Raw genomic sequence first — 72,089 nt, forward strand, 5'->3', positions numbered from 1 at the left:
AGAGAAAGCACAAGTAAACCGGACCATTATTATGCACCATCTGACGAGAAATTCTAAAGTCAAAGAAGCCTGACTGGCTCATTCTCTTGGTCAAGTAATAAGACACTATGTTAAGAGTTGTTTGTGAATGTAAAGCTCATAAAAATTGAAAATATTCATTCCTGACAAACTGAATGGAGATAAATTAAATTTAACTATTAAATGCTACCCTTTCCAGATATTTGATAGAAATACAAGACTTTGAAATCTCCAGGTGTAATAAAACTCCAAGTTTAGGGAAAAGATTCATTTCCATAAGATTTTGATGTATGTGAATCATTTGTGCGTTCACTGTAGATATCAAGGCCACTTCGTCAAAAATCCGTAATCCAAACACCAATCATCTGACAGAAGCCTCCAAATCACTCCTGTGTGTTCAATCATCAGGGAAACAAATTCGAAGTACTGACATATTGAATAGAAAATGAAACAATGATTTTATAGGTTACACAAGAGGCGCTCAAGGTCATACTATAATCAAACTAAAAATGGCAAAGCTTCCCAAACTTGCGTATTATGAAAGCAAGTAATTAGGAAGCAATTTCTATTACAAATGAATAAGGCCAATATGCCAGTGAACTACTGACAGAGTAGGTAGATGTACTATCTTTCAGGTGAGACATTAAATGAGGGTCCCACCTGCTCTCTAAAGGCGAATGTAAAACATCCCAGTGCACCGCAGCACTGTGAAGAAAGGTGGAGAAATTCTCCCCAGTGTCCTGACCAGTGGTTGCCACTTGACCAACATCATCAAAACAAATAACTTAATCATCATCACGTTGTTGTTCATGGGAGATTGTTGTGCACTAAATAGCTGCTATGAATCCTGTAATATATCAATGATCACACTTCAAAAATGTCATTCACTGTAAAGTGCTTTGGGATATCCAAATGCCATGCAAAACAATACATAAATGCCAAACTTTCTTCCCTTTGAAAATTTAAAAGTTGGCCCGTAATTTTCTTGTTTCTATCAAACATAGATCTAAGCATTTATGCTTACAGTACCTGCAAATTATACCTTCCAGTTACCCAAGTCTTCAAGGTCCCACCAGACAACGATAGGCAAACAAGTTTCACAAAAGCGAGTTCTTCACAAAGGAAGGTTAATCAATGGAATCTGTTTTCTTTGAGTATGTGTCCTTAATTAACTTTGAAATTTTGGTGGAAGCCATTTTTATTATGACCCTATGGAGCTTGGCAGTGAAATTCGCAAGCCAGTAGTAGACAAGTCAGTAGACAATATTGCCTATTCATGAAGGTAAAGCATTCACAAATCCTTTTTTAAATTGGTCACTCATGTTTATGAAACATAGATGTTTCAGACAACATACAAGTAACAGAAAAAAAATCACTTTTCTTGACAGCGCAAACTAAATTCAGTTAATATATCTTTACAAATATGATTTACATAATGAATGCAGTGTACTACTTTTAAAATACTAAATTGGATTGTTGGTTGAAAACTACCCATTGGAAATAACTACACTAAATACGAGAGTCAGTAAAATTTCACTATGGAAAGCACAGAAGAAACAATTTACACTCCCATTATTGCTACCATGGAAACATTCTGTAAAGAGTGTAAATGTTTATTCCTACAACTTTGAAAATTTTGGGATGATCTTACCAGTGTATTCCCCAATAGAATGGAAGATTCACTAAGTTCTCACCCTTAACTCTCAGCAACCATCTGCAAATCAGAGTTCCAGATCTAACCACAAGATGTTAATAGGCTGGGTTTTACCGTTTTTTGTTTCCTCTGCCCTCATGGTGTTTCAGGTGGTTTCTTTCCAAGAGTCAAAATACCATAGAATAGTTTTCTAAAATAATTAAACAACACTGATCACGACATGTGGAGGCATATTTATTCAAAATAAACAGAAATCCTCAGTGGGACTAACTCCCCAACTTGCAATGCACCTGTCTGGCCCCTTAACAGCTGGAACTGTGAGTAGGTGGTGAAGGGAAGTACCCACCCTGGCTGTCTTGCTCATGTTGAAGGACTGGAAAAGAAGAAAGTGATGCATATACATATACTCACATCAATACATTCTCACCAACATTCCCTGTAGACTGTGCAGCTGCTGGCAAACCCCATGCACAGTTGGCCATCCTCTGCTAAATGAATTCCGCTTCCATTTAAACTACCATGCCGGAAGGAAAATAATTAGGGGCAACATTGATTCTCACACATATATTCTACTATGTGGCACACAATGCTGCTGCAGTATTTAAATGGATGCAAGTGATGAGCAGAGCAAGGAAATAGAAACATTAAATTGTTGGCTTCAAACTTGCAGCAAATACAATATTCTCATCAAATGAAATCAGCGAGGGGTTTTGACCAAAATAGACTAGTGGGTAATAAGAAAATCTTAGTGCTGTGTTCTTTAGGCGAACGAGTTCATCTATAAATTCAAGGCAAAAAAAAAATGTTCAAAATAGCTTCAAGACCTGAGAAATGTGGTGACAACTAACACTGGGACAGGTCAATTTTTATTGGTTTTGATAATACAGAAACAACTTCTGCGTGTGCAGCGGGCATTTGTGAATGTTCAAATTTATGAAAGTTTGCATGAAAAAACTACCAAACTGTTTTTCGTTAAGACAAGAATGATTGTAACAATTCTCCAGCAGCTCTTTCCAGGTGTACAAGATATTTAATTTCTCCGGAAAACAACAATTAGCATTGTACTTTTGGGATGCAGAACAAGACTCTTTTTGTTTTAAGTTTGTCAAATGTTACTAGCTGAACAAAGTAATGAGCACTCACAAAACTTTGGTTGGTTAAGATCTATGAACCACAGAATGCAAAAACAAAATGAACATTGATATAATTGCTCAGGTTGAGCCACAAATATTACACCAGGTTTAGAAACCATAGCAGCAAGTACAAACAGTGTATTTCTCTCTTTAAAAGGAATTATTTTGACCAATTTTAATGAAACATTTACATAAGGGAAGAGGATAAGATGTCATGACAAGGGAGGAAAATATTGCACTCAGGTGAACCAGTTTTGACAATGATTACAAAACGGCACCTATTGTCAACTGTAAATATGGGGAAAGGTGTTGACAAATAACTATTCACTTATTTAATCAATTGCAGACAAGAGAAAGATAGAATGGACCCACCTGCATGTCAAACAGTAAGGTCCTGCAGAGCACTAGGAGAAAAAGGAAAACAGCTGTTACTTTTCAGTCATTGTGTTACCTAAAAGCAATTTGAAATATCAAGTAAAATCAAGAATTAAGGTTAAAATGAACTTTAAGCATCACACACAAATTGAAAATTAATTTCGACCACAATTACACTTTTCCACCTATCAAAACAAACAGAGTAACAGCAACATAGAAATTGAGTGTAGTTATTTATCAACATTTATCAGACAATTCTTCTACTTGAAAAATATTGAACCAATATGAAAAATACCCCATTAGTGAAACACAAAGAAATCGGACAAGGGCCACTTCTAGGATTAAAATCGATTTTTTAAAAAAATCTTATAAATTAAAAAATAACGGCTAAATAAAGCAACATCCTAATCTTATGCATTAACAGGGTAGAGCTAGAGGTCTGCTGAACCTGGCAGATCTGCTGGTTTAGACAAAATGGCGGTTCAGCAAATGTCTGCCTTATCATAAGTCACTTTATGCATCCAATCGTCCAGCCAAAAATATAGCCTCGAAACACCTCAAAAAGAACTTTAAGTGACTACTGGCTAGGCGACTACAATTATTTAGCCGTTTTAAAATTACTAGTTAAGAATAAATACAGAAAAAAGCCTCAAAACTAGTTTCCTTTGGTAAAAATAGAAAATACTAAGTTGGGGGAAAAGCAAAAAAATTATCCTCTTGAAAACGATCAATATGAATTAATGCAGGTACTAGAGAAGAAATTATTTGTTAAAAACAACCCTATAGTACAAGTCTATTGGTGAGAATGCAGTATTTAAGGGATTGCCACGCCCTGACAAAATTCTGCAGTTTTCAGCTAATTTCCAACCTTAAACAACTATTTTAAAAAAGCGATACCTATTTATTGGTTTCAAACTTTTCTTTTCCATGCATATATTAGAAATCTACTCCTATTCGATTTTTGCTTTACACCAGTCAAGTCGCAATTTTCCTCCTTAAAACACTCTACATTTCAGGTATAGTAATGTTATGCTTCTAACAATTTACAAATGCATCAAAAACGCATATTAATTTTAATTTAATTCAATGAAAATTTAACACGTTTTCTTAAAAACCAAGGTTATTTTCCAGAAGTCTTCTCAAATAAGATACTGCAATAAAAAGTAAATTTTCTTCATGATAATGTTTTTTTTTATTAATCTGTTAAAATAAAAACCCCCTATGAATTATTCTGATTATTTTCGGAAAAAAAAAATCTTGAAACGTCAGCAGCAATGGAGCTAGTGAGTTGCATCAGGCTGCACAGTAAGGGTGCAAAAACAGTAAGGATCCGAAAAAGCTTGAAATATCATTAATTAGTGAAAAAATACATTTCTTTTTGTACAGATAATCTACTTTATAGATCAAAAATCATAAACATGGTAAAAAGAAATTATTTTTGAACCCGAAAATAGCCTTTCTCCCCCTTCTTAAACCCTGATGCGGATGGCCCTGAGCATGCACTGTGACCACTACCAAAAGACTCTGATATAAAAAACAACTCACTCTGCCTGTAACCTCGTCGAGCTCCAACATTTCAAAGCCAAAAATCATTGAAAAGCATTTTCCCCACCTCGGAAAAGTCTACCTGGAAAATTCGAACCCTTTTTTGTTCCTGATTCGCCCCCCAGAAACCTTCCTACCTAAAATCCTTAGCTCAACCTCTGAGCAATTGTAAAGGGTGAAAAAAAAGACTGCTCAGTTCCCCCTGCGCAACTTTCTACACTCAAATTGCACATTTTCTAGGGCAGGGAAAAATCTGAAAAAAATTCAGTGTAAGCCTCTATGCCTAAGGAAAACATGTGCAAAGTCTCAAGTCTGGGAGATTTGTTGTTGAAGAATAAAAAATTTGTATTTGCATGTATTAAAATTGCGCCAAAGCTAACGTCTCTGACTGCCTTGTAACCTTGCCAAGTGGCTGCTATCCTGGTTAGTACAGTAAACTGCCGACCTAGATTTTCTTCCTCTGTAGCTCCTTGGCACAGGGTCAATTTTTAAACATCTGCTTTCTTTTTTCTCACCATATTTAGAAAATATAGTAATCAAATGCTTACTTCAATGATTTTGTTTTAATTTTTCTGATTTCCCCCCCCCCTCTAAAATGGTGTTAAAATAAGCAGTGGCACCATGCTGCTTGGTGAATCTGCTGCTGCCAATGCAAAACTACATTTTTTTTGAATCAAGGGGAGACAGAGGAGGCTAAATGCACATCCTACCCTGTTTCACCCTAAGATTGAAAAACAAAACAACATAACATAAAACTACCAGAAGGTGTTGAACATTAAGGAATATATGAAAGGTCAAAGACAAACATTGATCTTCCCTTACAATCAACAAAATCATGCATGTTCATTTTAAACCTCTCCAACATAAAAACTCTGCATTCACTTTTGCATACCCAATCAACATTGTCAGAAATATTGATGAGAACAGAGTCAAGCAACTTTACATTCAATCAAACACAACTAGTCCAAAGTCTTAAATTGTGTAATTGTGAACCAATCTATGGTTCTATGGTAATTGTTAGATTGCCACCATCCTACTTCTCAGCAAACAAAGCTAACATGTGAAACATCCAATTAGAAGACCGAGCTCTAAATATGTAGCCATCATTTTCTAAAGCAAAAGACTGCTACATTTCCAAGGCTAATTCCACAGGTATCAGTTTTGTACAAATGTGCTGCATTATGTCTTGGCAAGATGCAATCTTCTCTTTGTAGTTAACTTTCTTTTAAATAAAGTTTCTATGATCAAAGCTCATGTAATTTAGAAAGCCTTGTTTTAAAAAAAGTTTTCTCAACTCTATTTTGAAAAAATTACTCCATACAATAGTCACTTTTTCAACTGAAAAGTGGAAGGGAGCAAGTGGCCTATTCTGAAACTTCAAAATCACTTAGTCAATAATCATTAAGGTTTAAATATGGTCATCTGAGCTCCAATTTCTCCACTCTACTTTCCTCAATGTCCCCTCATCTCCCTTTCAATGCATCATGACTAAGATTAGAAGATTGCCTTTTTGTCCAGATTTATGCTGTACCAATCTGAGATATTTTATTATTGAGTACTGTACATTGCACGCTTGCCAATTGAAGTTCCTCCATTTCCTTGGTAGTTATAAAACTAGCTTCAGTTAATTCCGTCATGCACCTAATCAACAAATCTTAGCCACAACCTTTGCTGCCACATCCTCCAAACCTTCACAGCCAGCCTTGAAGTTCTGAATGGTATTTCCTACATATCCGATGCTGTCTAAAATATACGGTCACAAATACTATATGCAATATTTACCTTGTACGACAATCTAAATAGAACAAGGATTGGCTACTCAGGGAAGATGCAAAGTGAAAAGGCTGATTATAGATATATAAAACTGACGAGAGTGGAGGCCGGTTTTCTGGGCACCTTGCCTCACTTGAAGAACTCATTGCAGAATGAATAACTTGCAACCAGTGGTCAAAGGAGGTCTTTGAGATGAACAGTCATCGCACTACTAAATGGTTACTTGGAGATAGCTATCTTAAAAACAGAAAGTCTGTTAACGTTGTTCAAGGAAACTATTTAACATTTGGGCCAGAGAAGTTCAATCTAATTTCACCTATTACAAATCATCAGTTATTCTTCACTCTTCCTACTCTCCAAATGGTGACTCACTTATAAATACATGTTCCCATCCTGGCCTTTTGCAACCAGTGCAATAAAATTTGTTTGTTACTAAAACTAAATTCCATTCAAGAAACACTGGGTGCTTAACTGTGACCAAATCGATATTCAACTAAGGCTACCATTTTCTATTTGGGGATCCATATTTTTGAGGGTGATCAGCTTTAGAAATAAACAAACATTCACTCAACCAGTGACATCATACTTAGCTATTCATAAAATAACTGTCGAATTGAGTTTATCAAGTGGAAATAATATTTGAGAAAACTGATAGAGTGAGGATTTTGTTAACTGTGGGGATGTAGTGCATTGAATTTTCAGAGTACTTTGTTAAATTTCCACACAGGCGGTCAGTAAACAAAAATCTCGCAATTCTTTTTAATATATATAAATCATTACCAACGATCTGGATGTGGAAACCATTGTAACTGCAAATTTAGAAAGGAGTCAAAAACATTTTTCCACACTGTAGGGATGCTATGGCCAAATCTCTGTTCAGAGGGTGATGCAAAGAAGTTTTAAGGGACTGAAGACATGCTGAGCGAATAAGAACATGGTAGGTGGAATGCAATGTTGACATACGAAAGGTTATCCACTTATGTAGGAGTAACAAAGATGCAGAGTATATCTCAAATAGTGTAAGATTGGAAAGTGTTGAGCTCGAGGGAGACCTGGGTGTCCTTGTTCATAACTCAGTGAAAGCTAGCAACCAGGTGCAAGAAAGCAATTCAGAATGCAAACTGCTTTTTTCAAAAACTTTATCGCACAAGGATTTGAGTACAGGAGCAACGTCAATCTTGATTCATTGAAAGGAACACTGGTGAGATCCCACCTGGAATATTAAGTGCAATTCTAGACCCTTGCCTAATGACAGATATACTTACCACAGAGGGAATGCACCGGATGTTTAATACACTGATTCCTGGGATGGTGGGTCTATCCTATATGGATAATGGGATTGTATTTCCTGGAGTCTGATCTCAGAAACTTTCAAAATTCTTAAAAGCGTTGATTGATAGTTATCATAGTATGTTTCCCCGGGATGTAGAATTTAGACAGCATCTCAAAATGAAAGGCAAGCCATTCAGAACTGAGACAAGGCGGAACTTCACAGAGGTGTTGGTGAATCTTTGGAATTCTCAACCTCGAAGGGATGTGGAAACACAATCATTAAGTTCTGCTCAAGATAGAGATTGATTGACCTCTAATTACAAATGACAAAGGTAAAAAGTTAGGGTAGGTTTATAGCATGAACATAGAAGATCAGCCATGATCTGGAACAGCTGAGTAAGCTTGACAGGCTGAATAGCCTACTCCTGCTTCTGCTCCTATATTGGATAAAGTGTAGATGAACGTTCTTTTCTTTGGTCATTCCTTAGAAATGTTTAGAACTTGGCTTGGAAAATTTGCAACAAGATATAATCTGGTGGAAGACACCAAATCTAACTTTGTGATCAACAGCAAGGCCATTCCTTTCACTGGTGGTTTTTTAAAGCTCTCGTTTTACCTAAGAACATTCTTTTAAAATATTAAAATAATATTCACGTTTCTATTGGAAAATTAGCCCATTGTCTTCACAAGGAGAAAACTATTACAAAGCAAAAAATTTCTGTGGCGCTTGCCTGGAAAACACAGAGGGCAAAACATCAGGCAGCATTAGAGGAGCAGGAAAGGTGATGTTTTGGGTCAGGATCCTTCTTCAGAAAATTTTTCTGAATAAGGGTCCCAAACCGAAACGTCAGCTTTCATGCTCCTCTGATGCTGCCTGGCCTGCTGTGTTCCTCAGCTCCACACTGTTATCTCTGACTCCAGCATCGGCAGTTCTTACTATCGCAGGGCAAAATGTTGGTTTCTTTCATATGGATAAATAATTAAAGAATGAAAACACTTTCAGCAGTCGAAATATAAAAGGCTCTCGGTTTATGTAGAAAGGTTTTGTAAATCAACAAGTTAACATCTGATTTACCAAGAATGCTTATAGTATACAAACAAATAACTCCGCAACCTACTGAAGCTGTCAATTTTCAGTCCATGAATTTTGGGTGGCATGGTAATTCAGTGGTTCGCACTGCTGCCTCACAGTGCCACGAACCTGGGTTTGATTCTACCCTCTGGCAACTGTCTGTGGAATTTGCACGTTCTCCCTGTGGCTGCTTGGGTTTCCTCCGGGTGCTGCGGTTTCCTCCCGCAGTCCAAAGATGTGCAAACTAAATGGATTGGCCATGCTAAATTGCCCATGGTGTTCAGGGATGTGTAGATTAGGTAGGTTAAGGGGATGGGTCTGGGTAGAATGCTGAGGGTCGGTATGGACTTGTTAGACTGAAGGGCCTGTTTCCACAATGTAGGGATTCTATGATCTATGATTCTACAATCATGAGCAGTGGTCTGCCATTTCCAACTTTGCAAACGTGATGTCCTATTAGTTAGATTCTGTAAAGGAATCATTCACATCAACACAATTTGGAAGACCTGACTGCCCACAATGTCTCTAAACAACGAGTGACAGAAAACAAAAGGCTGATCTCATCTGATCTCAGCATTCAGATGGACAACTGGGCAGACTGAGGGATTTATGGATGGTGTGTTTAAAGTACATCATCTTGGATTATGTCGTGAAATAAAATCCCAATCCAATGTCAGTCGTATCACACATTGCATCACTGTTGTTTGGCAAGTTGTACCCGAGTCAAGTTAGACTGTCCATTTTTCAAATACAAGTATAATAATAACACATTCCAAGTACTGTAAATGGGGAAAGTGTCAAAAAGGAATTTTTAAAATTCATGAATTATACATAGCAGCAAACTGGGCTATTTTCCAAAGGAATGACAAACTAAGGTTGAGATGACATTGAAGTCAAAATTGTTGAAGTATATCTCCTATAATTTCATTTCAACCTTCCTCTCTCCTCTTCTACCCACACCCCCAAAAAGTCTTTAGCTCTTTATAAGTTTGTAGAAATAATCCTGCGCCTCTACACTAAATAAATAGCAAGTGAATGATGTATTATGAAATTTTATTTGTACAACTAAATGATACTTTTGTAAACTTCACATATTTAGGTATAGATCTCAGCTCATCAGCTAAGAGCAAAATGGGATGCTTCAATACAAATTGAGTTTTGCCTGTTAGCTATCTGTCCATCCATTTCACTCATGATTGCAGACGCATGGAGAATATGATCGGACAGGTTTGATTCTCCAGATGGTGAAGTATCAAAAACCAAAACAGGCTTTAGAAATTAATTTCAAAGAAATCATGACAAACAAGATGCAACTGTTAAAGCAAAGCAGTTTTCTTTCCTGCAACTCAACAACCTACATTATACATTCTTCAAGTGTTGGTACCCTCTGCACACAGAGGGCTGCCAGAATATGACATTTCCAAACTGGGACAAAAATTACCTCCTTTCCATAGACACAATATTAACCAGTTTCAATTTCAATAATATAAAACCTATTCCAGGTCTTTAAATTCAATTCTTAAGCAAAAAAGCACCAATTTGGAATTCAAACACTACCAATTGAAATGTGAAAAAATGTACGGTTGAAATTGGATGCATGAAGCCTGACGTCTTAAAACAATCCACAATATAAAATCAAGAAAGAGAGATTCTACATTCCGAATCCAACTGTCAAGCACTACAATCTGGTTCAGGTGGTGTTCTCATTAGAAGTGCAGAAACATCAATCATGACATAACCAAGGCAACTTGCATCTGCAAAAGTCTGAACAATAGTGTTTTATAACAGGGTTTACCACACATCAGAATGTTGTATTCATTCACAGGTGCAAACAGTTTTAGCTGGTTATAAAAGCAGCTAAGAACAAAGCGAAATACCTCATGACTAAGCCTTAATGTTTTCTGCCTGCTAGACATTCCACTACCTAATCATTACACAAAGACAAATTTGATGAAGACCTTCTAGCTGCAAGTTTCAAGGATTTGTTGGCTTTTACTAATCGATTTTGTCAGATCATGTCATTGTGCATATGCTGCACTGTTGTTTTACAAGACTGAACGATGCTCAACCGTATCGAGTAGTGTTGCAACTTAAATCATCCAAAGTAAAACAAGTTGAAAGTTTTCAATGTCATAAAATTACATCAGTAATATCGTGAAACAGCTTTGTGGAAAACATCTAAACTATTCCATTAAGAAAGAAACAAGATAGATAATTTCGGACCAACCAAGAGAGGAGTCATTGCAGCAAATCTCAATGGGTCAGAGAAAATATATCAAAATTTAACTTCAACAAGCATAAAATCACCTGCAGTCACTAATCTCTTTAAAAGATGCATTGTATATTGCACTATTGCCAGCAGGTTTCCAAAGCCTTGCTAATAGTCACAAGCCAAACTGTAAAGCTACAAGAATTCATCAAAGCAATGACCTAGAGGGTATACTGTCCCAGAAGGTTTTGAACTTAAGTTGCTGAAGTTATCAAACATTTGAAGATGTTTAATGTGTGTGCTCCAAATGGACTATCGTTTTCTGACAAACATAAATAATGCCAACTTAAACAAGTTAATCATTTGTTATGAAGTAAATCATTTTGGTGATGCCTGATTTAAAGGTTCAACTGATATGTTGGTTGAAACAATTGCAAGCCCTGACTATAGCAGTATGCCAAACCCTAATTATCAAAGAATGCAAACAGCTACCATTTTGATTTTGAACATGACAGCTTATTACTCAGCAACCAAGGTGAACTCAAAATGTATACAATAATCAAAGAACAATACAGCCTTGGCCCTCCAAGTCTGCACCACATTCCACCCTTCCACATTAAAACTGTCTTCACTTACCCTTCTGTTCTCTTCCTATTCACGTTTTTGTCCAGGTCCTTCTTGAATATTGCTATTCTGTCTGCTTCCACCACCTCTTCTGGCAACGCGTTCCAGGAACTCAGTACTGAGAGAGAAGAGAAACTTGCCTCACACGTTTTTTTTTAACTCCCCACCACCTGCACCACACCCCCCACCCCCACTCCCCCAACACAAACACTCCTAGTATTTGACCTCTCCACCCTGGGAAAAAGTTTCATACTTTCCACTCTGTCCATGCCATTCACAATCTTATAAACTTATATCAGGTCACCCCTCAACTTCCTGCATTCCAGTCAAAACGAACCCAGTTTATTCAACCTTTCTTCGTAGCTAAAATCCTCCATACCAGGCAATATCCTGGTGAACCTTTTCTGTACCTTCTCCAAAGCAGCCACATCCTTCTGGTAGTATGGTGACGAGAACTGTACACAATATGCCAAGTGTGCCCTAACTAAACTTCTGTAAAGCTGCTGCATAACTTGCCCATACTCAATACTCCTTCCAATGAAGGCAAGCATGCCATAGGCCTTTTTTATTAGCTTATCTACCTGTACAGTCACCTTCATTGATCTTCACACTGGACCTGCACACCCAGATCCCTCTGCATATCAATACTCCTAAGAGTTCTGCCACTCACCGTGTACTTTTCACCTGTAACTCTCCCTCCAAAATGCATCACCTCACATTTATCTGCATTAAACTCCATCTGCTATTTTTCTGCCCATGCCTCCAACCGATCTATATACTGCTGTATCTTCTGACAATCTTCCTCACTATATGGAACTCCACCAATCTTTGTATCTTCCACAAACTTACTAAATAGACCCACTAAATTTTCCTCCTATTCATTTATATAGACTAGTAAAAGCAGAGGTCCCAATCCTGTGGAACACCACTAGTCACAACCCTCCATTCTGAAAAAGCATCCTTTCACTGCTACCCTCTGTCTCCTGTAACTAAGCCAGTTCTGTATCAATCTTGCCAGCTCACCCTTGATACCATGTGGCTTCACCTTGTGTAACGGCCTGCCATGACGGTCCTTGCCAAAGGCTTTACCAAAGTCTAGGTGGACTTCATCACATCCTTGAAAAACTTGATCAAGTTAGTTAGGCTCAAAAGCCATGCTGTCTATCCCTAGTAAGTCCACTTGCTTCTGAATGCATATGGATCTTGCCCCTGAGAATGTTTTCCAATAATTTCCCTATCACCGACACGAGGCTGACTGGCCTGCAATTTCCAGGATTATCACTGTTACCCTGCTTAAACAAATGGGACAACATTGGCTCGTCTTCTGGGACCTCACCTGTAGCCCAAAAGGATGCAAAGATGTCTATCAACGCTCCAGCAATTTGCTCTCTTGACTCCCTCAATATTCTGGGATAGATCCCATCAGGACTTGGAGACTTATCTACCTTAATATTTTTCAAAAATGCACAACATCTCTTCCATTTCAACAGCAATTTGGCTTAGGAATTCAACCCTCCCTTCCCAGAGATCATCCTCTACCAACTCCTTCTCTTTGGTGAAAACCAACACAAAGTATGCGTTTAGGATGTCACCTACCTCTTCTGGCTCTACACACACATTCCCTCCTTTGTCCTCGAGTGGGCCAACCATTTCCCTGGCTATCCTGTTTTTTAACGTATAAAAAGCATTGAGATTCTCCTTAATTCTGGTTACTAACAGCTTTTAAGACCCCTTTTAGACATTCCAATTCCTCATTTAAGTTCTTTCCTACTTTCCTTACGTACTTCAAGGGCTTTGTCAGTTCCAATCCTCCTAGATATTACATTTGCTTCCTTTTTCGTTTTTACCAAGGACAGATCATCCTTGATTATCCAAAGTTCATTGTCGCAGGAATGTGCCACTCCCAAACTCTTACCAGCTGCTGTTCGAAAGGCTCCCACATGTCCGATGTGGATTTAGCCTCTAACAATCCTCCAACCAACAATCTCCAGTTCCTCCCTAATGTTATTGCAGTTTATTTTCCTCCAATTTAACACCCTCACCCGAGGATTACCTGTTACCCTATCCACAGGTATCTTAAAATTCATGGCATTATGGTCACTATTCCCAAAATGCTCCCCCCACTGAAACTTCACTCATTCCCAAAGCCAGGTCCAGTGTAGCCCTTCCCTGGTTGGACTGTTTACATACTGCTGTGCCAAGAAACCTTCTTGAACAGTCCTTACAAATTCTGACGTATTCAAGCCCCAAGCACAAAATGAGGCCCAGTCAGATGGTAAGTTAAAATTACCCACCGCAACAATCCGGAAGATTTTACATTTTCCATACTGTTGACATATTCTCTCCTTTGTCACCCGCTGGCTGCTAGGATGCCTGTAATATACTCCCACTGATTTCAGATCACCTGCCCTGCTCTTTTCAGCAGCTTTCCTCCACCCTGTTCTTGTTCTTAGTCATGTTTGCCTTGGTTTCTACACCTCCTTCAATTTCTGCATCTACTGCCCTGCTCCTCTGGTTCCCATCCTCCTGCCACACTAGTTTAAACCTTCCCCAACCACTCTACCAAGTACCAATGAAGTACATCAGTCCCACTCCTGCCCAGGTGTAACTGTCCAGTTCATACAGGTCCCACCACCCCACAAATCTGAAACCCTTCACACCATCTCTTCAGCCATGTGTTGATCCTATATATTCTGCTGGTGCAACTCTGAAAAGCTTGCAGCACTGGTAGCAATCCTGAGATATCTACCCAAATCCTAACTTTGAGTCTTTCAATAGTTTCACTACATTTCTATTTCTGTTGAGTATCAGCTGCTGCCACCAGAGAGGTTGGAACTCCATCTCTCCATCCCACCCAAGTCTTCAGCATTCCCTTAAAATTTCTTGAACTGTGTAAGAATTTGGAAATTATTCTCCTTTTGGGCCAATATAATCTTGTTTACCCATTTCTATCTAGCAGTATCTTGAACATTTCAAGGTATGCTAGTAAAAATCTATTACTGTGATTTTGAACATGAGAAATTACATTATACTGCTTGAGACACTAGGAATGGTGGAAATTTTAGTCCGCGTAAAAACTGATTAGTTTAACAAAAGCACAATCTTGTTGAGCATCTATTAAAGTTAAGGCAAGAAAACTAAACTTGTGGAAGACTGGAATTTGCACAAAATTTACAGAATTCTTCACTGTCCTTTCCAAGTTTATTTAGCTACTGTTTTCAGCTTTAATGATTCCAGCTGTCACCCACTGATGCTCTTGGTTTCCTTGTTTAAGGATTTTAATAAAAGCGAGTTAAAATTGTCACTAAATAAAGAATAAGGTTAAACAAAAAATATTTTTTTCTACTGTCTGATGTAACAGAATACAGTGCGAGAGTATTTGAAACAGAGATCAGTCTTTTTAAGGGAAAGCTGAATAAATATTGGAAGCAAAAAGGAAAGTAGGAAGCATGAAAACCAGTATGGATACAGCAGATGGATAGTTATAAGTACTAATCCAGTGGTTCAGATCAATGCAGGCAGTGGAATTTAAAGTGAATTATTTAAACAAACCTGGAATATAAAGCAGCAAAGATCCCACAAATCTATCACTAAATGTCGTAAAAATTCATCTGGTTAACTAACATTCTTTAATTAAGGAAATCTGTCATCCTAACCCAGCCTGCCTATGACTCTCTTGCTCAAGAGTGACCCTTTTGCTCATACATAAGGAGCAAGAGGGTCACTAGAGAAAGGATTGTCCCACTCAAGGACAAAGGAGGGAATTTATGCAAGGAGTCAGAGAAAATGAGTGAGATTCTTAATGAGTACTTTGTGTCAGTATTAACTGAGGAGAGGGATATGACGGATATTGAGGTTAGGCATAGATGTTTGATTACTCTAGGTCAAGACGGCATAAGGCGGGGGTGTTGTCGGTTAGTCTAAAAGGCATTAGGGTGGTCAAGCCCCCCAAGTCCGGAAGGGATCTATCCCAGGTTACTGAGGGAAGTGAGAGACGAAATAGCTGGAGCCTTAACAAGAATTTTTGCAGCATCCTTGAGCACAGCTGAGTTCCCGGAGGACTGGAGAATTGCTAATGTTGTCCCTTTGTTTAAGAAGCGTAGCAAGGACAATCCAGGTAATTATAGACTGGTGAGCCTGACATCAGTGGTGGGGAAGCTGCTGGAGAAGATACTGAAGGATAGGATCTATTTGGAAGAAAATGGGCTTTTTAGCGATAGGCAGCATGGTTTTGTGCAGGGAAGGTCATATCTTACCAACTTGATAGAATTCTTTGAGCAAGTGACAAAGTTGATAGATGAGGGGAAGAGCTGTGGACGTCATATACATGGGCTTCAGTAAGGTGTTTGATAAGGTTCCTCATGGTAGGCTGATGGAAAAAGTGAAGTTGCATGAGGTTCAGGATGTACTAGCTAGATGGATAGAGAACTGGCTGAGCAACAGGAGACAGAGTTGTAGCGGAAGGGAGTTTCTCAAAATGGAGAGCTGTGACCAGTGGTGTTCCTCAGGGATCCATGTTCAGACCACTGTTGTTTGTGCTATACATAAATGACCTGGAGGAAGGTATAGATGGTCAGATTAGCAAGTTCGCAGGTGACACTAAGATTGGTGGGCTAGCAGACAGTGAAGGGGACTGTCGGAGAATGCAGCAGAATAGAGATAGATTGGAGAGTTGGGCGGACAAATGGCAGATGGAGTTCTACCCCCCCAGGCAAATGCAAGGTGATGCCTTATGGAAGATCCAATTCAAGAGCAAACTATATGGTAAATGGAAAAGCCCATTTTTCCCAGGGGAAAACTGATGCACAGAGCGATCTCGGTGTTCAGGTCCATTGTACCCTGAAAGTAACACAGGTTGATAGAGTGGTCAAGGCAGACAACAATGCTTTCATTCCTCAGACGGGGTACTGAGTAAGAGTGTTGGAAGGTCATGTTACTGTTATATAGGACTTTGAGTTCAACCACATTTGGAATACTGCATACAGCTCTGATCGCCACATTACCAAAAGGAAAGGGTGCAGAAGTAGTTCACCAGGATGTTGCCCGGTACGAAGGGGGCTAGCTTTGAAGAAAGGTTGAGTAGATTAGGATTATTTACATTAGAAAGACGGAGGTTGAGGGGGGAACCTGATTGAAGTCGAGGGTGGTGGGTGCCTGGAATGCGTTGCCAGCGGAGATGGCGTCATTAAGTATCTAAACTGATACATAAATGGGCAGGGAGCAGAGGGATACAGATTCTTGGAAAATAGGCAGATTTAGATAGAGGACCTGGATCGGCACAGGCTTGGGGGGGCCGATGGGCCTGTTCCTGTGCTGTAATTTTCTTTGTTCTTTGACTCCTGACCCAAATCAACATGGCCTACCCTTAACCGAACTCAGAAATAGTCTAGCGAGTCACACAGTTTAATGTCAATTAGGGCCTGGCAACAGATGCTAGCCTTACCAGAATGGCCCACATCCCATGAAAACGAGGGAAAGAAATTACACTGCTCTTATGAAAAGGTGACATAGATGGATAGCATGGTTCAAATCAATTTCAGTTATAATCAAAACTTGTAAGATTCTAATCATGGTTTCCCTGTTTTGTACAAATCATTTTCCCCCTTACAAACAACTCCATGCAATACAATCTCACATAGGACTTAAATAACAGGGGGCGCCATTTCTTGCAAATCTTTCACAACTCTAATGATGCAAAGCCAGGTGGGAATATGTTGTAAACAAGATGCAAGGAATTTGACTGGCCGAGTGAATGGTTAAGAACATGGCAGATGTTCTTAAGTTTAGCAGGAAAAAAAAAGGGAAGACATTATATTGCAGTATAGTTTTGGGGTGGGGAGAGCATGCGTCCAAATGGACCTGGGTATTCTTGTTCAAGACGACTAAAAGCATGCAAGAAACAGCATGTTATTAGAAAGGCAAATAGTGTATTGGCTTTCATGGCAAGGAAATTTTATCAAATAAGTGGACCTATAGGACAAAAATCTTACAAGTCACAAACAAAATGACAACTAGATAACAAAGTGTGAAGCTGGATGAACACAGCAGGCCAAGCAGCATCTCAGGAGCACAAAAGCTGACGTTTCGGGCCTGAAGAAGGGTCTAGGCCCGAAACGTCAGCTTTTGTGCTCCTGAGATGCTGCTTGGCCTGCTGTGTTCATCCAGCTCCACACTTTGTTATCTTGGATTCTCCAACATCTGCAGTCCCCATTATCTCTGAACAAAATGACAACTCTTTGTTTTCGCAAAAAAAATTACTGCTTCCCAAGACATTCGGCAATAAAAGATAAATCAAGTGAAATGTGAAAGGTGAGAACAACAGTTTGGTTGTCATCAGCTTCAAGGTTAATGTTGCTTCTGGATTTTGATAAAGCTGACCTTTAAGACCTGATAATACTTGTTAAATTTTCTTCACATGGATCGATGGAGAGATATAGTTAACACAGTGTGTAACTACAAGTTGTTAGGATGGTCATGGGGTTTGAAATGAGTGGCTGACGACTCCCAGGGCAACTCCCTTCTTATGTTACACTACTGCATCACCATCTCATGGGTTTGTCCTATTGATCAGACAGCCATACCAAAGATGGCATGGTGGTGTCTGGGACATTGTCTATTATGCATGATTCTGCAAGTATGACAATGCCAAGGGGCTGCTGAACCTGTCTGTTGGACAGCCCTCACACTTGCGACCCAAACCCTCAGATATAGCAACGACAACTTTGCAGGGTCTATAGGCTTGGTTCATCGTCGTTTCTAATACCCGGATACATTCCAGGTGGTCCATAACGTCTCATTCCTTTGTTTAGACTTTATAGTGGTTTGATTAAAATGGAGTGGCTTTCGAGGTCATTTAAAAGTCACATTGCTGAAGGTTTTTGGGAGGTTCACCAAGCTAATTCTGGGATGACAGAATTGTATATGGAGAAATTGAGGAAACAGGTTCTACATTTGCATGAATTTCAAAGAATGAGATTGAAGCTTACAATATTTTTTAAAGAGTGTAATCAGCATTAGTGTAGAGAGGTTTCCTGTCTGGTGAGTTTAGAACTAGAACATAATTTTTGAATAAGTAGTAGGCCATTTAAAACTGAGATACAACATAGAACAGTAAGCAGATTTACTCACCCTTCTGATCACCATGTTGGGCCAAACATGATGCCAAATTAAACTAATCCCTTCTGCCTGCCCTTGGACCATATCCCGCCATTCCTTGCATATTTGTGAGCTTATCTACAAGTCCCCTAACTGCCCTGATCATATTTGCTTCCACCCTGGCAGCATGCTCCAGACTACCACTGTGTAAAAAGACTTGCCCCCTCTCACCTTAAATCTTAATATTAGACATTTTAACTCTTGGAGAAATGTTTTGGACCTTCGATCCTAGCCATGCATCTCTTAATTTTGTAGACTTCAATCAAGTCATGACCCCCTCAGCCTCTGCTGCTCCAGAGAAAATAAGACAAGATTTTCTAGCCTCTCATTTTAGCTCATACTCTCTAATCCAGGTAGCATCCCAGTAGACCTCTTCTGCATCCTCTCCCAAGCCTCCACATCCTTCTTGTAATGCAGCAACCAGGACTGAACACAATACTCTCATGTGGCCTAACCAAAAAGTCTAATAAAGCTGCAACATAGCAACCTGACTCTTGTACTCAATTTCCCGACCAATAAAAGCAAGTATGCCACACAGCTTCCTTACCACTCTACCTACTTGCATAGCCATTTTCAGGGAGCTATGGACTTGGGCCCCAAGATTGCTCTGTGCATCAATACTGTTCAGCATTCTCTCGTTAACTGTATGCTTTTCCTTAACATTCGATCTTCCACAGTGTAGCACCTCTCACTGACATGGATTAAAATCTGTCTGCCATTTCTCCACCCATATCCACAACTGATCTATATCCCACTTTATTCTTTGATAACCTTCTACACAACCTACAACTCCACCTATCTTTGTGATGTCTATAAACTTTCTCACATACCCATCTACATTCTCATCCAAGTCATTTATATATAATCTGACACAGCAGAGGTCCCAGTACACATCCTTGCAGAACACCACTAGTCACAGACCTCCAACCAGAAAGAAACAATTCAACTATTACTCTCTGCGTTCTATGGGCAAGATAAATTCTGAATCCAAGCAGCCAAGTCACCATGGATCCCATGCATCTTAATCTCCTGGATGAGCCTACCGTGAGGTACCATGTCAAAAGCCTTAATAAAATTAATGTAATCAACATCCACTGCTCTACCCTCATCGATACCCTTTGTCACCATTCAAGATGTAGAGAAATTCTTCAAAGGATGGTGAATCTTTGGAATTCTGGAGGGCTGAGGAAGATTGCTCAGCATATTTAAGATAGGAATTGAAAGAATTCTATCGACTAATAATAATCAAAAGGATGAAGAATGGAAAGTTACATAAAAGTTGAAAATTGGCCATGATTGACTGAACGGCAAAGTTGGCTCAATGGACTAAATGTTCTGCTCCTGCTCCTCCTTCACTTATTCTCAGAAAAACCAAGAAAATTAAGTAAAAACCAAAGCAAAAACAGAAGTTGCTGGAGAAGCTCAGCAGATCTAGCAGCATCTATGAAGAAATCAAGTTAACTTTTTGGGTCTGGTGACCCTTCCTCAGAACTAATAGGAGCTAGGAAAACTTTGGTTTGCATGCAGTAAATAGGGAGGGCAAAAATGGGGTAGGGAGTGAATGATAGGATACAACCCAAAGAGAGAGAAGAGCTGTCGGATAGACAAAGGAGTTGATAACAATCTGGCTGGGAGGGTGAATAGTTGTTACTGGGGACTGTCAGCAACTAATAATATGCAGTGTGCAATGGCAGGCTATGTGACTTCAAGGCCTGGTGTGTGGAGTAGGGAGCTACGACCTGGGAGGGCTTAGGCCCAAAAATTATTGAACTCAATACTGAGTCCAGAGGGCTGCAGGGTCTCCAAGCGGAAAACAGGGTGTTATTCTGCCAGCTTGCGCTGAGCTTTGCTAGAACACAGCAGCAAGCCTGAGACAGATGTTAGCCTGGGAACAGGGTGGTGTGTTAAAGTGGCAGGCAACAGGTAGCTCAGGGTCTTTTTTGTAAGCAGAACATAGATGTTCTGTGAAGCGGTCGCCCAGCCTATACTTTGTTTCCTCAATGTAGAGGAGACCACATTGTGAGCAGCAAATGCAATAGACTACGTTGTGGGAAGTGCAGGTAAAGTGCTGCCTCACCTGGAAGGTATGTTTGGGCCCTTGCATTGTGAGGGAAGGAGGAGGTAAACAGGCAAGTGTTGCACCGTTGCTGGTTACAGGAGAAGATGCTGTGTTGGGGCGGGGGTGGTATTGTTTGCGGGAAAAGCAAGAGTGACCCAGGGGTGTCCCAGAGGGAGCAGTCCCTGCAGAAGGCAGGCAAGGAGGGGAGAGGGGATAATGTGTCTGGTGGTGGCATCTCACTGGAGGTGCCAGAAATGGCATCTGATGATCTTCTGTATGTGGATACTGGTGGGATGGAAGGTAAGGACAAGGGGGACCTTATCGCTGTTGCAGCAGGGATGAGAAGGGGTGAGGGCAGAAGAGTGGAAGATGAGTTGGACCTAGTTGAAGACCCTGTCGACAATGGTGCTGGGGAATCCTTGGTTGAGGAAGAAGGTGGACATTTTGGAGGCTCCCTTGTCAAAGTTGCTTTCACTCACTCTAAGTTAATGCCCTATTATAATCTTTAATTTCCCAATTTAACCTACTGGTTGATGGTGACACAGTGGTAATATCATTGGACTAGTATTCCAAAACCTCACCATGGCAAATGGAGAAATTGGAAGAAAATCTAGAAATAAAAGAAGTAAAAAGGTGAGGCCCTCCCCTGCATCAATCACTAAATTGGACATGGTAGCACCAGTACTGGCTGAGCTGGAAAAGCTCTGAAGAACATTACTGCTAGATTATGTCTGCCAGAAAGCAGTGAGGATACCAGTGGAAAACTTACATGATCTCATCCTCATCGATTTACCTTTCTTAAATGTCTGTCATTACCATACCAGAAGAATTGACCACAAAGACAACTTCCATCATGCTATGTGGCACTACTGCAGTGCCAATTCAGACAGGTTGAAAACAGATCCATCAGCTCAACGCTGGGCACTCATGACTATCTGAATGGCATTCTCCCACAATCTGTAATCTCATGACCTAGCTGATCCCTATTCTACTGTTGCCACCAAGCCAGGTGGTCAACACTGGCACAATGAAGAGTACAAGAGGGCATGCCTAAAAATGCGTGCATCAACCTGGTGATGCTACAGCAGACTACTTGTATGCCATGCAGTGGAAGCAGCATGCAATAGGCAGGTTAAGTTATTCTACAATCAAGAAATCATAATGAAGCTTCATAGCCCTGCCTCTTCTAGTCATGAATATTGGTAGACAATCAAACAACTAAATAGGGCAAAGCACGTCCCAAAATATCACCGCTCTCTACAATGAGGGAAACAAACACATCACTAAAAAAGACAAAGCTGAAGTACTTGCACCCATCTTCAGCTAGTAGTGACAAATGGCTAATCCATCTCAACCTCCTCACAAGAACCAAAGCATCATTGATGCTAGTCTTCAACCAAATGGATTCCCACAACATGATAGCAAGAAAGAGATGAAGTCATTAGTTAAGTGCCCTACAACAATAGTACTGTAGGCCAGTGCTCCAGAACAAAAGACATCCCTCCCAAGCTGTTGCTGTTCAGCTACAACATTTTTGGATGGATGGCAATGAGGAAAATTGGCCATTAACAAAAAGGATTGAATTCCAGAGGTGAGACAGGAGTGAATACCCTTGAAATCATGGCAACATTTGATAAGGGAGGACATCATGGAGACCAAGCAAAACTTGAGTTAGTAGGAATCAGATGGTGGGGGTGGGGTTTTTTTGGGGGGTTGTGGAGGAGGGGAAGAAGAGAGGAGAGAGGAGAAGACTTCTGGTGGATAATTATCAGTGTCCTGGAATATCATTTTAGATGTTCTTTGAGATGGTGTCATCGGCCAGATTGTCTTCAGCTGATTGATCAAGGACCTGCCTTTCATCAGGAGATCAGAAATGGAGATGTTTACTGACATTCAGTGTACTCAACTCCTCAGATACTGAATCAGGCTGTGCCCACAAGCAAGACCTGAACTAGATCCAGGCTTGGGCTGACAAGTAACACTCCCCACATAAGCCTCAACAAGAAAGAATCTAACTATTGTCCCTTGATGTTCAATAGCACTATCGCTGCTGAAACATGCACTATCAGCATCTTAAAGGGGAATATCACCGACCAGAAACTGAATTGGAACAGCCGTATAAATACTGTGGTTTTAACTGCAGACCACACACTGGGAATGCAGCAAACAACTCATCTCCAGCCTCCCCAGTGCCAACACACACTAATGGCAGAGGTCAAATGGAACACTATCCACTTGCCTGAATGGGTTCAGCTGCAATCACTCAAGAAGCTTGACACCATCTAGGATAAAGTAGTCTATGCACCACCTTCAATGTTTTCTCCCTCTACTACTGATGCAAAGTGGCAGCAGTGTATATCATCTATAAGACGAACTGCTGAAATTTCACAAGGTTCCTTCAACAGCACCTTCACCACCGAGAAGGGCAGCAAATACATGGGAGTATCACCATTTGCAGGCTTCCTGCCAAGCTACATGCCATCCTTACTTGGCTTGATCCTTTGGCGCTGGTAGGTGAAGATCCTAGAACTTTCTTATAAACAGCACTGTTCATATCAATATTTCTCAAGGACTGCAACAGATTGAGGACGACATTGGACTGAAGTGCCTTCTTCCGCACTGTAAACATTTGAGTCTATGAGAATAAAGCAGTCCTATTACCTAGAGGTTATTGCCGTCTGCTGCATAGAATATCAAGAAAATCCAGGGCAGTATCCTCAAAGAACAAATACCTGTTCTTCATTGTATATTTGTGACAATGTCATCTGCTCAAGAGATGCGCTGATTTGCATCAAGCAAAAAAGGTAAACAAGAAGTAACCATTTCAAAGTCCAAGTAGTAAGTTAGTATGCCAAACAATGGTTTAAATTGCATTCCTATTATTGACAGTTCACCATCAAAAAGCAGAACTATCGACCAGACTAGACAAAAATGACTTTGTAAGAATCCTGCATGAAACATTTTTAAATCGAGGACACCACAAGGTTTGCTGAAGCTCAATTTCTATTTTCAAATGAAGCAAAGATGATTTATCGGAAACCCCATCCTCAAGTTTTATAAACCACAAGGGCCTTAGAACTGCTTTGTGGAGGGAGTAGTTTCCCACTGTGATACCTTGCTCTTCCTGCAAAGGGAACTTTGTTAACTTGAATGTGCATTTTTTTCCCCCTGTAGAACAGAAAATTGATTATTAAATCACAAGAAGCAATATCAACAATATTACTGGGCACCAATTTATTTTTTTTTCCTAAAAAGACAAACTCAGGTATGATTCTTTGTTGCTGCAAACGGACAACAGTCGGAGGACAAGTCCAAGTTTGAAGCTCATGGCCAAATTAATCAGTGTGCAAATAGGGCTTGGATTTGAAAATCATCAGTAAGCAGACTTTCCAATATGCAAAGAGATGCAAACAGAAATTCTAATTTTTAGTAACTGTTACTTTGCTGCAAACTGTTCAAAGTTTCTGAAATTTTTTTAAAATTTAAATAGATCCCATGCGGTCAACATTTAAGTGCTGTAATTTCATGAAAAATAAATACTGACAAACATCTGAAGTTGTACTGTTTAAATATGAAAATGAATCCAGTTTCTTTGCAATCTGCATATCCAGGTATGCCAAACACTAATAACATGTTCTGATCCTGCAATGTGTTGGCCTGCTTCTTCATTCATGTTATTGCTATGTAGAATCTGACATATTTACTCAGGCCCGATTTTAAAAAATGATATATTTTAATCTATTAGGACTACAAGGTATAAGTCACTTCTAATCTGAAGATTAAACTTTTCTCATTTTTCACCTGAGATGTGCTGTCAGTGTTTATTAGCGTAATAATTGTACACAGAAACGATTAGTCAAACCACCTGCACCTGGTCAAAATGTTGCTTTACACAAAAGGTCAAAAAAAGTGCTGAACATTTGGTTTATGCTTTTGTTCATCACTAATTTCATAGCCAGTATTAAAGAGAGTCCAAAGTGATGGGATGATGCATAAATTAAATATAGTAATATACAAATGAGTCATGAATACAAAAAAGTTTTCTGACAATACAGACTTTCTGAAAATCAACTTCAGACTAAAAATAATTGCTCATCTCAGTAGCCACCAGACCCCAGACTCGATTCAATACAAGAGAGAAATATTTTTTATTTTGGTCTGATCAAATTTAAGGAAGCCAATACCGAAAGATAAACTAGTTTTCTTTAGAGATCACTGACATTTTATTTAAGCAATATGGTTTTACTGGAGAATTCGCGAAGCAGCAACATTGATTTAATTTACTGTTAGGGTAAATACTTCAACTCAATTTCAAAGTTAACTGTTACATATTTGTAGTTTCCTTTCAAATAAGCAATTGAAAGGCAGAAATTCAAAACGGGATATAAGATACCAAATCTACTGTCAATGGTAACTTGAAACTGCTAAACTGGCAGTTTCATTGTTCAGCTGATTTTGGACCTGCCACAACAATAAACCTTGGAAGGCTACATTCATTACTGGGTGGCACAAACATCAGAGTCACAAGAAAATTGTACAAAAGCAAAAATAAATATTCTGGAACAACAGGGCTTAGCTGATTTACCTCTCATGCTTTGCTTGCTGTTCTACCCTTCTTCACTTCCGATTCCACTTTTTGCTTCACCCTACTGTCCAGGCAAGAGAAATAAAATTCCAATTAGAGATGGGTCTGAACAATATTTGAGTCCTGCCTAAAATCATCAACAACTTATGTGTTGATCCCATAATGTGCATCAGCAATCATGATACAGGAAGTGAAGAAAAGATTAACGGAGATAAGCTTAAGATCAAACGGGAAAGAAGGCAGGAAAAGCTGAGACCAGCTGTAAAAGGAACAAAAATTGAAAAATAATTATGGACAGACACAATTTTGTTGTATTGTATTTGGAATGTCAAAATATAATACACCATTTTATAGAATCATAGAGATGTACAGCACTGAAGCAGACCTTTCGATCCAACTAGTCCATGGCAACCAGATATCCTAACTAAATCTAGTCCCATTTGCCAGCATTTGGCCCATACCTCTCTAAGCCCTTCCTATTCATAAATCCAGCCAGATGCCTTTTAAATGTTGTTATCGTACCAGCCTCCACCACTTCGTTTGGTAGCTCATGCCTTATAAGTGTCACCTTCTGCGTGAAAAAGTTGCCCCTTAGGTCCCTTTTAAATCTTTCCCCTTTCACCTTAAACCTATGGCCTCTAGCTTTGGACTCCCCTTGCCAGGGGAAAGTATCTTGTCTATTTATCCTACCCATGCCTCTCATGATTCTTTAAACTTCATTACGTCACCTCTCACCCTCTGATGTTGCAGGCAAGACAGCCCCTCAGTCTGTTCCTTTAACTCAAACCCTCCAACCCTGGTAACATCTTTATAAATCTTTTCCGAACCCTTTCAAGTTTCACAACATCCTTTCCATAGCAGGGAGACCAGTGTTCGAATAGTGGTCTAACCAATATCCTGTACTGCTGCAACATGACTTCCCAACTCCTGAACTCAATGCACTGAACTGATCAATGTAAAGGCAAATGTACTAAATGCCTTCTTCACTAACCCTGTCTACTGGTGACTCCATCTTCAAGGTACTATAAACCTGCACTCCAAGGTCTCTTTGTCCAGCAACACACCACAGGGTCCTTGTCATAGGTGTACAAGTCCTGTCCTGATTTGCCTTTCCAAAATGCAACGCCTCCCATTTATCTAAATTAATATTATGCAGAAGGGAGGAAGTTGTGAGCTTAAAAGTCAACACATTTCCAATATTCTATCCACACAAACGTACAAATCAGGACGTGGAATGGACTACTCGGCCTGTTGAGCCTGCTTCAAAATTCCATATCATGCGAACTCAGATGACTCCAAGTTTCAACTTTTCATAAGAATCTACCCATTTGCCTTAAATATTCCAAGTTTCTACTATTCTGACTTTTAAGGGAAACCACTCTAAGAGAAATATTCTCATCTATGTTTTGAATGGATGACCCTTCATTTTTAAATGGCAACTTCTGGTTATTGATTCTCCCACAGAAACATCATCTCCATGCCCACTGTCAAGAGCCCTCAGGATCTTCTATGTTGAAATCAAGATGCCTTACCCTTCAAAACTTCAGCCGGTTCAATGTTTCCTTATAAGGCAGCCTGCCCATTTCAGGTATTGGCTTAGTAAACATTCTCAAAACTGTGATCAGAGATGATGGGAACTACAGATGCTGGAGAATCTAAGATAACAAAGTGTGGAGCTGGATGAACACAGCAGGCTGGGAATTCCTTAGATGACATGTCCATCATGGGCCTCCTGCAGTGCCACAATGATGCCACCCGAAGGTTGCAGGAACAGCAACTCATATTCCGCTTGGGAACCCTGCAGCCCAATGGTATCAATGTGGACTTCACAAGCTTCAAAATCTCCCCCTCCCCCACTGCATCCCAAAACCAGCCCAGCTCGACCCCTCCCCCCACTGCATCCCAAAACCAGCCCAGCTCGACCCCTCCCCCCACTGCATCCCTAAACCAACCCAGCTTATCGCCACCTCCCTAACCTGTTCTTCCTCTCACCTATCCCCTCCTCCCACCTCAAGCCACACCTCCATTTTCTACCTACTAACCTCATCCTGCCTCCTTGACCTGTCCGTCCTCCCTGTACTGACCTATCCCCTCCCTACCTATACTCTCCTCTCCACCTATCTTCTTTTCTCTCCGCCTCCCCCTCTCTCCCTATTTATTTCAGAACCCTCTCCGATGAAGGGTCTAGGCCTGAAACATCAGCTTTTGTGCTCCTGAGATGCTGCTTGGCCTGCTGTGTTCATCCAGCTCCACACCCTTGTTATCTTGGATTCTCAAAACTGTATCAAGTTTATTTGCATATATCCTTAATAACGAGACCAATACTCTATTATTCCATACAAGACTCATGAATGTCCAGAATAACTGAGGCGTAACTCTTTTTATTCAATCCCCCACCAAACAATAAACATTCTATTGGCTTTCCTAATTACTTTCTGCATACTAACCTTACACAATCCATGCAGATCCCACTCTGTAGCTCAAGGTTCTGTAATTTCATTATTTAAGTGATGATGTGCTGCTCATGTTCTGCCAAGAAGGGCAACTTTGCCTTGTACTTCATTTACTAGATCTTTGTCCACTCACTTAGCCTATCCATATCCTTTTGAAGTCACCACAAATCTTCTTCACGACTTATTTTCTTACCTACTTTTCATCATCAGCAAACTCAGCTACTATAATAGAAGGTCTCCTCATCGAAATCATTTATATAATTTGTAAAAAGTGGAAGCTGCAGCATTGATCTCAATGGCACATCACCTGCTATATCTTGCTAACCAGAAAATGAGCTATTTTTGCTAGTCACCTTGTTTGCTGTCCAAGCTTCTATCCATACCAATGTTACATACTATTATTTTTTCCATAATAATCTTTAATGGGGCACCTCAAATGCCTTCTAGAAATCTAAGTACAGTAAATTTACAAGTTTCCCTTTACCTACAGCACGTTACTTCTTCAAAAAGAATCCCAATAAATGATTTCCCTTTCACAAAATCTGTTGATTTGGTTTGATTGCTTTGAAGTTTTCCCCAAGTACTTTGCCATGATATCTTCAATAATAACTTTGAACATTTTTCCTTTTACCGTTTCCTGCTTTCTGTATTTTTTAAAAAGGACTTATATTCGCTATCTTTAAAACTAGTGGCACCTTCTTCCAAATCTAAGAAATTTGCAAAACTTAAAACCATTGCATCAACTATCTCACTCACAATCCAGAGCCCCAGGTTGGTATTCTGGGATCAGTGGTTCGAATCCAACCAGGTTAGTGAAATTTGAACTTAACAGAAATCCAGCATTAAAGACTAGTCTAGTAGCGACCATATAACCACTCTCAATAGTCAAGTAAAAAAAAATCTATCTGGCTCACAAATGTCCTTTAGGGAAAGAAGTCTGCTGTCCTTAACTGCTTTGGTCTAGAAATGTTGCCCAACCCACTGCAACATGATTGACTTAACTGCATGTTAAGGTGATTTTGGGCTAGTAGAGATGGGTAAATACTGCCCATGAGCAACATTCACAGATGATAGGATCTGGGGAGTTATAAACCTGCATCTCCAAAAGTTGATCAGTGTCATTTCCCTGGTGATTGTAATTCTCAAGTTCCTCCCTCTCTTATTCTTCCCGATATACAGCTATTTCCAGATTATTATTCTATCCTCCACAGTGAAGAGTGGTACAAAATATCAGTTCAATTCATCTGCCAACTCTTCCTTTATGCATTCCCCAAATATACTTTTTATACAAAAGGCCAACGTCATGTTTAGGACTTTTAAAAGCATCTGTATGAATGCTTTGTTTTTGAATTTCTAGCTAGCTTTTTCCCATACTCTAATTTTTCCCTCCTTATTAATCTTTTAGTGATTCCCTGTTTTTTTAAAATATTCTGTCCATCCTTTTGACCTGCACCTTTTTGCATAATTGAACAAAGAACAAATAAAATTACAGCACAGGAACAGATCCTTCGCCCCTCCAAGCCCACACTAATCAAGATCCTCTGTCTAAACCTGTCATCTATTTTCTAAGGGTCTGTATCTCTTTGCTCCCTGCCCATCCATATCTTAAAAGACACTATCATGTCTGCATCTACTACCTCCGCCTGCAATGCATTCCAGGCACCCACCACCCTCTGCATAAAGAACTTTCCACACATCTCCCATGAGCTTTCCTCCTCTCACTTGGAACTCACGGCCCCTAGTAATTGAGTCCCCCACTCTGGGGGAAAGCTTCTTGCTATCCACCTTGTCTATACCCCTCATGATTTTGTAGCCCTCAATCAGGACCCCCTCAATCTGTCTTTCTAATGAAAATAATCCTAATCTACTCAACTTTTCTTCATAGCTAGTGCCCTCCATACCAGGCAACATCCTGGTGAAACTCCTCTGCACCCTGTCCAAAGCATCAACATCCTTTTGGTAATGTGGCGACCAGGACTGTATGCAGTGCTCTAAATGTGGCCGAACCAAAGTCTTATACAATTGTAACATGAAATTATACGCATTTAGTTGGAGGTTTAAAAAAAAAGAAATTGACAAAACATTTTGTCTGGTACTCATCAGGGCAATTTACAAGAAATATGCTTTTTTAAAAATTCACTCATGGGAATGTGCACGTAGCTGATTGTCCAGTACTTATTGCCTCTCCATATTAATAAAAGTCAAAATATCAATACTGTAGGAGAGGACACTACTGGTTGGTGAACAAAGTAGCCACCTGAAAAGGTAGAGACCATAGGGAATGCACCAGTTACAGTACAGTTAACTGCCAAGCTTTATTTAAAATTTAAAATCAGGTAGATTAACTCTGCCTAGCCAAGACACTATCCTGAGAAATGAACCAGAAAATGCCCAACAACTATTCAATGGAGATGAAACAAGTGTAGTGTGTGCATAATGGCACAATGACACCACCTGCAAACTAAAGGAGCAACACCTCATATTCCGTCTCAGGAGCCTGAGCATGGAATTCACCACTTTTAAAATCTCCCGGCCTCATCCCAAGCCTCCCCCTCATCCCCACCTCCTCGACCTGACACAACCTGTCTAACTTCTCTCCCACCTATCCATCCCTCCCATCCTACTGACTAATTCCCACCACTCCCTACCTGTACCCACCTACCTTCCCCAACCCCACCCTTCTTGTCTCTATTTATTTCCCAGCTCCCTTTCCCCTCCCCATTTCTGAAGAAGGGTCCCAACCCGAAATGTCATCTTTCCTGCTCTTCTGATGCTACCTGGACAGTGGTGTTCCTCCAGCTCCATGCTGTGTGATCTATAGTCTATGCACATGCGCCGTCTGCAAAGAGGGCTGTGCATTTTCCAGTTCCATGGTATTAAGTGCCTTATGACCCCAAAAGTGACTTTTCTTCGACATCTTAAAATTGAACTGGAAGTCTCATCAGCAAGATACCTTCTGAGAATTCATCCGTAGCAACTAACTTAGATACAATATTCTGTACAACATTGTTTGAACTGTCAAGATGAAAACCCCATGAGCTGGTTAAAATGTCACCAAGATGGGTACAGTTTGTAACCTGGTTAGAATTTAGCTGTGTGGGTTGTCAGCCAGATGTGTTTAGTTTCAACAGCAATTAAAATTCTACCAGTTTCTGTGACAGACTATAAATACACATTGGCAAAGTTTCAGCTTGTTCCTGCCCCAGTGAACAGAGTTCTTCCCATCTGGATTCTTTAATTTTTGTCCCTCGACCCAGTATTTTTGTACCTACATCTTCTGACGCCTTATATCATTTCAACAATTTCCAGCTCCTTGGTTATAAATGCCTCCTCTCCATTATTGACATCCAAAATCTCAAAAGGGCTAAATAGCCTTTTACTGTTCCAAAGTATAAGTTGCAGTATACTACACATCAACCTCCACTGAGTGCTCAGGAGTAGTTCCATTTCTTCCTTGACTAGAGACCAAACTAGTGTTCCTTAGATCAATACATCACCTACCATCACATGGCCAAATACAACAACTTACTAAACAATTTCTCCTTTAATGTGTTTCATTTCTTCCAAATAAAGATACTGCCAAAAACAGTTCTGGTTATTGGTCTGGGGAGGCAATGGCCTCGTGGTATTATCACTGGACTATTAATCCAGAGACCCAGATAATGTCCTGAGGACCAGAGTTCAAATCCCACCATGGCAGATAGTGGAATTTGAATTCAATAAAATATCTGGAATTAAGAATCAAATGATGACCATGAATCCATGGTCAGAAAAACCCCATCTGGTTCACTAATGTCCTTTAGGGAAGGAAACTGCCATCCTTGCCTCATCTGGCCTAGATGTGACTCCAAGACAACAGCAATGTGGTTGACTCTGATCTGCCCTCTGGGCAATTAGGAATGGGCAGTAAATGCTGCCTAACCAGTGACACCCTCATCCCACAAATGAATAAAGAAAAAAAATTCCTGCATTTTTGTGGGGCATGCAGAACATTCCTTGTTACAGTCTGACTCAGGACCTTCATCCAACTCTTTCTGGTACGCTGATAACCATATATCAATGCCATTTCTTGCTCTCACCAGGAAGTGAAAAACATCAATTTCACTTCTACTTTTCACCTTCACATAGTCCATCTCTAATGCTTCTTCCAACTTCCTCAATTTGTATCAGCATTTCAGGCAATAAGCTTCATACTACTATTATATTCTCACCAACCTCCATGCTCAATAGTTCTGCACACCATGCTGCTTGAAAAGTTTCCAATTTAATCATCCCAGTTTCTACATCTCCAATGATGCTGCTTTTCACAACAGTTCTCATGACAATCGACAATGGTCATCATTAGACTCTTAATTCCAGAATGTTTTTTGATTGAATTCGAATTCAATCATCTACCATGGTCAAATTTGAACCTGAGTCACCATAACATTTGTGTAGAGTGGGATGAACACAGCAGGCCAACCAGCATCAGAGGAGCAGGAAGGCTGATGTTTCAGGCCTAGGCCCTTCTTCAGAAAGAAGGATTTCTGAAGGGTCTAGGCCCGAAACATCAGCCTTCCTGCTCGGCCTGCTGTGTTCATCCAGCTCTGCACCTTGTTATCTCGGATTCTCCAGCATCTGCAGTTCCTACTATCTCTCACCAGAACATTTCCCAGGTCTCTAGATTAATAGTCCAATAATAATACCACTAGGCCATTCCCTCCCTCAAGATGCTATGGACATCCAAGTTAACTCTAATATCCTGACCAGGATACATTTTTCTGCATTTTCACCTTGTATCCAATTTTTTAAAAAAAATATACAAATACAGTATATCCCTATAGGAGTCACATGAAAACCATTGCTTTGTCAGCTGGTAGAGTAATCTTAGCTTAAGAGAGTCATGTAGCATGGAAACAGACCCTTTGATCCAACTCACCCGCACAAACTAGAATCCCAAGCTATCCTAGTTCCATTTGTCAGTATTTGACCCGTATCCCTCTAAACGTTACCTATTAATATACCCATCCAAGTGCCTTGTGTGTTGTAACTGTACCCAATTCCTCTGGCAACCCATACCTTACACACATCAGCCCCCGCATGAAAAAAGTTATCCCTCAGGTCCTTTTTAAATCTTTCCTCTCTCACCTTAAACCTACTGGTAGACTATAATCTCCAAGAAAAGCAATTTCTTATAGTATCATAAAGTACAGAAACAGACCCCTTAGTCCAACCAGTCCATGCCAAACATAATCCAAAAACATAAACTAATCCCACCGGTCTGCTACTTGCCCATAACCCGCCAAATCTTTCACATTCATATCTATCCATATGTCTTTTAAACGTTGTAATGGTATCCACATCCACCACTTCCTCAAAAAGTTCATTCCACACGTGAACCACACTGTGTAAAAAAAAATTGTCTTTTTTTAAAATCTCTCTTCACTCACCTTAAAAATATGCCCCTTAAACTTGATGTCCTCCATCTTAGGGAAAAGGCAACTGCCACCATTCTGTCTATACCTCTTATGTTTTATATACTTAAATAAAGTCACTCCTCAACCTCCCATGCTTCAGTTAAAAAAGTCCCAGCCTACCCAGCCTTTCCTTATAACTCCCACCTTCCAAACCCAGCAACATCCTGGTAAATCTCTTCAGAGCACTTTTTCAACGATGAGAAAACTGTCCTGACTTATTTTCACTGGAAGTAAATTCTTCCTTTCCTCATCTTCTCTATAAAAGGCACAGGCACAACCTGCATGTGGATATGTAATCGCACTAAGGGACGCAAGTCTGACACTTTTGAATGCTAGCTCCGAGCACTAGTAATTTGTTTTGTTTTATAAAGTCACCATCATAATTCTTTGTGAATTCTCAAACTATAAGCAAAGAATTATGAATCGCTGAAGTTCATTGCTACGATCAAAGGTTAAGGCCTCTCAATAAGTTCAGTGTGGCTAACGTGACTCCAGTGACAAAATTCTTGGTGCAGATTCACACATCAGATTTTATTGTGAAAATGACTGCTTAGCACCAAGGCACACTCAAACCAAAAAGACAGGCAATAAGGTTACACTGAAAGCTGAGTCATTCTAGGTATTGTAACTAGTGTAAAGACACCATGCCCAACAATTAGTACAGAACACAATTCTTCCTAAGAGTGATTTAATGCATGGAAGTCAATTATAACATTATGTTGGGATCCAAGAAATAAAGTCATGTTGTAGCTGGACTGCTTAAAAACTCTATTTTCTTCCATTTTAACTAGAAAACTGAATCTTTAAAGACCTTTCTCTTCTGTGAGCTGAGAGATTGCCATGCTTAAAGTAAAATCTCAATTTTGAGGATATCATTATGGACTTTCACCATTTAAGTTAATCTCAACAAACAATTTCCAGTACTTTAAAAAAAAATTCTACTGATTAAAGCTGTGTTCAGCACCATTTCAGACAGCTGCAGAAATGTGTGAAAAGTCCACTGGTTGAATAAAGTTTGAAGGCTGGACACAAAACTCGACAAAAGAAAGGTGACAAGAAAATCATTTGGCATAGTTTTGATCAACTCCTGAGACTTCTTAGTCTTAACCAAAATTGTAAATTGGAGTTTTCAGCTGAATCATATTTCAGGGATTCCACTAAGCATGTTTGTCCAAGACTATCACAACAGGGACATGTTGGGCATCCCTACAGAGGCATCTGGGGTAATGTGGAGAAATCAACACCAAGCACAAGCAACCAATTTTAATTTTTTTTAAATATAAAATTCAGTCGTGGGACGTGGGTGTTACCGGTTAGCCGGCATTTATTGCTTGTCCCTCGTTGCTCTTGGGAAGGTGATGGTGAGCTGCCTTCTTGAACCACTGCAGCCCACCTGTTTTTGGTTGACCCACAACATTGTTAGGGAGTGAATTCCAAAATTTTGACCCAGTGATTCTGAAGTAACAGTGATATACTTCCAAGTCAGGATGGTGAGTGGCTTGGAGGGAAACTTACAGATGGTGGTATTCCCACATCATGTGCCCTTGTCCTTCTAGATGGATGTGATCGTGGGTCTGCAACATGCTGTCTAAGGACCTTCAGTGAACTTCTGCAGTGCACGTTGCTGCTACTGAGCATCAGTGGTGGAGGGAATGGGTGTTTGCGGATGTGGTGCTAATCAAGAGGGCTGCTTTGTCTTGGACGGTATCAAGTTTGAGTGTTATTGGAGCTGCACCCATCCAAGCAAATGAGGAGCATTCCATCACACTCCTGACACATGTCTTGTACACGAAGGATAGGATTTAGGAAATCAGATGTTGAGTTACTCAAAGTATTCCTAGATTCTGACATATAAATTTAAAGTCTGTAAACCACAAACAATTGTGCAAAAACATGATAGAAATTTTAGCCATTATTTTGAACATGCACAAAGGTTAGTCACAAGTCAAAATCTTGGGTGGCTACCAAGTAGTAGAAGCCAAGGACCTATTTATTTTCCATACAACACTTTTTCCATTTATTAGATTTAATCACCGAACAAGTCCTTTTCTTACAAAAGCTCACATTTATACAGATTCTTTAATCCAGGAAAAGATCATAAAGTGTTTTGCAGGGACTTAATCAGACAAAAATTGGCATCAGCTAAAAGTAATCAGTAAGAAAATTGGTGACTAAATCTTGGGTACAAAGGCAGGTTTTAACAACTTACATTTATAAAGCATCCTTAATGTGGCAAAATGTTTCAAGGGCATTCAAAAGAGTATTATCAAACAAAATTTAACACAAAGCTGCATTAGAGCAAAAGGATAAAGTCTTGGCCAACATGGTTGGGTTTTTTTAAAAAATTGATTCGTGGGTTATAGGCATTGCAACCCACAATCAATGGCCCATTTCAAAATACCCTGAAGTTAGTGAACTGCCTTTTTAAATTGAAGCTTCTGGGGTTTACTAACATGCTGTTAAGGACAGGGTTTCAGGATTTTGATCCAGTTAGTTAAAAAAAAAAAGCAGATATAGTTCCAAGTCAGAAGTTTGGGGTTTGGAGGACAACTTAGATAGTTTTGTTCTTATGCATCTGCTGCCCATCCCTCCAAATGGCAACAATTGCATGCTTGCAATGTATTGTCTGAGAAGCCTCTATGAGTTAGTAGTGCATCTTGTGTATGGTATACAGTGCTGCCACTGTTTATCAATTGTGAAGGGAGTCATTATTGAAGGTGGTGCATGGAGTGTCAATCAAATGCACACCTTTGTCCTGGATGGTATCAAGCTAGAGTGTTGATGCTGCACTTATCCAAGCAGGTGGGAAGCATTCCATCTGTAATAACTCAAAGCCTGACTGGAAAAGGAACATCATTTATGAAGGACATCAAAATACAGTCACTACTCATGACATTTATAGGTTAATCCCATCCAGGACAGAGTTCTGCAGACCCATCCCTGCATCTGCTTTACAGATATTTTTAAAAATCAACCAGCCCCAGAGTTAGTACGACACACGTCTGGAGGAACTGGGTCTTGAATCCGGCCTCCTGGTTCAGAAGTAGAGACACTATCAGTGCACAAGAGCAGGTCTCCTAGTTTGCTTTATTGAATTTTTTTTAAATCAACTTGTTCAGAGATATCCTGACACCTGTGGAGCAGGGGGGATTTGAGCCTGGGTCTCATGATTCAGAGGTAGGGACACTACCACTGTGCCACAACAGTCAGAGTCTATTTTTGTTTTTTTTTAAAAACTACTAACTGCCAACAGGAAAACACCTGTGTAGCCAATTAAATTTTTTTTACAAGTAAAGCCCATTATGGGCAATGCAAACCATAAAATTGTTGGGGGGGGGGGGGGGGGGGTAAGGGAGAGAGGGAGGGGACTAACTCAAAATGGGCCTAGAAGGGGAAAATAAAGCACTGTGTTCCCCACACTGTTCCCACCTCTCTAAAGGCATTGAGAGCATTGATGGACACTGCATACTCCCTTCTCCAAGGGTACCAGAGTACGAATATAACTTCAAAAGTGGTACCAAGTCTTTTTTTTGCTTGTGTCTTTTTTTAACCTCTTACCAAAGAAGGTTTATCACAGTGACTCTCCCAACACCAAAAACACAATTTCTTACTTTTCCCCTCTCAACTACCACTAGCAATCGCCCTTTTGTAGCCAAATATTTACAAACAAAGCCCATCTTGGATAACACAAACCATCAGAAGTGTGGGCAAGGAGGCCAAATCAAAATAGAGTTGGAGGGAAATAAAGCACTGTATTCCCCCATGGTACCCACTTCATCAATGATCTCAATACCTCGAGGACACCAGAAACTGCCTCTCCAAGGCACCCAGGCACGAATAACTGGAGAAGAGGAGCCAAGTCTACTTTCCTTTAAGTTTAACCTATTTTTCTAAATCAACCTGTTGAGGGATGTTATTACACAACTAATTAACGAGCTTCTGGAGAAATTTGATTAGTGATTTCCCATGAGCTTCATAGGAGTTATCATAATCCTGACATATGCCTTATATATGGTGAACAATGGGGAGTCAGGAGGCAGATTACTCGCTGCAGAATGCCTGGCTTCTGTCCTGCTCTTCTAAGTCACAATATTAATATGGCTAGTCTGGTTCAGAATCTGGTTAATGCTAGCCCCCAAGATGTTTATCATAAGGAATTCAACGAATAGTAAGGCTACGAAATATCAAGGAGTGGTGTCAAGTTCTCTTTTGTTGGAGGGGATCATTGCCTGTATTTATGTGGCACAATTGTCTTAAAAGGAGGGAGGAGGAGTAGGTGAAGTTTGGGGAGGACATTTCAGACGTTAGGTTCTTGGTAACTGTTGCCACAGCCACTCCAGAGGCTAGAAATAGAAATTATACACTGCCAACATTTCTAATGTTGGAGGTGGTTAGGGATAGGTAAGTGAATTGGAAGGGGAACAGATAGGAAGATAAACTGCCAGCAGATTGAAAGCCAGGGTGAGGATTTTAAAATCCAAACACAACTTATCCAGGCTTTAATACAAGTCAAGGAACATGGGGCGACGAGTGAGCTGGAATTAGTAAAATTTCTATAGAAGTAGCATTGTTTTAGATCAGCTTAAATTTATTAATGATGGGAAATAGGAGACCAAGCAGGAGCACAGGTGAGCTGCAACACAGAATAAGGCACTATTACTGAAACAAAATAGATACAGGTACACTGTGGAGACACAGGTACACTCCAACTCCATTTTGTTGGAGTCTCTTCCCTCTCTCCCTACCTCCCTCTCACTTTTGATGGTTTGCAATACAAGCAAAGTCCATTATGGGTAAATATTTACTTGGTTACATGGCTGTTTCTTGGTAGCAGTTAGTATTTTTAAGAAGAAACTGCTTGTCCAAAATTCAAATATAGCAACTGTCAAGATGGCATTCAGTTAAATCCCAATAAGTTACTCAACTTCCATTAGGATCACAGAAAGGACAGATGAGTTCTGGCCTCCAAATTTCTCACTGATTTTTGTAATCAATAAGCAAGCCAAAAATCAGACTTCATGACAACATGGACATTACTACCTGAAAGGGCATCTAGTAGTTGATATCTTCCTGCAGCATTAATGTTTAATTCAAAACAAAGGCATTCCAGCCCTGTTGTAAAATGCCCTAACATTGTTTCTTCCTCAAATTCAAGACTTTCGGCAGTCGTTCTGTTGTGTCAACAAATTCCAGCTCATCCTGTTTCATAGAACAGACTGAGCTGTCTCCAAAATCCTCAATAAGTGACTGAGGACTGCCAGTACTGTCAATTCTAAGGATTCAAACCAAAGCTGTAAAGTCTCTATGCTGGCTGTGAATCTAGCCATTCTTGAGAAAACTGCAATCCGACACCGTATCTGAAAAGTCACCTCAGAAATGTCTAACAATGAGACATTTAGCAATTTTGGGGCAATATTTGTTTTTTTCCCCCCACTACTCTTTCTTTATTGCTTATCACTGGGCACATCAGAAGCTATGCCATTATGTTACTTTCTGTACTCAAATCACATGACAATATTGTAAACTGCTACACTAGTTTTAAAGGCTGTTTACCACAATTTGACAGCTTAAAAGGAAAAGTGCATTCTCTGAATACCCATTCCATAAAGGATTTAACAAATAATTATGAGCAATTGCTTCATGTTGGGCCCTACTTTTTCTAAATATCACTGAAATCAGAGCCCATGGACATTTTACAGTGTTGGGCCTTTGCCACTGGATTCTTTAGTAGTCCACTTTCAACAATATCAATATATTGTAAACATTGCAAAGTTTAAAAACAACTTTTTTTAAAATGTTGGTCAAACCAAGGAAGGAGGAAGCTGACAAACTGTTACCAATTGCTGAAGTGAGAAGTGAAGAGTACAACATCTGTTTAGAGTACTCTTTTCTGAATTTGGCCATGAGGCCCAGCCCTAAACCAGGCAAATATAATGCATATTAACAAATGGTGAATTGGTGCATTGATGGAGGTGTTTTAAGTCATTAAGTAGAGGTTCCATTACTTGACTCAAATATCTTAAGATTCTAAAATACTGCTCAAAGAGCAAGAAGCACTGCATGACGAACTGATCAATATCCATACTCCCAGCAAAGTGACAGCTTGTGAGGCCTTGCCTTGGTATATCGATTGACACTTGTGGATAATCATTATTAACACTTTGGGAATATCCCGAGCATGTGATAAAGTAGCTTTATAAATGTTAATTCGCTCCTGTACAACCTTATCCAGCATTATGACATGATAACTGATGACATTATGGCAATACCAATACTTTAAAATTACAGGGATTTTATTTGATTTTTGTAAGTTAGGGGCCTAGTAGGTCAGGTTAGTTAAAAGTTATACCCTTCTTTCTCATTCCAATTTGAGAATATTGTCTGCTTTCCTGAACGTTTTCCTTGCTGTCAACAATTCTCAAGCTATCAAAGATGCAGAGTCACCTAATATGGCTTCGGAGACAGTAGGAACTGCACATGCTGCAGAATCAGAGATAACAAGGCGTGGAGCTAGATGAACACAGCAGGCCAACAGCATCAGAGGAGCAAGGAGGCTGACGTTTTGGGCCTAGACCCTTCTTCAGAAATCTTTCTGAAGAAATCTTCTTTCTGAAGAAGGGTCCAGGCCCAAAATGTCAACCTTCCTGCTCCTCTGTTGCTGCTTTGCCTGCTGTGTTCATCCAACTTTACACCTTGTTACCTAATACAGCTGCTTTGTCTACCTTAAGGTAACCATTCTCTGTGCAAGGTCCATTCGTTACTTGGTCAAATAAGGAGGTCTCTCTTTACAGAAAGAATTTATGACTTTGCTCTTTAGTTTAGCCCCACTTGCCAGGCTGCCAAAAGTTGGAGGAATATATTCAAAGTGAATGGACACGTATGGGTCAAAACTGTAATAAAGATCAAGATCACATCAAAATAAACATGCAACTTGAGGATTTTTGAAACAGATGAGAAAAGATACAATTTTTCCCATTTATAAGCATACGTCCAACTGTACAGCATTTAAAAAAACTCACATTCTTAGCTGCTTCATTTCACCACTTGAAGACCTACACAATCTGGTGCATGTTTAGCTAAATGCCGTTAATGTTTTTGATTAATTAGAAGACAATGAGTTTTTTTTTGGAAAGCAACTCAGTCCCATTTTTCTGGGGTGGGAATCAGAGGAAGAAACTTAACTCATACTGTTCTCAAGAACCCTACCCTTAAATTGAATGGGTAAAATTTATGCCCATGGACAAAAATAGACTTTCCTTGTCTACAGTTCATAATTTACTGTACAATTTCTTTCACTTTCATTTTTATTACCATTGCTAAAATTTTATGTCAAACGAAAACTTTTTCCTGAGCTAAATGCAACATGAAGGCGTCAAAAGACCAGAGACAAGTTATTTGCACAGTTAAAGATGCGAACGACGGTGATTTCAGCATATTTCACACACTAAGGACTCTAATTTGTGGATTACTCATCAATATTCTCAGAGTTTCATGGCCTATGTATATAATCAGCTTTGTTTTCTGTAAAAACAGGCAGGTATCATAATAGAAATGTTCTTTCCAACATGATGCTTTTCTCCTTTTCAGTTTGAACCTTTTTGTACTGTTTCTGTATTTCTTTGCTTTATAAGTCTTTATATATTATTTATAACCAAATCTTAAGAAGAAAAAGTTAACAGGAATTTTCCTGTCTAGTGGAAATTTCAATCAATTTTCAACAGCTGTTCTATTATATATAGAAATTCTCTACTACAAAAGAAATGGCAGGCATAAAGACAATTTAGACTGCAAATGCTGGAAGCCAGAGTCTATAAGTGAGAGACTGGAAAAGCACAGCAGGTCAGACAGCATCCGAGGAGCAGGAAAGTCAATGTTTTGTGCCAAAACCCGAATCAGGGCTGGGGAGCCCAGAAATAAGTGGGGAATGGGTGGGGCTAGAGGAAGGGTACGAGAGATGGTGATTGTTGGGTGCAGGAGAGGGTATGGTGATTGGTCCGTGGGAAAAGGGTGGAGTGCATAGCCGAGTAGGAAGATGGACAGGTTAGGTCATCTGTGGGAAGGATGGAGCAGATAGGCCTTATCCCATGTCCGGTCCTCCCACTACTCGTCACCTACCTGACTTGACCTAATTTAATTTATCCACTCTCCTCCTCACCTATCCACTCCACCCTTCCCACAGACCAAAGTACCTCCTACCTGCATCCACTGATCACACCTTCTCTGACCCTCCCAGAGCACCCCCCCCCACCCCCCCATTTATTTCTGGGTTCCCTTCTCCAGTCCTGACAAAGGGTTTCAGCCCAAAACATCGAGTTTCCTCCTCCTCGGATGCTGTCTGACCTGCTGTGTTTTCCCAGCCTCACACCTGTACTGAATAGCAGGCATGTTAGGCAATAGTAATGTCATATTATGTAAAGATTGAAGGCAAATAAGCCCTTGTATTAAAAAAGGGACATCAGTTAATCTAATTGAACTAGTGGCCCTCTGTCAGCAAACCTATTTGTTTTCAACTCCTGCACCTTAATTCACAAGTTTTGAGAATTACAATCACACTTATTGCTATTTGCTGTCAAGATTCTAATCTGGAAAAAAAAACTTCAATTCACTCGAACATTTTCAGAGCATGTCCACACGTTGACTGCTCACTGTTTACTGTTCTTCTTGACCAGAAATTACTTAAATGTATCAATTGTATTTCACTTGATACAAGATCATTTTTTAAGTCTGAATAACAGCAAATCATAAGACCATATAAATAGTTATACTTCACTAACTTTAAAATTCAGGTGTTTAACCTCTAGATTATTCTACCACACTTGTTTAGAGGCCACTCCTCCACATAAGTTTCTGCTGAAGCATTCACAGCACAACTCACCCATTCAAACAACTGATTTCCACCGCCCGCCCCCCCACACTGAAAGCAAGCCCTTCACAAACTTTGTTTAGATCCCAACGTCAGATTAATTTTTGCTGCCATATTACTTAATGCTACACATAATTAAAAGAATCCAAAACTAAAATCAATGATGTAGGAACCAGGTTTATTACATCGAGAGTCAATTAAGAGCATGCTGATATAATTGAGCATTACTATTTGACAAGTCATCACAAATGTGTCACTACCAATTAAATCACAAGATGATCCATTTGACTAAGCAGAAGCAATTCATGCCAGGTTTCATCATTAACAGGGAAATAACTACTTACTGGAAACAAACATCCTTAAACAACTGGAAAAAGCATGAATTGTTAATTTATTACTGTGTGGCTTAAGTTGTACCCCTTCAAAACGCCAAGTGCAAATACAATCATTCATTCACGTACAAGACAAGAAAAAGACGGTTTGGCAAATACTATGGGTGAAAAAATATTAATAGGTAAAAACAAGTTCTGAAGTTCAGGAATCCGGACCACAGAGGTGGAGAATTATTTCTTATAGTTCCTTTGGTTTTAGCACTGATGACAATATTTCTGCAGAGTGATGGCTGATCTTTGATTCATTAGCTCATCGGGGGGGGGGGGGGGGAGACATTTAATTCTTTCTTTATAGGCTTAATTTTTTTTGCTTTCTTTTCCCCCCACTCAGTATGACGTTTCCTGTTTCCAGGCCTCTGCATGTCTCGGCTGCACTGTGCTCATACATCAAATGACAGGTGAACCAATCCAAAAGCTTAGTTTTTATTCAACTCAAAAGACTCCTGGTTCCACTAAGTCTCAAAGTATTACCCCACTGTTCTGATAAGTAACAAGCTTATATAGCTAAAGTGTACTCAGAATCACATTCATCTTCAAGCTGCAGAAGGAAAACACTCCTGAATTAATTTCTAGCAACATAGAAGTTGGACACAGCTATTATCCAGCTTATAGTCCAAAAAGATACACTGCAACTTCACATGAAATATCTCAAAGTCCAACACAGAGTACGGTACCTTAGAAACACAGAAAATAGGAGAAATAGCTCATTTAGCCTTTGAAGCCAGTCTGCCACTCAATATCATAGTTGACCATTCAGTAGCCTTTCCTGTTTTCTCCTTATATCGTTTGACTCCTTTAGCTCAAAGAACTATATCTACGTTCTTTTTGAAAACAATCAATGCCTTGGCATCAACCACTTTTATGGCAGAGAATTACACAGGTTCACCACTCAGAGAAGAATCTCTCCTTAGCTCTTTCATAAGTGGCCTATCACATATTCCTAAACTGTGACCATCAATTCATGATCCTCCAACCATCAGGAACACCCTTCCTGCGTTTCCCCTGTCTGGCCCTATTAGAATTTCATAGGTTATTCTGATATTTATCCCTCCCATCTCCTAAACTCCAATAAGATAGTCCTAACAAATCCATTCAGAGACAGTAGGAATGCTGATGCTGGAGAATCTGAAATAACAAGGTGTAGAGTTGGATAAACGCAGCTCTACACCTTGTTACCTAACAAATCCAGCCTCTCTTCATACTTCAGTCCTGCTATCCAATAACCTGTCACACTTTCATTGTTGCCAGACATACTCCCTTCAGTTAAGGAGACCACAACTGCACACAACACTCCATATGCAATCTCACTGAGGCCCTGTACAATTGCACCAAGACATCTCTGCTCTTGTATTCGAATCCTCTCACCTTGAAAGTCAACATGCCATTTGTCAAATTCAGCATAAGCTGCACCTGTATGCTTACTTTCAGTGACGGGTGTACAAGCACACCCAGGTCTCATTGAGAAAGCGGGGAGATGCAATTTATCACCAGATAGTAATGTGCCTTCATCTTTTTGCTAAACGTGGAAAACATGACATTTCATCTGCATGCATTTTGCCATTCACTCAACTGGTCCAAGCATCTCCTCCTAGGTCACCCCACTCATTCCTGTGGTACCCCATTAGTCACTGCCTACCACTCAAAAGAAAGACCAGCTTATTCCTATTTTGTTTCCAGTCTGCCAATCATGTCATCGATCATGTCAGTAGACTGTCCTCAAATCGCATCCAGTTAAATTTTACATGCCCTTTCATCCTTCACAAGCCAGGGTTGAGGAATTCCTACAGATTAGAAAACCAGTGAATTCAATAAATAAATAAATAAATAGAGGCAATTTCTTTTGTACAGAGGGTGGTTCGTGTGTGGAATTACAACGTTTAAAAGACATTTGGATAGATACATGAATAAGAAAGGTTTGAAGGGACATGGGTCACAAGCAGGCACATGGGACTAGTTTGGCTTACGCTTGGCATGGACTAGTTGGACCGTAAGGTCCATCTCCATGCTGTGATTCTATGAATCTATAACAAGGACATGGTTCAACATGTTTCAAATGTTTGATGAACACATTTGACATTCTTTTTCAAATTGCTCCAGTCAACAGCAAATCAGTCACTGGCAGTAATTCACTCCAATGCTGAATCTCAAAAAACATTTTTACAATCCTAGTTAATTTGGAACGAAATTATTCATCATTCAACAGGACAGTAAAACAGATTTCCAGTATACATCGTAAAGATGACTTTTTTTTAAACACTATGGGCAAAAAACAATGGAGAAAGATATTGCTTTAAAGCAAGGAAGCTGTGGAAGATGGTGTTACAGTTATGAGAAGCCAAGATACAGTGTTTCATTGATTTATAGTTGCAAAGTTACCTCATTTAAGCAGTGGGGAGGATGCTAGACTCATCAACTGGTGCGGGCACATGTCTGGGGCCACAGATAGTCCCTCAACATTTCGGCTGACCAGTGTGTGGGTTCATGAGAGCTCAGCAAAGTAACAATTTGATTGGTTCAAGGGCAAACTGTTATGAACCCTCAATGTGACCAACACAGGAAAGGCGTGCAAAGTGAAAACACCTAAGTCTCACTACCCCCGCCATTTGTGTGAAATAACAGAAAATCACCTGGTAGCTGTTCTCACACCATTTTCGTGTCTACTGCGCTCCAAAAACACCCTTGCTGAAAGGAAAACGGGAATAAAATATCTTCAGAGGCACTATAAAAGGGTGAATCCTCAACCAATGAATAAAAGTCTGAGAATTGGGGTACCCGCAATCTCACATGATTAGCAAAGAATCTGAAAGAAAACCCATCTGAACTGTGCGAGAACCATTTTTCCTTCTCTCTCTCTCTCTCTCGCACACACACGCAGAAAATAGACAATAGGACCAAATGAGTGTCTGAGTGTTTGTGGGAATTTTAAAAAGGGACAGAGTTTGAGTTAAGCTTGCAAACCATTTTTTTCTGGCTGTTGGGTAAAAAAGTTTAATTACAAAAGTTTATTCTTGTTAATGGGAAATTTAGCATACACATTCTTTTTAATCTGAACTAGGTAATCAGATAGAATTGGGTATTTTGGTGACTTAAATTTTCACATTTGTCTCAACTCCAGAAATAGCTGGGCTTGATTTTCAGAACATTGCCCCAGTAAGTCATGACAGCATCACAGACATGCTTGTGACAAACATTTCTATGCCTTCATTCATAGCACAGAAACAGAGTCTTCAGCCCAACCAGTCCACGCTGACATTAATCCCAAACTAAACTAGTCCTACCTGTCTGCTCCTGGCCCATATCCCTCCAAACATTTACTAATCGTTTTAAATGGTAGAACATACTCCCATCCGCCACTTCTTCTGGAAGTTCATTCCACACATGAACCACTCCGTGTAAAAAATTTGCCCACATCTTTTTTTAAAATCTCTCTCCTCTCACCTTAAAATGTGCCCCCTAGTCTTGGAATCCCCCATCCTAGAGAAAAGACACCTATCATTAGCTCTATCCAAACCTCTCATGATTTTATAAATCTCTAAGGTTGCCTCAACATCCTACGCTCCAGTGAAAGAGGTCCCAGCCTATCCAGACTTTCTTTATAACTCAAGCTTTCCATACTGGCAACATCTAAGTAAACCTCTTCTGAACCCTCTCCAACCTAATAATATCCTTCCTCTAACTGGGTGACCAGAACAGGACACAGTACTCCAGAAGAGGCCTTATACAACTTCAGCATGAATTCCCAACTCCTACACTCAAAAGCTCTGAGCAATGAAGGGAAGCGTGCTAAATGTCTTCATAGCCATTCTGTCTATATGTGACACAAACTTCAAAAAGAATTATGTACTTGAACCCCAGGTCCCTCTGTTCTGCAACATTACACAAGGCTATACCAATAATTATAAGTCCTATTCTTGTTGAACCAAAATACAATACCTCTCTTTTATCCAGGTTGAACTCCAGCTGCCATTTTTCACCCCATTGACCCATTTCATCAAAATCCTTTTGTAACCTTAAACTTCCTTCAGTCTATTCTGCCACCAATTTTGGTGCTGTCCACAAACTTACTAACCGTGTCTTCTATATTCTCATCCAAATCACTTGTGGAAATAACAAGCAAAAAAAAAACTCAGAACCGACCCCCCTGAAACACCACTGGTGACAAGCCACCAGTCTGAAAAGCAATCATCCACCATCATTCTGTCTCCTGCTGTGAAGCCAGTTATGTATCCAATTGGCAACTCACCCTGAATCCCATGTGCCCTAACTTTATTAATTAGTCTACTATGCAGAAACTTGTCAAAGGCTTCACTAAAGTCCAAGTAGACAAGGTCTAGTGCTCTGCCCTCAATCTTTTTGGGAGCTTCCTCAAAAAACTCAATCAAGTTTGTGAGGCACAAAACCATACTAACCAGCCCTATTGATTTTTCTCCTAAATGTCCATAAATCCTATCACTTAAAAATCACCTCCAACAATTTACCCACAACTGAAGTCAGACTGACAGGTCTATAGTTCACCAGTTTCTCCTTACAACCTTTCTTAAACCAAAGAACCCTCAGAAGGTACAAAAGGTACAACATCAGCCACCTTATCCACAGTTTCAGATGATGCAAATATTTCAGCAATTCTTTTCCTTCACTTCCCACAATGTTCTGGGATTCGTTAGATAAGGTCAACCAAAGCAACAAGTTCCTCTGACATGCAACGCACTCAATGAGTGAATACATTCAGCCTAAATACATCCCAAATGGTACATATGTAAACATTTTTCAGGATTCCTCTTTTTCCACTGGCTTTAATGATTTTTAAACTGATGAGGGGAAATTAACAGGAGACATTTTGCACAGAATTCCATTTCTGCAAGTTAAGTCAAACATTTTGTAAGTATTTTGAGGTATGCTTTGGCATCAGACGTTTACAAGGTTATGGGCCAAATGCTGGAAAATGGGATTAGAACAGACAGATCAGCTTGTCTTTGACTAGCACAGACTCAATAGACCAAAGGGCCTTTTTTTCTGTGCTGTAGACTCTATGTTGCTCAAAGGCCTACTCATGCAATTGGAGGTAATGGCTGTCTAAAGCTAATAGTTTAAGAAAAAGGTATCAGGCAGATAGGAATTATATCATGACAAGGAAAAGCTGTAGCCGATAAGGAAGGAGAAAATGCTGCTTACCCAGAATAACCATAACAGTGACACTAATGAGATTATGTTCCGACGTGTCAAGGGCTATTCTTCTAAACAACTTTTCCTATCAACCAAAGTAGGACTTACTTTTAACAGATAACGTGCTCGTGCCAAGGAGTCAAATCTGCTCATCCAAATGCCCTCAGGCTGCAGAATTAGACTATAAGCAGATTTATTACAATAACAATTCAACTGTAACAAAGTAATGCAAGTTTCACAATCACAGACACCATTTAAAACTTAAGATACTAAGAGACATGTCACTTGAATTTGGGCCAATGAAAAATCAAAAATCTTGCAATTAAATTGAGCTCTCTTCTGTAGAATTTACAAAGAAAGTGCAGAGTTGCCTGGTTAATGAACTTCGTCAAATTGATCAGCTGATCATCTCTTCATTTGATAATGAATACAGAATTTTCCTCAAACAAAAGCGGAAATTGGAGAAGCCCAGCTGATCTGACAGCATGTGGAGAGAAAGCAGGGTTAACATTTTGAGTCCAGTGTCCCTTCTTCAGAAAAGAACTTTGTTTTTCTTTAAAAAATTCCTCATTTGTTTAGTAATTTAGGCACACAACAAGCCAACCAATAAACTTGCAGCTAAAACATTGGCACTCTTAAGTCAATGGCTCAATACAACTTGACTGGATCAGCGAAAACATCACTTTAAAATATGCATTGTTCAGATAGATTTGAGAGTTTAATTATATCCCAGAAACAGAAATAAAGCTTAATTTTGTTAGTGGACACTCCACAATTAAAATTTCATTCCCTCATTATGAGATTTCAAAGTTTCCAATTTTCTAGTTGGTTTCCCAAGTATGTCCATGAGTTAAATGTCTGAAGTTCTTCAGTTCTATCCATAGCCGAGACCTTCTTGTCACAATAATGACGTTTTGAACAGCACACTGGACTGAAACTCTTTGGAAGTTCCACTGTTAGTTTAATTAATACTCGTTAAAACCTATTAAAAATGTTCCCTTCAAAACACTTTTCACTATTTGGTTCTGTTGCTAGCAGAATCATAGGATTGTTCCAAGGTAGAAGGCCACTCAGTTCATCGTGCCTGCACCAGTTCTATTCCCCTCATGGCAATCTCCCACCTTTCCCCTCACATCCCTGCATGCTTTTTCTATCCAAATATTCATCTAAGCCTTCTTGAAGGCCTCACTACATTTCCAAACTTGTGCATTCCATACTTGTCACACCGTGATAAAAAATCGTGTGCAAACAAAAGAAGAGTGATGTGAGCAAATCACGTTAAAGCAGGAAGGCGCAGTGATTGTTTCAAGCCTTTTATATGGCTTTAACTTTGACTTGCACCAGTGCCACATTCAGTGGCTCGCAGTTCATCTTTTCAAGGGCAACTCCTTGCAAATCCATCCTTTGACAATGCCATTCCTCCCAGTACCAAATTTTAAAATGGCAAGTAGTCACTCAAAAACGATGAATAAAATAATAATTTAGTTACTATTTAACATTAAGACACTTTCCAAACTGTCCACAAATACTTGACACATGACAAAAAGCTAGCTTTTATTTCCTTATTCATTCACAAGATGAGTGTGACACTGGCTCGGCAGCATTTATTGCCCATCCCTAACTGCCCAGAGGACAGTTAAACGTCGACATTACTGTGGGTCTGGAGTCACATGTAGGCCAGACCAGGTAACGATGGCAGATTCTTTCCCTAAAGGACAGTAATGAGCCAGATGGGCTTTTCTGACAATTGACAATGGATTCACAATCATTAGATTCTTAATTCCAGATATTTATTGAATTCAAATTCCACCATCTCCCATGGCAGGATTTGAACACGGGTCCACAGAACATTATCTGGGTCTCCGGATTAACAGTCCAGCAATAATACCACCAGGCCATCACCTCCCCCACTAAGGAGCTTGTGTACCAAGTAGATCAAACGCAAAGAGACTGTGGGCTTTTATTTCAATCAGAATGGAGTATCATGTAGCTCTCTGATGAAGGGTCTAGGCCCAAAACATCAGCTTTTGTGCTCCCGAGATGCTGCGTTGGTGATGTCATTTACTCTTCTTTTTCTCAGGGGGTGGTAGATTTGATTTGGAGCCAACGTGTTCGAACGCATTGATTTGGAGCCAACGTGTTCGAACGCATTGATTTGGAGCCAACGTGTTCGAACGCATTGATTTGGAGCCAACGTGTTCGAACGCATTGATTTGGAGCCAACGTGTTCGAACGCATTGATTTGGAGCCAACGTGTTCGAACGCATTGATTTGGAGCCAACGTGTTCGAACGCATTGATTTGGAGCCAACGTGTTCGAACGCATTGATTTGGAGCCAACGTGTTCGAACGCATTGATTTGGAGCCAACGTGTTCGAACGCATTGATTTGGAGCCAACGTGTTCGAACGCATTGATTTGGAGCCAACGTGTTCAAACGCATTGATTTGGAGCCAACGTGTTCAAACGCATTGATTTGGAGCCAACGTGTTCAAACGCATTGATTTGGAGCCAACGTGTTCAAACGCATTGATTTGGAGCCAACGTGTTCAAACGCATTGATTTGGAGCCAACGTGTTCAAACGCATTGATTTGGAGCCAACGTGTTCAAACGCATTGATTTGGAGCCAACGTGTTCAAACGCATTGATTTGGAGCCAACGTGTTCGAACGCATTGATTTGGAGCCAACGTGTTCGAACGCATTGATTTGGAGCCAACGTGTTCGAACGCATTGATTTGGAGCCAACGTGTTCGAACGCATTGATTTGGAGCCAACGTGTTCGAACGCATTGATTTGGAGCCAACGTGTTCGAACGCATTGATTTGGAGCCAATCTACCACCCCCCGAGAAAAAGAACAGTAAATGACATCACCAACGCAGGAAATGACATCAACCCAAGGAAACCTAACCAGATAAATAGAAAGCGGGACATAACACCAGCGCTTTGTCGGAGGCTCACTGATGTTACCTAGAATAGTGACGAAACGTCTGAAAACTAATCTTCCAGCTCAGCGAGCAAACTCCCTTCCAGAACCTCAACCTGAGCTACAAATCTTCTCAAAACTCGACAGTGAACGGTTTTGATCCCCTTATTTGATGAAAGGTACAGTAGCATTCCAGACACTCCAGAGAAGGCTCACTAGGTTGATCCAGGTTTGGAAGGATTTTATTCTGAGGGGAGGTTGAGTAGATTGAGCTTGTACTTGTTGGAACTTAGAAGAATGAGAGGAAACTTTATTGAAACATGCAAAATTCATAGGAATTTAAAATGGTAGTTGCAGCAAGGTTGTTTCCTCCAGTGGCACAGTCTAGGCCAGAGGGCATCACAGAATAGGGAATCACACATTTAAGACAGAGATGAGGAGGAATTTCTTGTATCAAAGGGTATTGAAACTGGAAATATTTATCGTAAAAAGGCTGCAGGGCTGGTACTACGTATTTTGAAGGCTGAGATAATTTCTAATCAAATGAAATCAAGGGTTAAAAGGATATGGCAAGAAAGTGGAGTTGAGGTTCATTAGGCCAGTTGTTGTAATCTTATGGAATGGCAGAGCAATCTCATTGAGGCAAATGGCTTGATTCAGCTCCTTCACTTTGTGGTCTGATATACAATCTCAAAATAGTCAGAACAAGAAATGGACACTCTAGTTTCAAGTTTTGGAAATTAACTAACCCAACAATGAAAGATGTTGACTAACCAGAGTATTTTCAACAATTTCTGTTTAGATATCAGTTCACTAGCACTTGCAGTATTATCTCTCAAAGTCATTTTGAAATGTATTGTCAATACCCCCAACAGATACTTTGCAGAAGGAGAACCCCAAAACTGTGGTGAACAAGAAGCTAAGTACAAAATCAGTCCAAACAAATCAGCAAAAGGCCAAAGTTTGACATTGCAATAGGTGCTGAATTAACAGGTGCAACCTAGTACAAATGCATGGCTCCACAGTTCACCCCCAACTGCCTCTAGTATAGTGGGAAAGAATTTTCATTTTTAATACAAATTGGCAGGGTTTTTGGTTTGATCCCTATCAATGACACAGAATATAAAATCTGCAGGCATCGCTATTAGATGAAATCACAATTAGTTTTGGCTGTCATCCTACTCTGGGGAGAATTCACTGTTTAGCTTCACACAGTGACTGGCCGCTGGGTTAACTATTGGCTTAAGTAGAACCATACGTCACTGTCTTAGGCTTATTTGCGACCAGAGAATGTGCATTTCAAAGAGATTTTCAAGAAAATTCTGCCCCAATAATGTCAAAGTAAATAGAGCTTTTTATTGGCCAAATGCCACAGGTTCCTGACACAGAAAAGTTGAACATTGACAGCAACAATGCTGACGTAAACTTGCTGGCTTTGCTATCACTAGCAGCCACAAGACATTTTAAGTTGGGATTTTCCTCGTCACTGATGTTAGCAATTTTTGTCTAACTCATTGGTACTACAGACAAACCTACATCAAAACAGCATTAACTTCATGCAGTAATTTAGATAATAATTAAGAATTCCACATACGATCCAATCAAACAGCAGAATCATAAAGTGGCACAGAGGCCCTGCTGCATCACAGCTCCAGGGACCTGGATTCAATTCCATCTCAGGTCTCTGTGGTGTTTGCACATTTTCCTCGCGTCTGCCTGGGTTTCCTCTGTGTGCGCCAGTTTTCTCCCATAGTCTAAAAATTTGCAGATTAGGTGGATTAGCCCTGGGAATGACAGGGATAGTGTAGGGGTGGGTCTACGTGGGATGCTCTGGGTGTGGACTTGATGGGCCAACCGACCTGCTCCCACACTACAGAGATTCTACAATTCTAAAGATCTGGTAGCAAAATCTGCATTATTAACACAAAGCATGAAGGTACTGCCCACAATTATACAAACATTTACTGAAAGGAGGTCATAAGGTTTCCTAATGAAAGATAATTCTGAAAATGAAGAATCAAGCCAGTCATCCTCTCACCTTCCCTAGTGACTGCATTTCATTCTTGACATTATCCCCAGACCACTGGAAATTATCCAAGTCATGGCCCAGTGGAAGTGAAGGGAGATTCTTGAAGGCTCATACCACCAGGGCAGATCCACCAAACATGCAACGTTCTCAACAAATAAGGTGAAGTGCAAGTTTTGACATAAATAACAGGGGCAAAATGGAATTAAAATGAAATTTACAAAGAAAATTAATGATTACCAGTATCCACATGGTGCAATCTGTGCGTCAATAGAATTTAACATTACAGGTACTTGGCACAAATGAATATAAAACATTTTTGTATGACCGCTGGAACTCAGGATGATCACCAATGATTTTGAGATTGATGGGCAAATCATGCAAATTTAACACAGACAGACAGACAGAGACAGAGACAAGATCTCGTTTATCCCATAGCCTGAAACCAAAGTTGACATCAGTGGCCCATACTGCCAAATAGTTCAGTATACAGTACATAAACTGATAGCAAAATAGATTACAACTCTAGAAGAGGGAGAGGGTTTATTGTTTGTCTTGTAAGTTAACCCTGACAATGAGTTGAGTAGATAACTTCAAGTGAACTTTATGGAAGACTAAAGTTATTAATTCAAAATGATGAATAGGATCTGGTTTCATTCATAAATGATCAAATACTAAAAATATTTGGGGGCAGAAAGAGACACACCAACCTTAGTATGTTCTCTCATGTTGAGTCAAAAGTCAGCGGTGAACTCCAGTTCTGAAAATATCATAACACCTCCGGACCAATTCTCCCTTCAAAAATTGAAATTAGCAACCCAATCTACATTTATGATCAAGTATCTTTCAGCTAGAAACAATGCTGAGAACAGAATTCCATATTCAGGAGAAAGATACTAACAACTGCATAATGGTAGAGATCAATAGTATCTATATGGTCCAGTTACATACTGAACAACCACTGAGTGACACACCCAAAAGAACTTGAAAGTAAATCAGAATCATCTGTGCTTGTTGGTAGTCCCAAAAGGGAAGGTCACATACTGCTATTTGCCACTCATACAGGCTTTATCCCACTTCACACCAATACAGAAGCAGTTGCTTGACTACTGTCCATCATGCTTGACCTGAAGAAAGGTTTCTCCTGTTATCAACTGAGATGCAGTGAAATAAATTTTAGGCAATCTTTATAACCTGGTATACAACAACAATAGAACACACTCAAAAACTATGTTGGAATGGCATTATTTTCATTGTTCATTGACTGCTGCCAGACTAAAGCTGAAACAGTGAAATTTGAGTCAAACAATTTAAACTCATCCTTACAATAAAGTTTCCAAACATAATTTTGGGTTCATACTATGGACCAGACCAAACTCCCCCACAAAACATATTAAGAAGATCACCTAGACCCCAAACTTTTCTTATGCTCAAAGTTGTAATGCATTATGTTACAGATGCAATTCAATTGGTCAATCTGCTAGGCTTGAAGCAAAACACACTTTATTATTACGCCATGGTTAAAATTCAAACAAAAGAACAAAAATTGGAATAACTTTTCTCTATTGGAAAACTTAACAGAATGATAGATTATTGAACCACTAAACAGCCACTGTTCCAATATAGTGACATCTCAAATACACCCTTGGCAAAGGCAAATTCAGTAAAATAGTATGTCTCACATGCAGTTCTTGCAGCAAGAGAACCTAAGCTTTCAGCTGTGACAGAGTGGAACAACAGCTTCCACATTCCCGCAACTACTGAAAGTCAAACTAAAATCTGCTGCTTCTATTCCAACTTTTAAAAAAAACCCAAGCCTCACAAGCGGTTTACTCTACTGATATTGGAACAGACTGGTCACCACCTCTGTCTCAACTGCTCTTCATATAAAAACAAAGGACAAAAGTCACCACAAAACTATAGTATTGTCAGAACAGAAACAAAAACTACGTGTTCAGAATTATTAAATCCAGTATTAACAGTACTTTCACCTCAGAGACAGAGTGAAGTGAGCATAAGATTTTCATATCTTTCTGTTAATAAGTATGTCCTCTCTCCCAAAAGGTAAATAGTTCAGCGTAAGTGACAAAAACTTGAGCAAGGGAAAAGTGCACAATGACAATTTAGAGATTTATCCAGCATAAAAATCTCAAACACTTCTAAACTGTTCAGATTTACCAAATCAAGTTGTTCCTCCAGTCTAAATCAATGAAAGTTTTATAAACAGTAGCCCTTCCTGTTAGTTTTTAAAAAAAAACACCAATTATCAATAAGCTAAATTGTACTGATCATACTACGTTCTTCACATTTAAGCCACAAAAGAATTCTCACATAACAAGATGTAGAGCTGGATGAACACAGGTCAAGCAGCAGCAGCAGAGTAGCAGGAAGGCTGACGTTTCGGGTCTAGACCCTTCTTCAGAAATGCAGTTCATCTGCAATTCACCTGCAGTTCCGAATATCTCTAAAACAATTTTAGCCCCACTGTAAAGCCTCTTCTAAGGATGCCTACCCTGAAGAAGTTACCTTCCTCCCTCCAGAAAAATCTCAGAGGATCTCTCTCCCACTGCAACTCTCTCATAATCTCTTTGGCCTTGAAACCATCTGCAGTTCCTACTATCTCTGAAAGAATTCTCACATTCTACTTTAAATTCTATTCAAATACAAATAAAATAATTGAGGTTTCATGAAAACTTTACAACCTATTTACATTGACAATATTCTGCCCTCCCTTAGATTGTAAACATTTCCACTAGAAATTTTGAAAAAGTATCCGATGTTCTTGGGTGCAAACTTTTCTAACAAAAAAATTCTTTAAGAAAGGTTACAGTTTATCAGCACTAGAAATAGAACATGATAGTCAACAGAGCTGATATTTCCTGATAACAAAATAAAAGACGTTACAAACTATGAAGAAAGCAGGTTCCCTGGTGTTCTGGCAGCATCAGTAGAAGGGGAAAGAGTTCATACTGAGACCAGCATGACTCTTCTTTGGAAGTTAACAGTCATGTCGGACTCAAAGATGAACTCTTTTTCTGTCTCCACAGATATTGCTGGGTGTGTTTTTATTTTAGTTGGGATTCAGAGCTCCGGTGCCACATTCTGGGTTCAATTCCCAGTTCGGGAAGTCACTTAAATCGTCCCTGAATAGCCTATTTCTGTATCGCATAAATCTTACACAAAAACTGCAAAAGAAAAAGCAGATAGGCAGCTGAAGCATTTCAAAGCATGATATTAATAACAGCAAATGAAGCATACCCTTAATACAGCTAGGACTTCAAGTAGAATAGACATTAACAAAGGCAAACAGGATTCTAGATGTGAACACAAAAGCAACACTTAAATGTTTTTATACAAAACCTGGGTCAGGTCCAGTTTTCCTGGCTGGCGTTCACCTTCCATGAGTTTCAACTCATCCAATGTCCATATTGCATTCCACAGCAAGCTTCCAGTCTCTAAAATGTGTCCAATTTAAATTCTCATCCTGAATGGTCTCTTCCCTTTTCCTATCTCCACAACGGAAAAATTCATCTTCTTCTAGTCTCTTGAACATTCCCCACTACTTTTCTTCCAGCCAATTAAGTCCTTTGGTCTGAAATCACTCCTAAATCCCGAAACATTCAGTGCATCCTTAAGAACCCAACTAAAATGCACACTGCTCAAGCTTCTACTAAGTGTTAATATGGACTTCAACTCAAGCTATTTTTAAATATCAAGTTGTAGATGCATCTAAGAGACTTTTTTCTATGCTAAATGAACTTTATGAAATACACATTTTGTTTGTCTGGGTTGGTTTAGGATGTGATCCTTTAAATCAAGCCATAAATTGTCTCAAGGAGGCTCTATTTACTGTCAATATTTTAATCTCAAAAAGGGTGAGGAAAATCAATTCTACCTTATCAACTGCTGGTGTTGGATTTACATAATTTCCCAACAAAACACAATGTGCCGATTAAAACCCGATCGCTTTAATATTTAGATTTTAAAAGACTAACCCAAAATGAGGATAAGGCAGACACTTTCACTCCCTCCTGGGGTTCGTGGGTTTTCTGAAATGCAAATAAAAAGTTTACAGTAGGAATGCTGTACTGTCAAAAATAGAGTGTTGCTTCAAGAATATTTTCCAAAAACAGTTGAGCATTGAATTGCTAAATAATGAAGAAAATATTCCAGCAGTTCAAATAACATCCTAGAAATGAAGAGTTTTGGAAAAAAACAGCACAATGCACATATGTGGACTGCACAGTCGTTATTCAGTCAGAGAATAATCATACTGGGCAATAAAATCAAACTCAAAACCAGGGAAAGATTTGTGACTTTCAAAGAAATAAAAATTTAGGAATATGTTAAAAAAGTATAAAAGATATAGTCAGTGTAATTATTGGAAATTAAATAAAAATTCAGTTCAAAACTTCACTTGAAATATTTTGGTTCTTATGGAAAATGTGGCAAACTTTTTCAGTCAATGTTGAGCAATTTGAAAGAGTGTAAGTAGCACAATGTGGATGATGGAGTCAAAAATACTTAATTTGTTGCTTAGATTAAAATGGGAAATCCAAGTGCCTAGTCCTAGAGGAAATATGGAAATGAAACACCTGTTAATATTTCAAAAAGGAATGCAGAAAAAAATGGGGACAGTTATCTGCTTAAGTGACTGCAGGACCTCAATGTCAATTTTAATGTATTCGAGGTTTATTTATTTGTGCACCACTGAGTGCAGCACAAAAATAAGGTACCAGTTGTAATCAGTGACATGGCCAATACTGTTATCCACTCAAATGTGGCTTTAGTTATTCAGTTCAGGCCCTTCCAATTCTTGAGATCAAAGTTGTCATATGCAGATAACAAGCAAACTAGAAATCCACTTTTTGCATGGCCCAGAATAACTCAAGCTCATGTATTAACCACAAACTGCCACATGCTGCTTGTTAGGGAAAATATGCTATGATCCTTCGGCTTCTATCTTACTCCAAAAAGGCAGAAAGGGCTATATTGTCAAATCACTGCAGCCACCATCCAAAATTACCAACAAGTAAAATAAAATGCAATACAGTTCAGTCAAAGCCTAATGTTCTGAAAACACATTTTGGAAACAGAGCACTGGAAAAACCAAAATCCACAAGAAAAGTCCTGATAAGGTTATATTTCCCTAGAATATCTCAGAATTCTTTTGTGCTCGGCAGGAAATTAAAATTTTAGCCACTTCAATAACTTAACCAAGAGTGGGAGAATGGCCAGGTTGGCATTTATTACCTATTTTTAAACATCAGACTTGGAATCCCTTCAGCCAAGCAAGCCCACAGCGACCCTCAGAGCATCCTCCCCAGACCCATCCCCCCTATAGCCCACCTCATCAACACATCCCTGAACACTATGGGCAATTTAACAGGCCAATCCACGTGGCCTGCGGGAGGAAACCAGAGCACCCGAAGGAAACCCACACAGACACGGGGAGAACGTGCAAACTCCACACAGACAGACAGTCGTCTGAGGGTGGAAATCGAACCCAGGCCTCTGGTGCTCTGAGGCAGCAGCGCTAATCATTGAGAGCCACCATGCCGGAGAAAACATCTTAAATATATACAGACACAAAATAGACTTTTTATTTGCACAATAACTTAGCGCTTCTGTACTTGAATCAGATTTTCTTCAAATAACTTTACCACGTTCAAAATCAACCTCTGCATGTTTGATCAACGAGCACAACACGTTAAACTTTCTTTCGAGATATGGTATTGCTTGATGCAACACCCCATGTAAATCTTCAGGTTCACTTAAATTTACTGCTGGACATTTTCTCCAGCTTGACTGCCTGCATATTGAACTGTACCAGGTACCACTGACTCATAACTCTTAAGCATGCTGTCCGACAATAGGTTACCAAACTTCAATGCACTCAAATTCCTCATATCACCCTTAAATCTGTTTACAACTTGAAGGATAAGATGAAGATTTGCAGATGCTGGAATCCAGGTAGACAACGGGAAGCTGGAAGGACACAGCAAACCAGGCAGCATCTGCAGGAAAGCAGCAATGTTTTGGACATAATCCTTCTTCAAGGCTGAAACTTCTTACTTGTCTAACTCAGACCTGTTCTCAGGAACACGACGACCAGTTTGATCACCTCTGTCTTTCACCAAGCTTTTGGTGCCCATCTGAATTACTCACTCATCTATTTACATACTTACACATGAAACAAAATTAGACAAATGCAAGTTGTTCTTATTAGGGGAAGCTCAGCAGGTCTGACAGGATGCATGGAGAGGAATCAGAGTTAACATTTCAGGTGAAGGAGGGGTCACTCCAGCTGAAACATTAACTCTGATATCTCGCCACTGATGCGGTCAGACCTGCTGAGCTTTTCCGGCAATTTTTATTCTTGTGTCTGATTTACAGCATCCAGTTTATTTGGTTCTTCTCTTCTATGGCTGCAGTCTCACCTGCCGAAACAATTTAGATAGCTACAGTAACTAGACTTAAAAAAAAACTAGATTGTCATTGCCACCAAAAATGTTAACCTATATGGCCCTCCTCAGCTTTGGTGTTTCAGCTCAGTTTTAAAACAACTACCAAGATGTAAGTGGTAAACCTCAAAACCACTCATCTTTTCAACTGTTACATTTGGGTACAGTTATTAACTAATCTTAAGCATAAAATTACATATTTTCAATACACTTACTTATAACTGACTGTAATTAATCTGAAGATCAGATATGCTCAAGGTCAACTCAAACGTTGCAGATACATGAAACAACTTGCATTCAATAGTTTTGGAAAACCTTTTGAAGAGTTTCACAGAAGAATGATCATATAGACCAAAGATAATATACAGAGCATCTAGTAGTTGCAAAAACATGAATTTTAAGAGTCTTAAAAGGAGAGATGGAGTTTCAGGAGGGTACTCTAGAATTTGCAGCTGCTTTCAATTGTAAGGTAAAGAAATTTAGGAGCCTGAAGCCACAGCTGGAGGAAGAGAGAAGAGAGTTGGAGGACTGGGAAAGGTTACATAGGTAAGGCAGAGGGGCCATGATAAGGCTGAGGCAAAGATGAGAATTTTAAGTGAGGCATAGGCAGACTGGAAGCCAATGTAGGTTAACAAACAAAAAAAAAACTGGTGTGAGAAAGAGAAAATGGAAGACAGAACATTGATAGTAGAGTTCTAAATTAGTACAAGTTTGATGGTAGTAAGTCAATGACATCGTCACTGGAATAGTCAAATCTGGAAACAGTTATTGTAACAATTTTATCAATTAACAGTCACCACACTACACAACTTGAGTTGATTATTCCAGCTTCATAGACTTTACATTTAAACTGTACAGTTTAGGAGTAAAGATTAGGTAAATGCAAAGACAGCCTGATTTACAAGCAAAGATTACACAGGTTGAGACGCTACTCACTGGAGTTCAGAGGAATGCGAGATGCCCTCATTTGAAACACAGAACTCTTTACAGGCTCAGTAAGGTTAATGTTTCTCCTCGTGGGAGAATCTAGGATCAGAGGGCATTATTGAATAAAAAGGGGCCCCAATTTAAGACTGAGGTAGGGAGAAATTTGTTCCCTCAGGAGGCTTGAACATCTTTGGAACTCCTTGTACACAGCACTGTGGTAGCAGAGTCCTCATGTATACCTAAGGCCAAAATAGACAGATTCTTGAAGAGTAGAGGAACTTAAGGGTTACGGCAAAAGGACAGGAAAGTGTGCTTGAGGAGTATGGAATCAGTTATCATCCTGTCAGATGCCAGAATAGGTTTGAGGGGCCGGTCAGCTTACTCCTGTTCCTATCTCTTACAGTCATGGTTATGGTCTTATCTTCAAGAGACAGCAAGTTCGTTTCAGATAAGGATCAATTTAAATACAAACAAAAAGAAACAATAAGTCAGTTCTGTGAAAAATAAGTGGAAAATGTTCATGTTTTAGTGTTAACAGAAAGCAACGTCCCACTATTTCTGCAGTCTTTGTGGAACAGGCAGAATTGCAGGAGTGATAACCATGTAACTTGGGTTTGGAGAGGTTATGAAATAGTGAACAATGGTAGTACCTTGAAGCATATGCATTGTTTACTATGCTAACTAGTTTAGAAAAATGTGTCAGAGATAGCAGGAACTGCAGATGCTGGAGAATCTGAGACAAGGTGCAGAGCTGGATGAACACAGCAGGCCAAGCAGCATTATAGGAGCAGGAAGGCTGACGTTTCTGAAGGGTCTAGGCCTGAAACGTCAGCCTTCCTGCTCCTCTGATGCTGCATGGCCTGCTGTGTTCGTCCAGCTCTGCACCTTATTTTAGAAAAATGTGTTTCAAGTTTCCATTTTCTAAAAGATACTGAATTGGAATTAACCAGAAAAAACAAGTTCTGATTGAAGATGTCTACATTTTTATATCTAAACATAAAACATAGCCAAGAAATAGCAAAGAAAGCCTACCATCAGTTTAACACTGATAGAAAGAGGAAGTGAGGAAAATTGTTGGTATACTGATTGATGAGACATTTTTTGAAAGAATAAAAAACTAAAAATTGAGAATGGGAAAGATACTCAGAGGCAGAATAACATTAAAAATTAAACAATTTCACAAAGATCCAATTTAGGATTTTGTCCTGAAAAGTGTATCCTAAAGATCAAAATGTAATTGAAGCTGAATTATTTCATTTCAGTGTGGTTAATTTACTGTGTAATCCATAATCAGGTAACCATCTTAATTACATAAGCTGAACTGCAGAACTTTCTTCCATCTGTTCTTATATAAACGTGAGCTCATTTCTTTACATAAACCTCATGGAATTTAAATCAAAGTTCGATTCTGATCAGTCAATTTCTCAACTGCTGGGTCAATAACACACTGCTTAAGAGATTAAAATATCAATTTAATAAAGGGAGGGAATAAATACGTGTTATGTTCAAATCCTTGAACCATTTGCTTTACAATAGAAACAGCACTACAAGCTCAATTTTTCAGGCAGACAGAGACTTCAACCTACACTTTCTGCCTAGTTTACCATCCCAGCACAACTTGATGCTGGGTTGGGTTGTAGAGTGGGAAGGGAGTAACAAGAGATTATGTTTGTTAGTGCTGAGAAAAAAAAATAGCAAAGTCAGAAACCTGGAGGTTACCCACGCATTGGAAGTGAATGACTTGATTTTATTTTGAAAGGAAAAGGAATTGGGAAAATTGGAATCAGTTAAATTGTTTAACTGTGTAAAGATTTCAGTTCCAACAATTAAAAGTAGGCCATATTGCATTTATTCAAATGGGTTTTCATGATTTGGTTACAATAACTCCTCATAAGAGATTTCATTAAATTCAAAAGATCTTGTCAATTGGGCAACTAGCCTTCAATGCAAATTTTTAAAAACACTGCATTTGCAAGTAACTGGGTTCACACATAGTGGATAGACATCACATTTCTTACTCCATAAGTGCCCAAGCAAAGCCAAATACAGTATATAATACAATAAAGCTACGAGCTAGAGTAGATCTATTTAATTGGTTACCGCTACAAAGGATTTGCCAGGAAGTGTTTAACTCTAATTGCCCAAGTACCATTTTGCTCCCAAGCCAGAAGTAGGTGAACAGTACTACAATGGTGTAGAATAAAAATGAGACGGTTAAAGCTATATACCAGGCTTCCAAAATAGATCGTTAAAGACTAATTTCAGCCTCAAACCTTTCCAGCACTTACTAATTTTATTCACAATTGTGAAATACATATGCAAATCATGCCTGAAAAACCTTGACAAGAAAACTTGTCCCACCTATGGGATACAAGAGCGTGGGCACCAAACCTACACACACAGGGTTTTTAAAAAATGACAAGTATTTGATGTTTTTATTCTGTTTACTTCTGGAGCTTCCTCTTACTTTGCAACAGGTCCAGATTTCCATACACATTAGATGAGATGATTCTGGTCTTCACATAGCACTGGCCCTCGATTCAAGCACCAACTACAGTTCGACCTCCCAGGTGTTTACAAGTGATACGGACAGGCAGCTCAACTTCCTTCTTGCCTCAAAGAAATCTACAGGAAATGAGTACGGACTAACTTAAGCAGCGCAGTTCAACGAGGGCACTACTATGGTGCTAAGTCAAGCATCTTTATAGTAACAGTCAGCAAGCCACCAATCTTTGCATCAACAGCTTTCTATTTTAAAAACGTACAAACCACCGAAATACAATGTTGAGGTAAGCCAGTCTACAATGGCAAGTGTCTCTCCCCCAACCCAACAAACCGTTCAAATCACACAGCGGACACACGAGCACATTACCATTTGATCTCAAATCTTTCAACTACCCAACGCTGAAGTCGCAACATTTGAATTCTGCAACAAAAACAAAACGACCAGCTGTCAGCAGCAATCAATTTCCAGCAATTTATACGTGTTTCCTGCTTTTGGAAACTTGATAGTCTCCAACTAACACATTCAAATGCGGATATGACCCACGGACAAGATGCCCACTCCCAAAATCACTTTTATAGTGTATATTCAAGGAAGAAGATTCCATCTATGTACAAAAAGTCTAAGAATTAAGACTTTTACCATTTCTCTAATTTCGCAGAAAATGAAATGACTGATCAAAAGATCATTCCAAACCAAGAGAGAATTTAAGGGGTTAACTTCAATCCACAAATTTTAGGATAAACCAGAAACACTTAAGCGCCACAAACATACATAACAGTATCTGTAGCGTTATAAACAACGCGTCTTTTTAAATTTTCCTGGGTATAGTGGAGCAGTCACCAACTCCTGTCTTTTTAATCAGGAGTTACTACAGCAAAACATCCATCATAGATCAAATACTCCAATGCTATTTGTATCAGCACAAACTGTATTGGGTGTATGATGCAAATACATTATCTTCACCATACCATTCATCACACATGCAATCAAGCAATTTCACGCCATCTCCGGCTGCACGGAGTCTGGAGATGCACGTGTAGAATTCCTGATTTAATTCTCAAAAACTAAATTAAAATTCATCTGTTTAACTTCCAAATGCATCCTTCAAAATATTTTAGTAGGATCTTTCATTTATTTAAACAGTTTAATAAATTGCGTTTAATGTACCTACGATGACAAATATGCACGAATAAGTATCATACAGGAAAAGTCACGTGCAACATTCATTAATAACATCAGTATAGTTCAAATTGCTGCACAGAAATGAGCCGACACTATTTTTGTTCACCAAATATGGAGGTATTATATATGGCACCATTACTAATCATCCTGGAACAAAAAAAATTCCAGATCCAGAATAAGATCTGAAATATAATGTGAAAACATTACTTCTCATTATTTACAACTCCCTTGTTACCACTCAATTCAAATAAGCAGAACTCAAAAAAGTGTTAAACACAATTAATGTGTGCTGACCGTCGGGTCTCTGGGAATGGATCCATAAATTGTAACTTGGTATAACGGGGCACTAATATTAATTTGCTTTCCATTCAGGTTTCGTTAGTATAAATTGAGTAGTTGTGAAATGCTGTTATGAAGTTTTCCGAATGTCTTTGTACAACGTTTTACATTAATATTTCCATAACTGTGCAATTTTATCCAATACATCACACTATGTGGTGTTGGAAGCAAAGATCATTGCAAGACCTGCGTGTATCCATCTCCTGAATGAACTTTTCACACATGGGATTAAATAGTGCGCTCTCTTTATTTGCATATACATTCATACAACACGTAAAAAGAGCTGTTTATGAGCTAAACAGCCCGAGCTTAAGCAACAAATTCTGTAACTTGGTAGAAAATTTAGGGCATTTCACTCTTACGCAAGTAGGTTTCAGTGGCGGTCACGACCCATCAATTTTCAGATTAATATTCCTCCAATTATTAGTTGGACCATAATTATTCGCGCAGAAAAATGTCATGTAACAGTTCGGAATATTTCAAACCAGATTCATCCTTCAAATTTGGAGAGCTTTGTTCCACAAGTAAATTCGTTCAATTTTCAGTTACGATCCTTGCACTTCGCGTTTTTTTAAAAAAGGCACAACAAGCTTAATGATTTCAAACTATTAAGTATCGAGTCATTTCAACAACGACATTAATAAGATAACGAAATATGGATGCCAAGAAAAATGCGTACAGAAATGCTTTGATTGACAACGTAATTACAACTACGTTAAATATATGGATTTTAAAAACGTTTCTCGGTGACAACTAGATAGCTAGTGTACAGAACTGCAGCGTAGAAAAGTTGGGATAACATTTTTGAAGATTTGTTTCAAAACATGTTCTACATTTACGGTTATGCTGCCACGCCCTTAGTCTACAGGATAAAACATTGCTAAAACTTGTTTTGTGCGCTTGCCTTACCATAAAGTAACAAACTGACAAGAGTGATTCGACTGCACAGAATTCTGCAGTGGAATCCAAAAATAAAGCTAAGTTCTTTCAACACAAAAAGTATTGTTCGTATCTCAACACCGACATTCATTTCTAAGATAAATTTACAATCATCTGCAAAACGTTGATGTGCAATTATATTTTTTCAATAGAAAATCAGATTTAAAATGTCCGAATTTTAAAATTTATCCCATCTAAAACACTCTGATCAAGGAAGTTTCAGTAGGAAACTAGAGAAGAAATCAGAAGTAGAGATTAGGTCTGAGAATGGAGGGGGACGAAAAAGACGAATTTCTGTCGAAAAGGATCATTATTAACTTTCGGGGGCTTGTTTAAAACGGTTATCGGCGAAGAGGAGGGGGTGTTCGTTGGGAGACGATAGAAGGTGGGGGGGGGGGGTGGGAGAAGAGGCACACATGTCCACATACACACACACACGCGCGCAAGGGGAAGAAGAGGAGAGAGAGGGCAAAAAAAAAATCATTAAAAAATATTCAGTGAAAAATCCTCTCACTCACCTCCTCCCTCCGCTTGAAAATGGCGCCGAAACCGCCAGCCAACCGTTAGAGCCGCGCCAGGCACCATGGGAGGAGAGGGGTGGGGGGAGAAGCAACAGCAGCCGCCACAACAACAACTCACTACACAACCTATTAATTAATTAATTCCCCCACTACACCACCCCCAAACTTAAAAAAAAACCTTCTCCGGATCGCGGGTTGATCATTTCCCGCCGTCCGTTTATTGTTTGCAATATTTTTCTTTCTTCGATTTATATATCCTCCCCCCACCCCCCCGCCCAAAAGCAAAATTTAATTCGAATACTTGGTCAACCTGGAAAATGGCGCCGAGTAAAAAAAACGGACAACCGACGGCCATTCGGCGCGCGCGCACGCACGGCGGCGGTTGATAAGAATTGGAGCCTCCCCCTCCTAAAGGCCGTTTAAAAGAAAAACATTATCTTCTGGTAAAGGTGTTCACCCATCTTCAAAAGTTGATCTTGTTTTTGAAAAGGAAGGTTTAAACATCATTTTTATTTCATTAACTTTTAAGTATTTTACCTATTTGTTCATTATGCTCAAACAGGATGATATTTACAAGGAAACCTTATTTTCTGTCATTAACTTTTAAATCAGATGAAAAACTTAATATGCCAAAACTTCTAAATGATGGTGATGTACAAAAAAGTCAACCTTTCCTTTCACTAGCTTTATTAAACATTTTTCTAAACGTTTGAGCTAAAGATATTGTACAAGTCAACAGCCTTTTTTAACCATTTAATTACATGAAACCTTCATGCCAATTGTGATTCTTTCGTTGATGTTAAATTGATTGAATAATGACCCTTCAGTCCAACCACTCCATCCGGACTATAATCCCAAACTAGTCCTACTTGGCTCGTATCCCTCCAAACCTTTCCTATTCATGAACTTCTCCGAATATATTTTAAACATTGTAACTGTGTCTGCATCTGCCACCTTCACTGGTAGCTCATTCCACACACGAACCACCCTTATTAGATATTTCCCTCTTTACAACATGTTCAATATGAACAAATTTAGAAGTCAATGGATTTTAAAAGCATTTTTTAAAAATTCCATTTCTGCAGCATCTTTCATGACCACCAAAAGTGTTTTACACCCAACAAAGTACATGTAAAATACTGTAGGTCTCTGGAGATATGCAATTGTAGATATTTCTAAATACATCTTTCAGAGACAATATTACACACCTCTGGAACCGAGGTTTCTTGTCTCAAAGGTGGGACACTGCCACTACGTTAAAGAGCCCGAAGAAATACAGTATAACCTTAGCATACATGGTGGCTTGCCATGACCTCGATTTTCACTGTGGCCCTTAAGAATCTATCATTTAGAACATGGTGCAGGAGGGGGACAATTGATATGGTTTGGATTTTCAGAGCTATAAGACAGCCAGCAAAAGAGTTTTTATTTTAAATCTGCAATTGTGAATTACTGAATAATCGAAACGGCTGTGCATTTCCACTCTCTGCTGCAGTGAAAGGAGTCATGAGTCAGAACTTGATATCTTTCCATACTATGGCAAAACTATTAAAATTGCTGCAGGTAAAAAGTCAGAGCTAGTAAGGTAGCACCTGCTATTGTGCTAGAAAAGAGTGCTAAGGGTTGGAAGAGAATCTTTGAACCCCACGTTAATATTGCACATGAACATTGTGGGATCAACATCAGAGCTTGGACGGAAAGACACTAATTGATCAACATTTGACCACATCAGTACCTCTAGATGAATCCTGAGCATTTGGACATCAGAAAGATATCATTAGAAATAGCACAGTTTCAGGCAAATGAATTCTGCTGTAAGAGCACATCTGCTGAGAGACACTAAATTTACTCTCAAGCAAGCTATGGATGTTCAGAAGCTCTGATATTGTCAATCATCAACTCGATTGTATTAATGCAAGCACAGGTATGGCTTGGTGACGCAATGATAAACAGTCCAGGCCACATAAGAACAACAGATTGGGAACAAGGAAGAAATGTCTGCATAAATACCAACTAAAAGATCAAGGCCAGAAGACATATTGTGAATATTGAATAGAAAATTACATAAAAAGGAAGCATATCCAATAGGCTCCAACTACAAGATACTGAATAATTTTGTATGCAAATATTTACGTAAAAACAAAGGAAGCCTACCATGATGGCTTCTGGAGAGATGTCAACTGCCAACAGTGACAAATATTTTTACACCGTACAACAGATTGATATTGTCAGGTCTAAAGGTTATTTATGGTTTGAAACTGCAGAAGTTAATGTAAAGTATCCGATAGACACTAGTATTATGTGCACATTATGAGCTTCTCAGATGTGTTAAATGGCTGAAGATGATAATCTAATAATGAAGGCCCTCAAAGTAAGATTGATGCTATATGATGGAACAATACTCAAGCCAAAAGGACATATAAAGTAGAAACACTAAAGCAGTGGCAAGGATAAAGATCTGCAGTTCCATATAGCAGACTTCACGCAAAATCTGTTAAACACAACTGAAATAAATCTATTGCTTAGACTCATAATCCAATATGTTCCAGAAAAGATTTATTTACAATGGCTAATATGTCATTGACTGTTGAACAAATCCTAAAAGACTACCTGGATATTTTTGGACGTTTTTGATGTTTCCCTGATGGGTATCATCCTAATGTAGATGAAAATGACAGACCAACTGCAGGAGTTGGGACATCATGTTGTGGTCATACAGGGGCTGGTGAAGGCTCTTCTGGAGTAATGTACACAATTCTGGTCACTCTGTTATAAGACAGATTTATTCATCTGGAGAGAATTCAGGAAAAAAGTTACCAGGATGTTGCCAGGAATGGAAGTTTTGAGATATAAAAATAGACTGGAAAGGCTCAAACCTTTTCCACTGGAGCATAGGACATTTGAGGGGTGATCTTAATGAGGTTTATGAAACCATGAGGGGCACAGATAAGGTGTATGGCAAGGGTCTTTCCCCTGCGATGGGGGCGTTCAAAACTAGGGGGCATGTTTTTAAAGATGAGACGAGAAAGATTTAAAAAGGACTTGAGGGGCAACCCTTGGAGTGGTTCGTGTGTGGAGCGAACTGCCACAGAAAGTGATGGATGCAGATACAGTTACATTTAAAAGACATTGGATAAGTTCATGAAATAGGAAATGTTTGAAGGGATATGGGCGAAGTGCAAGCAGGTGGGACTAGTTTAGTTTAGGAACTTGGTCAATGTGGAGTGGTTGGCCCGAAGGTTTTGTTTCCATGCTGTATGACTCTACGACCCTATGACGATGACTTTTATTTTGTTGAGGAGAGCTCCACCTGCCCTTTAATCCAGCTTGAAAGTCAAGACAGCAGACCTAGGAAAGGAAATAATCCAAAAACAGACAACTAACTATGGACTGAATTTGCAGCATGGTAGCAGTAAATAATAAAAAAAACTAAGTATGCATAGATTCAAAGAATCTCAATAAAGGTTTATAGACATCTGACTACCAATGATAACCACTGAAGAAATTTTGTTGCAACTTGCCAAGGCAAAAATATATACCATCCTCAATGTAAGGATGGTTAATACCAAGTGATATTTGATGAAAGCAGCAGTTTTCTAACTACATTCTAGAGATTTACATGATCGAGCGTGCCATTTTGTGTCTTCACTAATTCAGGAGGGTTTCAGTGCAAACAGCACAAGAATAGTCAATCTGCAATCCTCTTGGAGTGGAAACATTCACCATGGGAGTGAAATTTCCTGTAAATTCTCTCGGAGTGAGCAAAAATCAGATGAACAACCAATGAAACCTGCACACACACGTTACGAGACTTTCACGATTAAGACTATATATGCAGTGCATGTGCAGAGACTGACAGAAATAGAACTGCCTAGAGTTAAGAGTTCTGTCAATTAATTATAATTTCCTTTGTATCATGTGCATTGGATAACTTATTTGATTTGATTTATTACTCTCGTGTACAGAGGTAAAGAAAAGTGTTGTCTCATGTGCTTTAGAGGCAGACTGTACTATACAAGTACATCAGGGTGACAGAACAGAGTACAGGACGCAATGTTACAGCTGCCAAGAGGGTGCAGAGAGAGATCAACATTAACATTGAAGAGGTCTATATAAAAGTCTGATAATGCTGGGGAAGAGGCTGTTCTTTGAATACACGTGTGGACAGATTAAACTTCTATATCTTCTGACTGACAGAAAGGGGTAGAAGAGAGTACAAGTGAGATGCAAAGGGTCTTTGATAATGTTAGTTGCTTTCCCACTGCAGCAAGAAGTACAGATGAAGTCAGTGGATGGGAGGCTGGTTTGCATGATGCACCGGGCTGTGTTCTAATTTCATATGGTCTTGGAAAGAGCAGTTGCCATACCATATTGTGATGCATCCAAATAGGATGCTTTCTCCGGTGCATCTATAAAGATTGGTAAGAGTCCTTGTGGACATGCTGAATTTCCCTAGCCTCCTAAGGAAGTAGAGGCATTGTTGTGCTTTCTTGACCATAACGTCAACATGGGTGGACCAGGACAGACAGTTAGTAATAGTCTTGCCCAGGAATTTGATGCTCTCAGCACTACTGATGCAGACAGGGACGTGCTCTTCACTTCGCTTACTGAAGTCAATGACCAGCTCCTTCATTTTGATGATGTTGATGGAGAGGCTGTCGTCTTCACACCATGCCACTAAGCACTCTCTTTCCTGTACTTTCCTCAAGAAGGGTCCCGATCCAAAACGTCAACTTTCCCACTCCTCCGATGCTGCCTGGCCTGCTGCGTTCCGCCAGCTTCGCACTGTGTTATAACTAAAAAAGTCAACTGCTTTTTACTTGATTGGCTTTCAATTATATATAGTTTTACACTGTTTTCCTCCTTTTTGGTTAGTCACAAATCTGCCTGTTTAAATATTTAAATTTTCCTCAAGTACTTAATTTGTCCACAAGCTTGAAACATAATTAACAGTTTATGCTTATTGCTTCTCGATGGCCCATGTTAAAATACATTTGTGGGGAGGGGAGCAAGAGATTTAAAATTCTTGGGTTTTTTTTGCTACACGGAAATTGCAGCTGCTAACAAAAAAAAATTGGTATTTAAATTTAAACAAATTAATATGCTCAAGTATTAATACAGTGATCAAATAAAACCCGGTGCAGGTGCTGTCAGGGTCAAAATAAGCAAGTCGAGAAACTTGGGAGGAAAAGGGGAACAAACTTTTTTTTTGTCTCAAGTGAAAGTAACCAGCAATAATCTATGCAATCACTCAGAAGAACAAATATACCATCTTTATTCAAAAGTCATACTGATTGGTGTAAAAATGTCATGGGAGAAGGTCAACATTGATTTCTCAACTTCCATTGGTTCAGTTACTTTTGTACACAGGATCAGTGAAACCTAAGAAATGACACGAAACAACTAGTTGAGCTATATCACAAATCCTAACTGTTTAGCTCGGATGATTTAAAATGGCAAAAATGTTCTTGGCCATTTGCTCAAAAGGGTTCCTAGACTACACATGAAATTATTCCACAGACGGTGGCATCCTGCCACTGTCACCCATTATTTACAAATGGGAAGTCCTTGACACTGATACACCTCCATCAGAGCCAGCTGTCAAGAGTGAACAGAATGTCTGACACTCCTGTTCTTATCTGTCAGCCAGGGCTCCCTGACTGAGGTAGATTAACAGCCCAATCATGGAACTCATTCTGAGAGGTTCACTTGGTTGACATTATTATTATTAATACATCCCTCCCCTTTTTAGTCTGAGTTTGTGGCTCCTCCTGAACACTTTAGCAACAGCTCAGATTCCTCCAACTCTGCCCCTGAAATGGGCTGCATTTAATGCATAGTAGCTCGTCTTTTGTGCCCAGAACATCTTGGAAGAGATTCATTCACCTCTTCAGGCGACTAACACATCAGGGTGACAATATCCAATTGTCCATCTCATATTCCAGGATATCATCAACACTTGATGGAGAGACAGAGAACACACAGGTTCTGGAACAGTCAGAAAGGCAGTCAAGAAGCTGGTCACGTTTTGCTCCCACAACATATGTGAGCTTGCAATTTCACACAGTCCACGTGCTTGTTCAGGAGCGTCACACCTATCTTAACTTAATACATCCCTGGACCCGACCCTATGTCGACCAGACCTCTTACCCATGCAGAGCCATTCCCATGGTTCCTACACCAAACTTCATCCCCTGAAGTAAATTAGCACAGTCTTGTGTCTGGCACTGACCCTCCTGATGCCATGTCATTACCACCACCAACCCACCGCAACCGAGGTAGGAATATCAGATTTAACCTCGTACAGACTCTTCTCCCCATTAGCAATCCTCCTTGGAGTTATCCCTGTACTTGCATGAGGGGTGGTCTGATAAACAAAGAGGAACCAGGATAGTGTGGTATCTAGTGAAGCTGTAGGGTGTTTCTTTAAGCTTGCCTTCAAAGGTCAGACTGCTGTTTC

At 39.5% G+C, this 72,089-nt stretch overlaps 1 long non-coding RNA gene across 2 annotated transcripts; it reads right to left on the minus strand.

Moving 5' to 3' along the window:
• Positions 1-1,944: 1,944 nt before the first annotated feature.
• Positions 1,945-56,802, minus strand: LOC125448774 (uncharacterized). Of its 2 annotated transcripts, XR_007246776.1 has the most exons (4): positions 56,747-56,802; positions 25,475-25,538; positions 3,178-3,209; positions 1,945-2,045 (listed from the first exon to the last, which is right to left on the minus strand). It is a non-coding gene; the product is annotated as an uncharacterized LOC125448774 (long non-coding RNA). The 2 variants fall into 2 exon arrangements; XR_007246775.2 differs by lacking the exons at positions 25,475-25,538; positions 56,747-56,802 and adding an exon at positions 4,726-4,926.
• Between the last annotated feature and the right edge of the window lie 15,287 nt (positions 56,803-72,089).

This window comes from Stegostoma tigrinum, chromosome 45, assembly GCF_030684315.1.
Source record: "Stegostoma tigrinum isolate sSteTig4 chromosome 45, sSteTig4.hap1, whole genome shotgun sequence".
Lineage (NCBI taxonomy): Eukaryota > Metazoa > Chordata > Chondrichthyes > Orectolobiformes > Stegostomatidae > Stegostoma > Stegostoma tigrinum.